At 38.3% G+C, this 72,089-nt stretch overlaps 1 protein-coding gene across 10 annotated transcripts; it reads right to left on the reverse strand.

The window, feature by feature from the left end:
* Positions 1-1,213: 1,213 nt before the first annotated feature.
* On the reverse strand, positions 1,214-31,875 carry CUNH5orf63 (chromosome unknown C5orf63 homolog). Of its 10 annotated transcripts, XR_015438819.1 has the most exons (7): positions 31,502-31,841; positions 29,490-29,591; positions 21,484-21,559; positions 6,410-6,522; positions 6,121-6,241; positions 2,511-2,567; positions 1,214-1,856 (listed from the first exon to the last, which is right to left on the reverse strand). XR_015438819.1 is itself a non-coding variant. In XM_004854452.4 (6 exons), the coding sequence occupies exons 4-6, from the start codon at positions 6,232-6,234 to the stop codon at positions 1,680-1,682; spliced, it is 348 nt and encodes a 115-aa protein (XP_004854509.2). In that variant the 5' UTR covers positions 6,235-6,241; positions 21,484-21,559; positions 29,490-29,591; positions 31,502-31,701; the 3' UTR covers positions 1,214-1,679. The 10 variants fall into 10 exon arrangements, 7 of the variants coding, with proteins under 7 accessions (XP_004854509.2, XP_087036676.1, XP_087036677.1 ...); XM_004854452.4 differs by lacking the exon at positions 6,410-6,522 and having other exon boundaries at positions 31,502-31,701; XM_087180550.1 differs by lacking the exon at positions 21,484-21,559 and having other exon boundaries at positions 31,502-31,559.
* Positions 31,876-72,089: the final 40,214 nt, after the last annotated feature.

Raw genomic sequence — 72,089 nt, forward strand, 5'->3', positions numbered from 1 at the left:
TTGTGCAACAACTACTCAGTGCCTAGAGGCCACCCAGTTTCTTGTCAGTTCATAACATGGATGTTTGCTTGCTTCCAGGCTAGCTGGAGCATATCTAATTTCTTCTCTGAGAAAGACCAGACAAATTCTTGTGCTTTTAAATGACTCACCCAATTAGATCAGGCCCACCCACTGTAATCTCCCTTTTGCTATATAATGTAGCATAATCACAGCAGAAATATTTTTACTCATATGAAAAGAGAAGGAATTATACATTGGAGGTCACTGGGCTTATCCTACAATTCTGCTTATTACAGGGCTCAATGAATATTTATAATGTTCAGTAAGATATGTTCCAGAAATTTGTAAATTATAGACACTACTATTGTAAGATTTGTTTCTCTATTGTTGCTTTGGAGTGCTTAAGTGGTTTGCAAATGTATGTTGGATCCATAATGGTCAAGAATACCATATTTATAATATGAGGGGGCCTCTGCAGTGAGTACAGGAATACTCAAAACTCTGGTCTGGGGACAGGACCTGGTCTACCATGGGATGGGTGGGTGGCCTTTGGCTAAGTCCTTAATACTTTGATTTTTAGACTCCTTCTCATGTGTAAAATGAGGAAAACATCTAAGGTTAGCTAGCTCTAACATTTTATAGTTTCTAAGACTAAATCATACTGATCAAATTAAAAGCTAGGGTTCACAATGTCCAAATTCATACAAATAGTTCAAAAAAGAGCTTCATAATAGATCCAACTGCAATGATGTGCTTTTAAAAGAAAAAGCCAGTTTCATTTTTAAGTGAATTCATTTATATAACCAACTCAATATAAATAAAGGTACAGACTACATTTTCAATACTTTATATAGAATGGTAAAGAATATTGTTAGTTTAGATGACATATCTGTTCAGTTATGATTAGAAGTGAATTTTCCCTTAGCTACTAAAACTTGATAAAACTACTGTCTTATAAATAAGTTGAATTAACTTAATTGATGATAACTGCATAACTATCAAAGACAATACTCAATATTACAAATGAATTCACTGGCTGTATAAAGCATGTTGAGATTCTAGTATACATTTTGGGGGTTTAAGTCTTTTTTTTGTCTTTCTGAAATGAAGCTCCTTTGGCGAGGATAATTATTCTCTTCAACCCAACAAAAATGAACTCTAATTTTAAACAGGTATTATTAAATCCCACTGAAATAGGCATCATGCAGATGTATTCGTTAAAACATTCCTTTATTGACTGTGCCCAGTTATTAACGATTCACATTTCACTTTATCTACAGAGTGGAAGAGCATTTATTCTTTCATTAAAAAGCTAAGCCCTCCAGGGCAGCAGAAGGAATGCAGAGAGCCTTCTTCCTATGAACAGCACTGACCAGTTCATGAGAGGTGCTTCCATATAAACACAAAAGGGAAAAATAAATAAAGCAAATGGGGTTCTCCCTCCCTCCATTATCCTCCTCCCTGCAAAGAGAATCTAATTTTATAAAAGGCTTATAAATAAATGTTCCCACATGGTACTTCCATCAATCAGAAGAGGAATGGAAACATTTACATGGTATCCCTAAGTTGAGAATCTTCTTTAGGCTCTGTGAAACTGCCAAAAAGAGTATGAGGCCATGGTCATTACCTCAGGAAGATGCTTTATGGACAGAGAGGGTGGAAAATCATGAAGGCATGAGTCAACATCCAGCACCTTGCTGCTCAAGTTTCAGGAGCTGTTTTTCAAGTTTTGAGATGTTTACTCGATGCATCATAAGAAACCGGCCATTCAAATGAAAGACAGGAATGTCGAATTTATACCTTTCATACCAAGCAGAGTTTTCGGGAAGGGTGATATCCACCTCCTGTAAGATAAACTGAAACAGACAGGCTAAAGCTCTATATTTTAGAGACCATGGGGTGATTCAACAACTGCACTGATTAATTGATCCTCAGACTGTACTGCTCAGAGGTTCTTGTTGTCATTTGTTTGTTTTAGGTCCACAATGTTCTACTGCCCCTGATTTCCAAAACCTGACTGATTTCATTACATGAGGCATTTGCTACTTTTCTGTTACACCTGCTACATTCAGCATCAGGGCTTTTCACAGTTACCTGTGAAATAGACAGGTTCCAGCTGGGAAGCTGCCTGAGAAACAGGCAGCAGAAACAGTTTTGGCAGGAAAAATGGCAAAGGTGTGATGGTTTGCTTCATGAAAACATTCCATGGGAGTTACAAAATAAGATAAAAGGAATGGGGACAAAAGTTTAAAGAAAGCATGTGTCTGCACCTGCTAGTTAACTTTAACTCATATTAAGATCAGAGTAGGAAAATCAGTACTGTTAGAGAAAAACACTTAAGGGTAATGAGTTTTATGGAAATCAGCACTAAACTCTCTGAAGAATAGAAAGAAAATTCAAATGAAAAATCATTTAATCTCTTTTCCTAAAGAAAGGATCCAGGCAGATACTTTATATCACGTTATATCCATTCCATATACATAAAAGCCACAATGTCATATATTAATTACCCTGTTTTTGTAAGGCTTGAGTAGTTCTTTAGCTTCATCACAAAGTGGACATGGATCCTACATGAAGGAAAAAAATAAGGTTGTTAAATCCAAAGAATGGTGTATGGCCGGCCTAACAAAAATAAAACAAGAAGCAGATTGACTTAAAGGACAATTTTCTATCAGATTAATTATAGTTCTTTATTCCCAATGTAAAACATTATCATAGAATCTTGAAAGTAGCTAGAATTTCAAGGCAGATGGAATCTACACTTTTTGGTTGTATTGTTTTGATTTTTACCCATATTTATGTAAGTACAATAAATTCAGATGCATTGTAACTGATCTAGGTATCTACTGCTTCATCCTTTCTGAGTCAGAGCACCTTTATGGTCTCTTACAGTTGGCCTGACTGATACTACCAGTCTGTTGCAGCCACTTACACACTCTATTCTGACTGGGAAGCATTGACCTTTACCACTATTTTTCCTAATCAGTCTACAGGAATAAACTCATTAGGACAGTGTTAGATAGTGAGGGTCCCACCTTTAAAAAGACAGAGGAAAAAAAAGCTCCATTCACTTCAGATGACGACTGTATCAATTTGTAATGTTTTGCTTGTTTTCTTATTACAAGTGTCAGCAAAAGGTATCCGGGACTAATTTTCTACTTAAAGAACTAGGAAATTTTAGTGCCCATTGTTGATCCCACTCTTACACTGAAAAGGTCTGTTGAGAATACTGTGATTTGATGGCAGATTTTAAGGATTCTCAGCCTTTAAGTCTAAGAAAAGGGACTAGCTCTTACATGAGCTCAAAATAACATTACTGATTCCTATATTAAAAACTTGGTTTTTAACATATCAGGAAGAGATGAACTAGTATCTAAAAGAGAAGCCCTTCCTCCAGCTTAACTCACTGCATGTTTTGAAATAAGGGCTGAAATCTTTCTGAATCTTTTTGGCCTAATTTCCTGTGACAGAGAAGTAGGCTCATCAAGTTGTTATTACTGGTAGCATTAGCAATAAACAGATTATGTTTATTTGTGATATGCTAAGACAATTTTAAAATTATTTGTGAAACTAAGACAACCATGCTGACATTTTCTAAGAAAGTATCAAAAAGTAAACATAGGATCTTAAAAGTAAAAGGAAGACAAGAACATGCTGAATAGCAGAAGCAAATGTACCATTTTTTTGCTTTTATATTAAAACAAGAAGACTCTAGATCCAGGTGTTTTGTTTTGTTTTTTAACTAGTGTACGGAAGTCTGTACAAATTATATATGCAAATATGTGCATATATTTCTATTAGGAAAGGTTCATCACACTTTGAAAAGTAACTAAGGAACCAAAACAGAGTAAGATCCTATGGTGTGGACCACTCAAATATCTTTTTCTAGCATTTCCCATGGGACTTGTTACTCTGTGGCTGAAGTGTAATGGGCATTTGTTGGGTTGACTGTCCATCATCCACTCCCCTTTCTTGAAACAGGTTCGTTTTTTTTTGGTACCGGGGATCGAACTCGGGTCCTTGAGCTTGTAAGGCAGGCGGCAGAACCACTGAGCTAAATCCCCGGCCCAGCAGCTTCATTTTGATCCACAGAAATTATCTTCAGCATGTGGCTAATTCCATCTCTGAGCAACAAACACCTGACCTAGGCTGAAGCAATCAGAACATCCTATCCCTCTTGTCTACAGTTAGCTCAGGGATAAACTAATCAGAGCCAGTGGACAGCTATGAGACTTTGCTGGGATTTCTGTACATGTCTGAGGTATGAGATCTGGGACTTGAGATTACTGCAGTCATCCACGAGAAAAGCCAGAGTAAGGGTGGACTTAATCCAGAAGATGATGTAATTGGTTCCTGAATCAAGCTATTCCTGAAATAAGAAAAACTCATGAAACCTTTTTTGTTTAAGTCACTCTGGAAAGTTCCTTCTAATACTTATAATTGATAGAGACCTGATATTCAAGTATTTCTTTCACTGAAATGTGAGTTCTTGAGGGTGGGAGGGATGTCTTATGTGCCTCATGTGTTCAGTATATATACTAAATCAAATGGAAGGTTGGGGTTTTGTTTGTTTTATTTTCATAAATGTTTCTGACTATCTCAGCTGGTGTGAAAACTGAAAAATAGCGCAGAAAGTAGGCCAAGTGAGCACAACTAGCTTTATGAGGTTATTTCATTCTTAGGGTTAATTCTCATATGCATTTCCTATCATGGATTCTCAGGTGATAAAATATTTTGGGTTCCATAATTTCCAATAATGCATCATACATTCATAGATACGAAAAGTAGTTTAGATAAAATATCTAAACAAGAAGCTCATTTAAAAAAACTACTTGAACTTTGTTATTCGATAACTGTCAAAGTTTTTCAAACTGCTAAAATGGATGCAATCAACGAACTGTTAAAAAGAGACACTGCAGTTAATTATTGGAGTTTATTTCTTTTTTATCATAAATTACACACAGTGGTGTAAACTAGCAAAAAGAAATCACTAATATTTGTATTATAAATTCCAGGGCCAAAAGAGCTTAAAAGTTTTCTTAAAACCCTGCCTCGCAAGCACAAGGTCCTGAGTTCAATCCCCGGTACCAAAAAAAATTTTTTTTTTTCTTAAATCTAGCCTTGTGGCTTAAAAGTAGAGTTATGGATGAGAAAACAAGGAAAATGAATCATCATTATATATGAGTTCTGTTTCTGTAAATTTTCCTACTTGTTAAAACTTATTTGTAACCCTCAAATCAATATTTGAAGCACTTTTGTGGTCATTTAGGAACCACACGCACAGAGTGATAAAAAATGAGTCCACAGAAACACTCATTCTAAACTAAGGTCCAACAAGGTTATGCTTTGCCTTCTTGTTTCAGCTCTTACACTGTAAACATAAGCCAGCATCTCCTTCATGATCTAGCACTATGTTTTTCACTTTTGGAATTTTTTGTTGGTGATTTTAAGAAGCAGCCACCAAGTATAGTGTTGAAATGCCGTCTCGTGTTCCAAAGCCTAAGCAGGATGTGACACGCCCTGTGGAGGAAATATGCATGTTAAACTTTATTTAGGCATGGTTAATAGTGCCACTGGCTGTGAGTACAAGGTTAATGAATCAACAATATACATTAAATAAGGCACCTTTAAACAGCAGCACACATAAAATAACGTTATGTATCTGATTAGTTGACAAAAATATACTATGACCAGAGGCTCATGAGAACCCTGTATGTTTCATGGGAGCAATGATGCTTTTATAGAATTATTCAGTGGTTGCCAATTCAGAGTTTATGATGGTTATGTTCTATAATATACCACAAATAACTACAAATAACAAGAACTGACATTTTAAAATGATATACTTTTAAACATTATATTATAATGTATAACATTTTTCAACGTAAGGATCAGATGACCATTACATATACAAATTATCTTCTGAAAACTGTGAGACAGGAGGTGTCTGAGAAGGTGACAGTTATTTCTACTCTGTTGATGGAGAAATTGAGGAGCAAGTCTGAAGAAACTGTGTTCCATTACCTTTCCTTTCAGACTGATGCCCCTTTTGTCTATCTTTATCCAATAATTTCAATACTTTTCATTTTTAACTAGTAATTTGATTTTTTCACTCTGTACCTTTGTGAATAAGGTCAGCACAGGCAGAGTTGTCTTCAAAGCAGACAGATTTCTCAAGAAGAGTCCAAAGGAGGATTTGACAAGTTGCATGCTATTTCCTTGAAACCAGAGCATCTTAATTCTGCCAAAAGAAAAATAAACCAGCAGCTCACCACACCCACCTGTGACCAGTGAGATGGTGAGGACCACTTGGCACGCCCACCAGCCACCAGCTTAGCCAGGTGGATGCCTGCAACCCTCGCACCCCCAGGCCTCCCCCCTACCTCTGGCCTCCTGGCTATGCTGTTACCTGGTTCCACACTACAGAGGCCCAGCGGGGCATAAAGACCATTGTCCTGAGCTGTAGAAGTAAACAACAGATAGAAGGCCTCTCTCAGGCTCCTTGATGAAAACTGAAGCCCACTGGAAAAGTGAAGAGAAAATAAAGACACACCAGACCACTGTACTTGGTAAGTTGGAGGGGTCATCGCCTCCCATTGGAACCTGGACTATCTTCAGGGGAAGGGCAGCTGGAACCTGCAGTAGAGCCTTGCAGAGTTCAACCCTGCAGGATGACAGGGAGCTCAACTTGGGACTTGCAGACAGAAATCTTCCTGAATCTCACGGGTCTGTGACTGGCTTGCTGAGACTCATTGACTTGTATCTGCACACTGCTGCCCACTTTGTCTATTGTGACAACAGAGACATACCCTGAAGGAGGCCCTTCATTTTTATCTTTTATTTGTTATTTTCAAAATTATTACTATTTTTTTGCTCTTATTTTTAATTTTTTTTCTTTTTCTACTCTTCAAATTTTTATTTTTCTCTTTTTTCTTTCTTTTCTCTTTTCTTTCTCTTTCTCTCTCACTCACCTCCTTGCTGTCCCACATTGTTCATCTCCCTTTGTGTTCCTGTTCTGGCCTTAATTCATGTTTTCTCTTTATTTTTCTTTTCTTCTCTTGTTCCTTCTCTCACTGTGTCCTCTGGCCTCACTGCTAACCTTCCTGTCCTCCTGTCCTTCTACCTACCTATCCCTCCCTCCCCAACTCCTTCAAAATCCCCACCCCAAAGGGTAAAGCTGCTATATTGAAGAGTTTATTCACTATAAACATATGTTGGGTTTGTCCTCGATTTTGATTTAATTCACACAATTAAAGGCGACAGATTAATAACTACCACAAATTGTCATTTTCTAAGATGTACTTGAAGCTATGGTGTTGCTGATTGTATCACTTGGGCTAAGGTGTTCTGATTGATCTAATCAGTTGTCCTTCCTGGTATAATGAAAATCAGACAGCCTCAGAGCCATTAGAGACTCAAAACCTAAAGACCAGCTATATCTGGAAGACACCTCTGTGAAGCAATCATTCCATAAGGGTTCTAAATACAAGCAACAAAGATACTTACAGTAAGCAACTTCAGAGTATCAACACAGGAATTAAACCAAGGACAGTACCAAAAACAAAAATGAGAACACATTTTTGTTTTGTTTTGTTTTTTTGGTACTAGGGATTGAACTCAGGTCCTTGCGCTTGCGCAGCAGGCAGCGAAACCACTGAGCTAAATCCCCTGCCCACTTTTTTTTTGTTGTTGTTGTTGTTTTTTTGGAGAACACATTTAAACAAGGCACAAACTCAAGACTTCCACCCCACAAAAGGCAAATTCTGGGGGAAATGAGGTGGAAAAGTCTGATAATCAACCACCTGGACACCCTGAACTGACAGCACAGGAAGTAATAAAACAGATGAATGAGGCTCTACAAAAATTCAAAGCAGAAATAATCTCCCAGATAACTACAGAGATGGTGAGCAGAGTGAAAGACATGATTAGAGGCTCTAGAACAGAAACAGATGAAAAATAATTGATGAGCTCAGAAATATGCTGGAAGCCATGAATGCCCAGCATAAGAAAGAAATGGAATCCATGAAATAGATTCAAACAGATATTCAGGAGATTAAAAACTCCACTGAAAGTATGCACAGCAGATTAAGGGAATGTGAAGATAGAATATCAGATATAGAAGACAGGATTGTGGTTAGTGACCATGAAGATAGAGATTTCTTAAAAATAGCAAGGGACCACGAGAAATCAATCCAGCAGCTGCTAGATGATGCAAAGAAGAATAACATAAGACTGATAGGAGTCCACGAAAAAACAGGAGAAAGTACAATTCACATAAAAAAACTATTCACAGAAGTAATAGTAGAAAACTTCCCGGAGGTAGAGAATTGGACATACAGAGAAGTGAGGCATATAGAACTCCAACTAGCCACAGTCAAAACAAATCTACACCTAGACATATAATAGTCAAGATACCAGAAATGCAACAGAAGAACAAAATCCTACAAGCAGTTAGACAAAAGAAATAAATCACCTACAAAGGAAAGCCCATCAGAATCATGGCAGACTTCTCAACACAAACCCTCAAGTCAAGGAGAGTGTGAAGTGAAGTATTTCAAGCCCTAAAAGAACATAACTTCCAACCTAGACTGTTGTATCCTGCAAAATTATCTTTCAGAATCGATGGGGAAATTACATACTTCCACAACAAAGAACACCTGAGAAACTTCATGAACACCAAACTAGCACTCCAAACAATTTTAAACAATATCTTAGAAAAAGACAATGAAGGTCACAACTCCATGAGGTCCAACAGAGGGAAGCCACCAGGCAAGGTAAGAAACTAAAGGGAAAGGGGGAAAATAAGAAATAAAAGAGCCAACAACAGTAAAATATCATGACAAGGATGAGTCAATATCTATCAATTATAACCATCATGTTAATGGCCTCAATTCACCAATCAAAAGAAATAGACTGGCAGAATGGATTAAGAAGCAAAATCCAACAATATGCTGTATACAAGAAACACACCTAATTCAAAAAGAAATACATAGACTGAAAGTAAAAGGATGGAAAACAGTTCTACATGCCACAGGAACTGAGAAAAAAGTAGGGGTAGCAACCTTATTTGCAGACAAACTGGATTTCAAACCATAACTCATTAAGAGAGACAAAGATGGTCACTACATCCTTGTGAAGGGAACAATTCAAGAAGAAGAGATGACAGTCCTAAATATATATGCATCAAATACTAATGCCCCCAACTATACAAAACAAATAGCAATGGACATGAAAAACCAAATAAGCACTAATACAATTGTAGTGGAGGACCTCAATACCACACTATCACAAATAGGCAAATCATCTAGACAAAAAATTAACAACAAAATTCTAGAACTGAACCAAGCTATTGAACAAATGGACTTAATAGATGTTTACAGAGTATTATGCCCCACAAAATCATAATACACATTCTTTCCAGCTGCATATGGGTCATTCTCCAAAACAGACCACATGCTAGCTCACAGGACATGTCTAAGTAAACATAAAAGAACTGAAGTTACCCCCTGTATATTATCAGATGATAGTGCAATAAAATTGAAGATCAATAACATAAGAAACCACAAAACACCCACAAACACATGGAAATTGAATAATACCCTCCTCCACAACCAGTGGGCCACAGAGCAAATTAAAGAAGAAATTAGACAGTTTCTACAAGTAAATGATAATGCCAGTACCACATACAGGAATCTATGGGACACAATGAAAGCAGTTCTACATGGGAAATTCATATCAGTGAATGCCTATATTAGGAAAACAGAGAGAACTCAAATAACCTAATGCAGTACCTCAAGTGCCTAGAAAAAGAAGAGCATAACAAACCCAAAGCTCGTACAAGAGAGGAAATTATAAAGATCAGAGCAGAAATCAATGCAATGGAGACTAAGACAATGATACAAAAAAAATCAATGAATCAAAGAGCTGGTTTTGCTACAGAAAATTGGAATAGAAGGTCTTTATCTCAACCTGATTAAGGCTATTTATGAAAAACCAACAGCCAACATCATACTAAATGGTCAAAACTTAAAACTTTCTCCCTAAAATCAGGAACAAGGCAAGGATGCCCACTATCACCACTCCTGTTCAATATTGTTCTGGAAACGTTAGCCACAGCAATTAGAAAAGAGAAAGAAATAAAAGGAATAAAGATTGGAAAGGAAGAAGTGAAACTGTCATTATTTGCTGATGATATGATACTTTACATAGAAGACCCAAAAAACTCTGCCAGAAGACTTCTAGACTTAATTGATAGATTCAGTAGAGTAGCTGGATACAAGGTCAACCCTCAAAAAACAATAGCCTTCTTACAGGCAAATAGCAGACCCACTAAGAGAGAAATTCAGGAAATAATTCCTTTTACAATAGCATCCAAAAAATTAAATATCTAGGAATCAACCTAACAAAGGAAGCAAAAGACCTCTACACTGAAAACTACAGCACTCTGAAAAAGGAGATTGAAGAGGATATAAGAAAATGGAAAGACATCCCTTGTTCCAGGGTAGGAAGAAGCAATATAGTGAAAATGGCTACACTTCCAAAACTACTATATAGATTTAATGCAATGTCAATTGAAATTCCAACAATATACTTAACAGAACTAGAGAAAACAATCCAAAAATTCATTTGTAGCCAGAACAGACCTAGAATAGCAAAAGCAATTGTAGGCAACAGAGACATAGCAGGGGGTATCACAATCCCCAACTTGAAACTATACTACAAAGTTACTGTGATAAAAACAGCATGGTACTGGCAAAGAAACAGACCAGAGGATCAGTAGAATAGATTAGAAGATGCAGAAACAACTTCAGACATACTCTGCCACCTCTTTTTTTTTTGTACCGGGAATTGAACTCGGGACCTTGTGCTTGCAAGGCAGGCAGCGGAACCACTGAGCTAAATACCCGGCCCCTCAGCCGCCTCATCTTTGACAAAGGAGCCAACCACCCTCCTTGGAGGAAAGATAGCCTATTTAATAAATGGTGCTGGAAAAGGTGGATTTCAACCTGCCAAAGATTAAAACTAGACCCACATCTATCACCATGCATTAAGTAAAATTGAAGTGGATTAAAGATCTAAATATAAAAACAGAAATACTAAATGTGCTGGAAGATAAGTTAGGTAGAACTCTTGAAGATAATGGCATAGGAAAAGACTTTAGGAACAAAACCTCAGTAGCGCAGGAACTAGCACAAAGAATCAACAACTGGGATCTCATAATAAAAAGCTTCTGTACTTCAAGAGAAACAACTAACAGAGCTAACAGACAACCTACAATGTGGGAAAAAAATTTTAGCAGCTGTACCTCAGACAAAGAACTACTATCTAGACTATATAAAGAACTGAAAAAAATCAGACCCCTCAAATTTAAAGATCCAATTCAAAAATGGGCATCTGAAATGAACAGACATTTCTCATAGAAGTAGAAGCAGCAAATAAGCATTTGAAAAAATGTTCAACATCACTGGTCATTCGAGAGATGCAGATGAAAACAACACTGAGATTCCACTTCACCCCAGAAAGAATGGCTGCTATCAAGAAATCAACCAATAATAAATGCTGGCTCGGGGGTGTGGAGAGAAAGGAACCCTTCTCCATTGTTGGTGGGAGTGCAGACTGGTGCAACCACTGTGGAAATCAGTATAGAGATACCTTAAAGAACTAGGCCTAGAGATCCCATTTGACCCAGGTATTTCCCTGTTGAGTATCTTCCCCAAAGAATTAAAAGAATCATACCACAGCGATATATGTGTACCCATGTTTATAGAGGCACAGTTTGTAATAGCTAAAGCTTGGAAACAGCCCAAGTGCCCATCAACTGGAGACTGGATAAAGAAGATGTGGTTTTCTTATAAAATGGAGTAGTACTCAGCCATAAAGAATGAAAAACTAGAGACATTTATAGCTAAATGGATGCACATTGAGGCCATACTCTTAAGTGAAATAAATAGGACACCCATGTGTAAATACTGAATAGTTTCTCTAGTCTAAGAAATTGAAAGTGTAAATAAGGATTAAAATGAATAACTGATAATTTGAAAAAGGAAGAAAAGGTCCAAAAGGGTAGGGGAAGTGGGAAGGGAAGGGGAAAGGAAAGAAGGGAAAGGAAAAATCATGAGAGAAAAAAAATGGAAACAAAGTCTATGTAAATAGGGAAGGGTGGAGGCGGTGAATGGCACACAGGTAATGGGGAAAAAGTAAGAACCAAGATACATCATGTACAGGTACAAGCACCCAATGATAAATGTAAATGTACTGTATACCTAAAATGTACCAAGAAAAGAATTTAAGTAAAAAAAAAAAAAAAAAAAAGAAAAGAAAAGAAGAAAAGAAAAATAAGCCAGTAAAGTTATCACCTTAGACTTTACTCTTTATAATACAAACAGTAAGGTGCAAGCTTATTTATAATGGAAGTAGACTTCAGAGTTGTTTCTGGGAGTCCAGGAGTATCAGAGAGGCCCAGATGTTTGGCAAGTCTGGATAATATCTCAAATACTCACAGTACCCCAAACAAAACAGAATTTGAATAGAAAAAAATCCATATTTATAGATTAGCTGTGTGCCTAATCACTAGTTTCTACAAGGAAAATACATAGGTTTATTAATATGAAAACTAAATTTCTCCTGAAGATTTTGGCAGGATTGACAAGATGGCAAAAGGAGAGGCGTTCTGAGATGGTTTTGTAATAGGGACAGCTTATTGGCAAATATTCGAAAACAACCAGCCACCATCCCCACAGTAAATAATAGGTAAATGGCACAAGTCCTCCAGTGAATATACAGGTTATCTCTTAGGAGATTTATGCTCTTCTACTGTAAGAGATGGGGAGACACAAAGCTATAGTTAGAGGAACTATAGTGGCAAATCAGGCTGAGTTAACTTGTCAGAAATAAAAACTTCTGCTCAATTCCTAAAAGAAGTATTTTAAAAGGAGACTGCCATAATTTTCAAAAACCATATACAAATGTACTAGTGTTTCTTTCTACTGAAGAGATTCTAGTAAGAACAGCTTAATAGCAGCATGCCAAACACTAGGCTTTGAAGCTCCCTCATCCTGCTACTTTGTTTGACCCAGGACACCCTATTATTCCTAGCTATTCTTCTGAGCCTTCAGCTTTGTCTTTAAAACTACAAATATTATAACTTCATTTTTAAAACACATGTGCACTGTTGGCTTTATCATTTATCAATATTCCTAAAATGAACTCATTCCTGAGATCATGATTGCTTAATTTTGCTTTACTCTAACTTCATTTATCACTTTCCTCTCCCTTAACTTGGCAAATTTCAGCTGCAAAATTTCTTTTTAGTCTCTGAATACCCGAGATATTTCTTCATCAGAATCTTCAATTTCTTTCCCTTTGCATAAAAAACACAGAAGTAGCTTCTCCTCATTTGGCCTGGATCTCATGTCACTTCTTTTGAAGAGGCCTTAGTGACTGCATTACCATTCTGGCCTGCCTACAATTCTCCATCTTTAAACTCTTTTATAGTTTTCTCTGCCCTTTACTAACATTATTCATGTCCCCTCTACTATAATATAAGTTCTATAATATCAAGTCTCTGTTCACTCCTACATCTTTAAGTATCCACAATTAACCTGGCATACCGTAAAAGCTTAAATATTTGTTTGAATGTTAAAAATACTGGAGTGAACCTTTCCCACTCTCTGCAATTTCACTTCTAACTCTGTTCAATTACTCAGTGTGTACAGAAGTCTCTCTTTAAGACTTCTAACTAAAGGTTAGTGCTCCCTAGAGTGTTCACAAGATTTTCGGCTGGGGCGATGCAGCTGGTTCTACCCTCTTCACTGCAACCATGCCAAATCTCCCCCTGCTCTGCTCCACAGAGCATGACGATATTAATTAAGTGTTAATCTTTGCTGGCAACCCAGCTCTTCAGTGTAAGATTAGCTTTAAACCCATTTCAAACAAAATGATATGACTTTAGAGAAAACCACCCACCCATATCAAACAAGAGTGGGGACCACAAGACAAAAAGATCAGATAATGATCATGAAAACAATGATCTTTCCTTCACTTTCAAGCTCTTTTTCTTCCACTCGTATTCTAATATCCCTGCTACCTAAATGATCCTGATAATGCATGAAAAAGGAATGTACTAAGAAATTTGCAAGAATCTTCTATCCAGAATTACTCCAAGGTGGACAGTGACCTAAACAATTTCCCAACATTCTGTGCTAGTCTCAATTAAATGTCAACACCTGGTATCTACATTTTCTGTAAAATTAGCAGAGTCAAAAAACTCCAAGAGGTGAACGTGGTTGGAGATAAAGCTTCTAAACTCAGCTTTGTCTAAACAGCATTAAAATTAAGGTGATTATAGTGAGGAGAATGTTAACTATATTTATAGTATGTAGAAATTTCTGCATCAGTGGACTCAAAAAGGCTTTATATCACCAGTGGCACACCATCCTAGGAGGTTGGTCAAAGAAGTTGTACTATACACAGAAGAAAAAAAAAATAAAAAATTAGTTTCATTAAAGGCAGAAATGCAGCCTTTAGAAATGAGAAGAATCAGGCTATCTATGCAGTGACCTAAAACTATAACAAGAAGGTGAACTACAGCTACATCCTTTTCATGGAGGAACTGAAGATTTATTGATGTCTGGCTAATAAGGAAGAGAATACGTACTGTTTTTACCTAGCTAAGTTAAGACTGAGGTGTTAAGCTTTAAAAAAATACACACTCACAATGGAAATTTGCTTCAGTATTTGCAACATGACAAAACACAGCATGTGGTCTTGGCTGCACCCAAGACAAATAAAACCTGTAATAGTAAACAGAATTGCTATTCATTCCAGATTTGTTAGAATATTTGTTCAACCAACTCAGAGCTAAGTAAAGACTTCGATGATGCTACAACCATTCTATTTACAACTTGTTTTCTTCTCCACTGTTATTCTACATTTCTACTTTTTTACACATTTTTAATCACTTAAGTATAGTACATTTACTGAGAACTGTATAAAAGTGACAAAGAAAAGGAAGGAAATCTGGGCTCTGAAAGGCAAAAAGGGTCTTGTGAAGGTAGAAATGATCAGTGTTTATATGCACATACAGTGCCAAAATGAAACCCATTATTCTATATAACTAATGCGCAGTAATAAAAAAATTAAAATAAACCAATTACCACTGTTTGACAAAGGATAAAAAATTCTTGTTATGCTATTTTATAACCTGCATATTTTTCAAATGCCCTAAGGTACATGCATGTTACCATATTGCTCAATTAACGTATTTTTTGGAAGTATTATAAAATTATATTAGAATCTGACATAAAGAAAAAGCTCCCTATCTCTCACCTGCTAAAATTCCTTAATTCCTATATCCCACTTAATGATAGAAAATATAACAAAAAATGATACACTACAATGGGAGCTCTCTAATATTCTCCTTAGAACTTTTTATTAACTCTGTAAACACTTACACCAATGCTGGCAATGTCACATTCACTGAATCATGCTCCTTGAAGTAAAATCTTAATGTGGGCCATTCTGTCAATATGAGTTTCATTAGTTCGATTATTTTTGAACATTATCTTAGCACTACAAAAAAATCCTGAAAAGCAGTCTTTGCTTGTTAGCCACCACTGTGAAAAGACATCTCTTTTTTGATTATGTCACTGAATTCAGTCATGAAATATATGTCCTTACTACACACAGACACAATTTTATCCTTTGTATTTTGTTATATGCCTCTGTGATATCAGCAGAAAAAAATGTGCTCATAATATCAAAGAAGCAAATTGGGTCACCTTTGTCACAGACTTAAAAAAAAAAAAGCAAGAGGCATAAGAAAAGGCATGTGACTAGATTTAGAATGTGCTTGAAACAAACTCCATGGTTCAACAATAAAGATGGTGACTCCTGCTGTTTCAAGTCCAGTGCCACTCAGAAGCATGGATCTCCCTGAAAGAGAAAGGGAATGCTGGCTTTTCAACAAAACTGAGTCTGACATCAGTGGTCTTTATGGTAGAATCAAATACAACATGGGGGGAGGACTCATTGGACCAATTCAGCCCTCCTTGAAGTAAGATAGGCATGATAACTTAACTTTATAGCATTTTCCCTGCTAAGCACTGAAGGGCATACCATTAAAACAGCCGATTACAGTACAGAAAGAAGCCAGGGTCATTTGAGCCTTTATTAAGGATTATTCATTTCTTGCATGAGGAGCTGCCCTAGCTATGGCTACATATCATTTATGTGCAGCTCCTGGATTTTTCAAACACTGTGTGTCTGATTAGGAAGGAAACAACATTGTTCTCGCTTGAGTAGTGAAACCGACCTTCACTGACCAGAATTTTATTCATACAAAGAGTCCTTTGGCACATTAAAGCTCCAAGCTCACATGATCCTTCATCCACAAACTGCAGTGTTAGTTCATACGCAAAAATCAAAAAGTCTATATAAGCACAGGTACCGCCTTGGTTATTAACAGGTAATACTGGAGCTTCTTCACAAGAGTATAATGTAAATTTAATGTTGAGCTGGCATTAACCAAACACTATTACTGTAGCTCTTGCTGAACCTGTGTTCCATAAAGAGAGCTCAAGACTTCCGTTTAGTCATTTGTGCCATGTGAGAAGTTAAATACTCCATTTCACATGCATTACCACCTAAGTATGATATTTCTATTTTTAACAGGACAAACAGAAACACACACACACACACACACACACACACACACACACACACACACACCCTTTAGGAAAAGAACCCCATTATTTTAGATTACTGAAAGTTTATGTAAGTCCTTTGGGTCACTGTGTCTACCTAATTCAGGGAAATACAGAAGGGACAAATTATGCCTCACAGTGCTTCTCTGTGCTTTTGATCAGACAGGTGTGTCTGAAACTCTCTCCCTCCTGAACAAGTGGGAACCTAGCCTGATGTCTTGGGTGCAAGGGCAGGAGGGAGAGACACAGAATGGCCCTTGTGGAACCATAAGTGACAAGAAAAGGCACCAGACAAGGATGATACCAAAACTGAAAACTGAAAAGATACTCTGAGGTGTCAATTCCAAGAGGCTAAGCAGGATTGGGAATGAGGGTAAAGAACAGGGTATAGGGCAGTACAAGGCCCAGCCTGGAGTGACTGGCATGGCTGGGATAGCAGGAGCTTTTCTAATGCCTCAGCCCGAGCAGTCCAGGTACCTAGCAGGGGGAACTGATAAGGAGGTGACACCAACTCAGACAAGTTCTTGCAACAAAGGTCCTGAGCTAACCATCTACTGTGGCCATTGTACATGGCATCCTGCTCAGCTCTGTTCTGACTACTCAGTCTGGACCAATGATTTGCTTGCACACAAAACATTAAATCATGATTAATAGGCCTATATTATGCCCCAGGCCTCGGAGGCAGAGAGCAACTCTTTATGTTAAACTGCCTCTTTGCAGCTTACAGATTCAATGCATAACAAGTTCTCCATACAGGGGACCAGAGAAGCTGGTACAGAATCAGCGTCTAGAAAGGACTGATTGGTCACATGAGTGCTCACAGACAAAAACTCTTTAATTTCCCTTCAAATTATCATTACTGTGGGATTTCCAAGTACCCTGAAGTTTCTATTCCATTGTTTGGACTAATGGGTGCTACATCCTTTTGCATTCACACATTCATTTTGCAAGAACTTTGTGAAAATTTTTCAGTGTGGACCTTACCTATCTAGTAAGATTACAATTTTACTAAAAGTATATACCATTTATTTATTTACTATGTAATACATGCATACCAATTTTACCCCCTTCTAATTCTCAGTAAAATTAAACCTTTAAATTTGTTGTCACCCTACTTGGTGGTTAGTTCATTTCTTTCCTTACAAATACTATAAAGTATATGGAGTCACCAACTTCATATACTAGATAAATGCAACAAAAATGCTAGATGTATTTTAGTGGATTCAAGAAAAGGATGTTAAATTTTTAACTAAAATAATAAAAGTTATGTCAGGCCTCACAGTGATTAGGAAACTAATGATATCATTTACTCATTTGTCCCATAGTAAGGAATAAAGGGTTGAAAATGAGTAAGAGATGATCCCCACTCATGAAGAACTAAAAAATCTGGCTAGAAGACATGCATACATACATGGGTAAATTAGAAACACAGGGGGCATAAAATAGGGACATATAAAAGATAACTTCAAATGCCATAAGAACATGGGCTGTAAGTACTGTGGGCTGAGATTGGAGGTGGTTTCAAAAGAGAAGTATCTTAAATCATCTAGAATTTGGATATATAGACAAAAGGGAAACATTCCAAATTTGGGATTAGACACAAAGGTGTTGAGGTAGGAATGTCATGGTTGTTTAATAGGTGTTAACTATTGATCCTGACATGTTAATTTCATTGGATTACAAAATGCCAAGCAGATAAATACAGCACACTCCTGGGTATCTCAGGGTGGGTCATGGAGATATGGCCTTGGGTCCTATATATAGTCCCTGGGCCTGTTTCTCTTTGGCAATCTTTTCCTGCTCTGCTTCCCAGCCACCATGAACTAAGCAGCTTTGCTCCCCCACAGCGTTCTGGTATGATGTCTCTGCCTTTGAGCCAGCCAACCATGGACTGATGAGCAAATTAAATCTCTCCTCCTTTAAGTTGTAAGTGTTCAGTATTGTTTCTCAGCAAGGAGAAAGATGACTAATACAATGGGAGAAACCCTGGATGGAGTCAAGAGATTTCTTTTGAAGAAGATTGGAAAATAAGTTTGGAAGGTGGACTGGGCTGAAACTGTGGAGGAATTTTAATGGTAGTTAAGCAACAAGTGATGACGTATGTCTTGTAAACAACTGAAGGGTTTTGAACAAGTGGTGTGATAAACCAGTGTTTTGGAAGATTAACCTGCCAACAGCATGTAGAAGATACTACACAAGAAAGGAGTATGGAAGTGGAAAGGAGTTAGAGGTCCATTCAACAATCTGGGTGTAAGATGAGTTGCTCACTTATTCATTCAACAATTATCTAATGTTCTCCACGTATCAGATGCTATCAGGTACTGAGGTGCAGTGATAAACAAGAAAGCATGGTATCTTGACCTCATAGGGTCCACATTCTAGTGAAGGAACTCTTTAATGTCAGGTTATATCAGATAAATGTAGAGGAAGGAATAAAGCATGTGATGGTACAAAGGGGGGTTCTTTAAATAAAGTACTCTCTGATCAGGTGTCATTTGAATTGAGACTAAAGGATGAGAATGTGCAAAGATGTGAATGAGGAGCATTTCAGGGAAAGGAAACAGTAAACACAAAGCCCCCAAGGTGAGGACAAATTTGGCTTACTGAAAGTAACAGAAACATAGTGTGGCTGAAGCACAGAACACAAGGGAAGGAGGGGAAACAAGAAGGAGATGGGGCTAAAGAATGGCCATTAGGATTCAAATCATGTAGGATTTCTTGGCTATTAAGGGAGTTTAAATACAACAAGATATGGAGGAGGAAAGTTTCGTGGTTTCATATGAAAGACTACTCTAGCTACTGCACAAAGAATGGATTATTAGGGAGCAAGAGTCAATTGGATTATTGGGGAATAAGAGTGGAAGCAGAAACCCAGGCAGGGGATGACTGCAGTAGTCTGTGTGAGAAAGGATGGTGGTAATTACTTGAGTGGAAACACAGCCAACTTGCCAATGAACTGGACTTGAGGAGTTAAAGATGGCAGTAGGGATAGTCAAATTTTGGTGTTGAGTCTCTAAGTAGATGACTGTGCCATTAACTAAAAATGAGGAAACTGAGGCTAGAACATAGTGAGGGATATGTGGGACCAAAAGCAGTTAGGGAAATGCTGCACCTCAAGCAGACAGTGACATATACAGGTTTGGTATTTAAGAGAGATGACAGAGCTAGAGGTAAATACTGAGTCTTCATCATCAATTTAGATTATATTTGTAGCTATGGAACTAGAGATTATCTAAATAGAAAAAAACAAAACAAAACTCTGGAGAGCTCTAAGACAATCCAACCTTTAGAGGTGGGTAGAGAAGAACCAGTAAAGGAGACAGTAAGAACAGTTTGGGAGGTAGGAGGAAAACCAGAAAGCATGTCATCACAAAAGCCAATAGGAGAAAGAGTTTCTTGAATAAGAATGGTGAGAGCTTGCTTAGAATAGGGGTAGCAAAATAATGTATGCAAACCAGAAGAGATGTGTCTGATGTTGCATCAAGAGAATTAATTCTTCCAACCAATGCCCACTTCTAAAATGAACTATCTTGACTGGTTTTTGCTTAATTTAACATCTTAATTAAAAAGAGATATGTTTGAGTAGGGTAGAGACAATGGTTTGCAGGAGGTGAAGGGAAAAGTTGACTAATTTAAAAGGGATAATAAATGTAAAAATCTTTGTGCAAGTCATTAGGCAGAATAGAAAAGTAAAGTTTAACTACAGATTACTAAATAACACTAATAGTAAGGTATTGTTATAAATATAACAATTAAATACAAAAATTCTATTTATGTAAATGCACTTTTACTATTCTCAAATGGAAGACTTAATCTCAGAAATGGGAAACTGCAAAACTGAAAAGTATATCAAACAAAGAGTTGAAAATTTTAGATTGTGAGCATTATTCAAATAGGAATTTCTAAGACATTATATCACTGTCAAATGCCCTCATTGCTAAGTATAGGTAAGACTGGCCAGCAAACACCTAGCATGAGTTACTAGCTTAGTTCACTCAGGTCTCACAAAATTCCAAAACAGTATACTGAAACTGAGTTTTTGAGGAACTGAAATCCCTTGATAGGTTTCAAACAAAGGCCAGTTCTCTTTTAGTTGCTTTTTTGCAGTACTTGGCTTTATTTTTCAAAGTTGGAAAAATTTAAAACCATTACTATTTAACCTTTGATATCACAATCCATGTGTGTCAAAACAGAAGCTGCCTAGGTATTGGTAAAGCTGGACTTCATTGATATTCTTTAAAGACAAAACTTGCTCCAAGCAATTCTAAACAAATTATCAAGAGAGATCAAAATAATTTAAATGAACACAGCTCCTATGAACTCATTAGTCAGAGGAATTAAACACAAATGGCATAATTATTCATTTAGAACACTAAAATTACTCTATATATAGGGTTTCGTTGGAATTCTGCATGTTTGAACTCCCTGAATGTATTTTTTAGGCCAGGGTTTCATGAACATAAATCCCAAAGAAAAAGGCAACTGTCATTTACTAGTTCTGAGACACCTGGAAAGTCCTCATCTCTTTGAGTCTCAGTTCCATCAGTTGTCATATGGAAATTCTACCACCAGTCCTTGTCATTTTCCAGAGACCCCTGAAGAACTGTGCCCATAGGCCTTGGGCCTCCAACATCCTGATTTGAGAAGAGGAAATCTCATGCTGAAGTACCATGTGAAAGACCTATAATTGCATAAGGCCTGAACAAAGCATGGGAAGTAATTTTGACCATTAGTAGCCTAAAAACACTTGGCTCTTTAAAGAGGATGATAATTTACTTACAGATCTAGGCAGGAATGCAAAGGCACTTGCTCATTGCCAATTCTTTTCTCTTGCTCTTCAATCACAACTGGGAAGCCTGGTGTGGAAAGGATAGAGTTGGGAAATGGAGGTGAACTAAAAGGTCTGGGCCCTCATCTGCAAGTGTAAACATCTGAGTTGGAAAGTTTCCTTCCAAAGGAAGAATAATGCATTTTCTCCCTCCCTATTAGACACATCTTAAAGAGTATTTTTAATGACAGACCCTCTTCACCTTGGCATTCTTTTTCATGTATAGAAATGCCTCTGCTTTTGCCTTGGCCTGTAGCAAGCTGACAAATGTGAAACAGAAGGGAAAAGTAATCTTCAGTGTAAACATGAGTTTGTTTTAGAATCTTTAGACCTTAGCAGTCACTCTTTCCAGATCATTGCTTCAGAAGAGTCTACTTAGTAATGGGGTTGGTTCACATGACAATGTCAGGGGAAGGTTTCCAGGAAAAAATTAGCTGAGAAAAAAAAATAATGAAGCTAATCAAGAACAGTAATCTACTTTCACAGTGCTCTTCCTCTAGAACCAAGGAGTCCAAAGGGGAATTCTTATTAATACAATGGGTCTGCACACACTGCAGCCTTCCCCCTCCATGCTCAACCCCAAAGATACTGACTCAGCAACTGGCCTAGAGCCAGAGCAGGATATTCTGAATTCAGATTGTGCAACAATGTTCAGCTCAATTATGACATAATGGCTGCAAAGCTGTTCCTTAAAGCCAAGAAAGCCTGAATAATGTGGTTGGCTATATCATACATGAGGGTTTAATAGAGTTTAAAAACCAATTTGAAAATTCCTTCATTCCATAAAGACAGCATTAAGATGAGGGCAAAATCATCTAGTTCAAGGAATGTGAACACAGTGCATGAGGAATTATGCAGACTCCTTTCCACATTATCTTTTTTAACCGAAATGACCATTCCCTCTGAAGATATCCCTGATATTTAACACTGACACAGAAAGAAGGCAACTGCATTAAATTTAGTCTCGTGCCTTGCTAGTGATACCAGTTTTCTTGCTATTTAGAAGCACACAAGCCTATTTCCAAAACAAGTTTTTGTAATTCAAAATCCATTCACAAAGGCAATGTCTTCTATTTATTGCCCATTTCCAATTCAACTTGCTAAAGAGGTGAAGTCATTCACATTACCACACAGGACCTGAAAGATGTTTAATTAATTTCTAGCCATTTTGCAGCAAATGGCTGTGGACAACTGAACTCCTGAATCCAATATTTCACAGGATTGGTGATACCAACAACACCTAGGCCTACAGAAGTGCTGTGCACAGTGTGAATGTGGAAACCAGCCACTCTTGAGGTGGAGCCCTGGCAAGCCTCAGACGTGAGATTCTACAGTCTTCTGAGTCCTATTCTGTTCGCTAGCAGGTTTCATTAATGGAATATTTTAGAATTGGAAAATGATTTTGGATAAAGAAAATAATGTTTATGGGGGCTGCTGATGTAGCTCATAAGTGCAAGTCCTGAGTTCAATCCCTGGTACCGAAAAAAAAAAAAAGAAAATAATGTTTAACTGGGTCTTTCACATTGCACTTTTTGTTCATTTGTCTATATTTTTTTCCTTGAACGATAGCATATTAAATGAGAACATGGAATTTCAGAACTAGAAGCAATCTCTGAGTTCAATACCATTTCTTCTAAAAAAAAAATCTCAAAAAGGTATACATATTTATCCTCAGGGTATATTAAATAACAGAAACCGTGTTTTGTTTCAGGCTTATTTTTAGGTTGGAAAGAATAGAAAAAGTCTCAGCTTTGGATAAAAAAATTCTTTTAGCATAGAATGAGGTTCTGATCTCTAAATTTAAGAAGATTCACATTAACTTCATTTTTGAACCTAGAGAAACAACTGAAGGTAGGATTTTTCCCAGGGATATGACTCAAATTGCCCTAGCTGATTGTGTTGCTATTAAATAATAGTATTCTTAACAGGGTGGCTATAAGTGAAGAACAATCCAGTAAATATATTTTGTTTATACTTGAAAGTGTTGCATACAATTTTTGTTAAAAGGTGACTAGCTTTTGCCTTTATTTTACAGTGCTTAATATGATCAACTTTTAGTTGGATGTCCTATAAAGAGACCAATTAATACATATACATAAACAACAGAAACAGTATCAAACTTTTAAAATTAGTGTTTTTCAACTTAAAATATTGTGTGGCTTATGAATTCTTAGGACATTTGTAAATTATGTTATACTCCAATAAGGTTTCTGATATATATATTTTTGTAATCAGAGATAGTTTTTACAACTGAAATACTATTTCAGATTTTAAAAAATTGCTAAATACATATTAGTATTTGATAAAAAGTGACTTGTATAATTCCTGTAAATTTTACTTGTTGTAAAAAAGGTGTAATGCCTAATAATAAATTTCTAAATTGACTTTTATCATACCCTTCATTTGATTCTTTTACTCTGATCTGATGGTAAAACATCTATAAATTTTCATTTGCCAAAGTAGTTAGCTATATCTGTCTAAATACCTGATGATTCATGGCCTCTATATATTAAAATATAAACAAGTTCACAGCGAGTTCACTGAAAAGGACTAAACTGGAATAAAGTGTTGAATTACAGCTATTAAGCATCTTATCCTATTTAATATTATAATGAACTTATAAGAATTAAAATGGCCTTTGTTAATAAAGACTTTCTTTTAATCATAAAAATAAAATAACAGCATCTTTTCTTTTGACTGACTGGAAGAACGTTTTAAGAAGTAAAAAATAATTCAATGTCATTTCCTTCCTTCCTGATTAAATTAGAAACTACTTTCCCATTATTTCATTATTAATATGAAAAAGTACTAGAACAATAAGAGGAAGTTCATTTGTTTACAGTTGGAACATTCTAGTCTCTGCTATAATCCCATTGGCAACAGGAGGAAGCAGTACATACCCCATGAATGCCCTATTACAACACAAAAAGATGTCAACTTTGAGTTCCTTTTGAATGTTTTTAGTAATCTAGGAAAAACGAGTGTGGGTTTTCTTCAAAATTATTTGAGCAATCTAGACTTAAACTGGTGACAGGTTCTCTATCCTTGAGGCAGGACCAGATCAAGATATCAGGGCCCTAAGCAAGCTGATCGCTTAGCACACCTTCATGAAAATTCTTCTTATATTTGCTGAACAGGCATTTGGATGAGAAGTTGAGCACGGCAGGCCTGGAGGGAGTGTGGAGACAGGGCTGGTAGGCTCTTTCGGCTTGTATATTCCAGTCAACGAAACAAAGGCCCTACAACTGAACAGGCCAGATTTTCTTAAAAGGCACATTTTGACCATTTATGAACCTCAAATATGTCCTTCCCTGCTCTAAGCTGTTAAAGAATTCTTCTAACTGCTTTTAGTAACTCTGGTGAAAGGAGATGTTTTATATTATTTTCTTTACCTTGTTATATTCACAATATTTTCACACCTTTTATAGAATCAACCTTCCTTCAGGGACACTGCCTTTGCATTTCTATAGCATGTACTGAATGTTTGCACATGTGCTAGGTACTAGAAATATAAAAGTGACTAAAATATTTTCCTGCCCTTAAGGAATTCATACTTTGGAAGCTGAGCCGGTCCCAGCACCCGGAAGGAAGTTCCCCTGCTGCCATCCCAAGCTCCTAGGGCAGAGAAGCTGAGCTGGTCCCAGAACCCGGAAGGAAGCTCCCCCACTGCCATCCCAAGTTCATAGGGCAGAGAAGCTGAGCTGGTCCTAGAACCCGGAAGGAAGGTCCCCGGCCGCCATCCCAAGCTCCTAGGGCAGAGAAGCTGAGCTGGTCCCAGCACCTGGAAGGAACCTTCTCCACTGCCATCCCAAGCTCCTAGGGCAGAGAAGGTGAGCCGGTCCCAGAATCCTGAAGGAAGCTCCCCCGCTGCCATTCCAAGCTCCTAGGGCAGAGAAGGTGAGCCACGCGTGGGTGCCAGAAGCACCACTCCCCCCCGCCCCATGGAAATGAGAAGACACATAAACAAGTCTCAAAAACAGACTTTTGGATCACCTACAGCAACCCCAAAGGGAAACCAGATGGAACAATCTGATACTCAACCACCTGGACTCTCTGAACTGGCAACAAAAGAAGATCTGGGAAAAATGAAATCAGAAATACTTACTCAGATAACAGCAAAGATTTTGCTCATGGTGCAAGACATGATTAATAAATCTAGAGTGGACACAGATAAAAAAATAGAGGATCTGAGGAACATGATGGAATCCCAACATAGGAAACAAATGGAATCCATAAAACAGATGCAAACAGATTTCCAGGAGATTAAAAACTCCATCAAAAGTCTGCACAGCAGAATGAACCAATGTGAGGACAGAATTTCAGATATAGAAGAAAAGATTCCAATTAGTGACCAGAAAAAGAAAAATTGCTTTAAAATTGTAAAGGAACACGAGAAATCAATCCAGCAGCTGCTAGACGATGCAAAGGAGAATAACATAAGACTGATTGGCATCAATGAAGAAAGAGGAGAGAGTGCAGATGACATAAAAAAACTGTTCACAGAACTGATGGCAGAAAACTTCCCAAGGAGGGGAAAAGAACTTGACATACAGATAAGTGAGGCATATAGGACTCCAAATAGCCTTGATCAAAAAAAATCTACACATAGGCATATAATAGTTAGGATTCCAGAAATCCAACAGAAGAACAAAATTCTACAAGCAGTGAGAGAAAAGAAACAAATCACATACAAAGGAAAGCCCATCAGAATCACAGCAGACTTCTCAATGCAAACCATCAAGGCAAGAAGAGCTTGGAGTGATGTATTTCAAGCCCTAAAGGAAAACAGCCTCCAACCCTGACTGATGTACCCTGAAAAACTATCTTTCAAAATGGATGGAGAAATAAGATACTTTCATAATAAAGAGCATCTCAGGAACTTCATGAATATCAAACCGGCGCTCCAAAAAATTTTAGACAATACCCTAGGAAACACAATGAGGATCACAACCCCAGGAAACCCAGCAGAATGAATCCATTGGGTGTGACAAATTAAAATCAAAGAGGGAGAATCCAACAAAAAGAAAGAGTCATGACAAGGCTTTTAAAACTTTTAACTTCATCTCCCTAATGAGTGTATAATTCAATCTTGTTATTGTACTGATTAGTATTTTTCTGATTCTAGAGTTGCACACCTTTCCTTGTGCTATACTGGCTATTTATCATCTTCTTATGTCTACATTTTAATTGGGTTGTCTATTAATGAGCTCTAAGAATTCTTTATATATTCTGGTCATAGGTTATATGCATTGGAAATACCGTTCTTCTTAAAGTTTTATACTTTTAGGCTTTCTTATTTAGGTTCATAGATCCCTTCAAGTTATTTTCATGTATGGAAAAAAAGGGTTGAGATTAATTTTTTATATACGGATACCAGGTGTTCTAGCCATTTGCTGAAGACACTTTCTCTTCCTCGGCTCTTGAATCGAGTTTATATTCTATAAAATGCTAATGTTAAATCATCTTTCAAAACTCAGTGGACCATATATGTGTGGTTCTATTTCTAGATTCTCTGTTTTATTCCAATGATCTGTATGTCTTTCCTTACACCAACACTGCCTTGATTACTGTAGCTTTAGAAGAAGTCTTAAAATTAGGTACTAAACGTCTTCCAACACTGTTTGTTTTTAACTTTTCTAGGTCCTTTGTACTCCTACATAACTTTTAAATTTCAATATCCAATTCTTCATTTATAGCAAGTATACACAGACCTGAATTTTTATATACACCTTGTGTTTTCTAATCCTGCTAAATTCAAATACAAGTTCTAGGGGCTCCTAGAGATTTCTTAGTATTTTCTCTGTAGATGATCATTTCATCTACATATAAAGATTTTGCTTCTGCCATGCCAATCCTATCCTACTTGCGTCATTTTATTGCCAGACTATTTTGGTGAGGACTAGGTTTCAAAGTTTAAAGGACAGATAAAGAGTAAGCATATCTGCCCTTGTTCCCCACCTTAAGGAGAAAGCATTGTATCTTCTCCATTTATATAAGGCATTCTCGCTGAAAGTATGGAGTACATGTGTTTAATCTGTTGAGAAGTTTCTGTTCTACTTCCAGGCTCCTGATAGCTTTTACCATGAACAGGTGTAGAATTTAGTCCAATACTTTTTCTCCAACTAGTGACAGGATCATATGGCTTCTTCCTTTCCTCTGTTAAAATGATGACTTCTAGGGGTGGATCTTCCAATGCTGAAGCAACACTGCCATCCCTATAATAAAACCACTTTCTACATACTGCCAGATCTGACTTCTAAGAGTTTGTTTTATTAAACAAATTTCTATGTTCATACTTTTTTCTTCTATTATCTTTATCCAGTTTTAGGATTAGCACAATGTTGAGTTCCTAAAATGAGGGGAGACGTGTTCCTTTTTTCTGCTTTAATTGTTTGATATAATTTATCAGTTAAAATGTATATGAGCCTGCTGTTGTCATATAGGTAGGTTTTCAAGCTAGGATTATACTTTCTTTAATAGGTGCTATTCAAATTTTATATTTCCTCCAGAGTTAGTTTCATTAATTTGTCTTCCAAGGTACTTCTTAGAAGTTGTCAAATTTATTTCAAAACAGATTTTTGAAATATGCTTTCTATATCCTTTTAAATTCTGTAAAATCTGTGGTAATGTCTCCTAGATCTTGATATTGTAATTTAAAAAATGTAAAATTGATATTGTGTAACAGGAAGAAAAGGTCTAAAGGAGCAGGGGAAGTGGGAGTGGTAGGGGAAAGGCAAAAAGGGAAAAGAAAAAATATGAGAAAAGGAAAAAAATGGAAACAAAGTCTTTGCAAATAGGGAAGGGTGGAGGGGGTGAAGGGAGGGCAAGGGAAGGGGGAAAAAAAAGAAGCAAGAAACTCATGTAATGGTACAAGATCCCAATGATGAATGTAACTGTATTTCATACCGAAAATGTACCAATAAACTTAATGCAAAAAAAAAAAAAAGAAATTCATACCTTGGGCAGAGGAAAGACTGACAATATAGTACTACCTTAATGAAGGCTATAACAAGAAAATGGCGGTTACAAGTTATTACTGCTGATTGCTGCAGTTTGGACATGGCTTGAGTATATTCCACAAAGATTCATGTATTGGAAGCTTGGTCCTCCATGTGGTGGTGCTGAGGCAGTGGAACCTTTAAGAGGTAAGGTCTACTGGAAAGTAGTTAGGAAATGGATTTTGGGGGGATATATGGGTTTAATGCTTGTTTCTCAGAGTCAATTAATTCTCTTAAAAGTGAGTGCTATATAGTGAGGTCGTCCCACACATTTGGCCCCTTCTGCATGGAGCCAGTTCCTTTTCTGTTTCTCCATTATGATATGACACAGCCAGAGGACTCTTGCCAGGGCTCCAGTGCCATAGTGTTTAGACCCTCCAGCCGTCAGAATCATGATGCCAATAAACTTCACACTGTAAGTTACCCAACCTAAGTTATTTTGTTATAGCAATATAGAAAGGACTAAGACATAAGTGAAATGTTCTGAATCCTTGAAAATAAATACTTTCTAATAATAGTGGACAGTGAATTGTGCCTCCATCTGTGGAAAGTTAATTTTTAATTAGGTAAGAACTAGATTAAAAAGAGAATAACATTTTCATGCTTCCTCATTCCTATGCCTATACTGGGGTAAGGAGTTAAGGATGTGGATCATATATATATCTATGCTAAACTTAACCACAACTTTTCACTTTACATACTCTTTCCCAAGTGATTTTTCTATTAGTACATGTTTGAGATACATAATGAATACATTCATTGTGGAGAGTTGGTACATAAACATATCACATCTTAGACCTTTTTATTTTCCCTTTCTCACTTCTTCCTCTTTCCCCAGGTCCCTTCCCATTTGTAAAAGACCTACCTCAATTGATTTTGTCCCTAGAACTTGCTATATGATACAAAGGGAAGGATGACAGAATCTTACTGAGTTCTTGCTACCTGTGTAGCTACACATACCTGATCCAGATGGTTTCTTCCCTTCAAAATAATTGGAAACAAGATTAAAATCACATTCATGAACTGTTCCAGCTGGTTTTTGGCTTCTTTTGGTGTATACTCCTTGAACAAAGCAGTAGCAAAAATTCGATTTAAAATAAGGAACATAGAAAACCTCACTACTAGTACCAGATCACCTTAAGCTCTTGCTATTTCTGAAACTCCAAGCTCTAGGATTACAGTAACTGAATGTATCAGTCAGTGAGAGTATTTAGAAGTAATGAAATACAAAGACTTTAAAATAAACTTATTTTGAAGACATCTCTCCATAGTGGCTCTGGGTACTTAAGAATATGATAGAGCCAGGCAAGTGGAACACAAAACACAATCCAATAAATTCCCAAGTTAGACAATTCTCATTTTTAATACTTTTTTTTTTAGAACCGGGGATGGAACTCGGGACCTTGTGCTTGCGAGGCAGCAGTGGAACCCTGAGCTAAATCCCTGACCCCTCATTTTTATTACTTACCTGTCAATAGTACATCTAGATAAAACTACATAACCACATATTCCTCTGGTGGAATAAAAAAAAAATGTCATCTTTCCTTGACAAGTGGCTACTACTACTTGGTAAGTGGCTACTACTACCCCTAGCAAGCAGGGGAAAAAAAGAAAATCTTGGGCCTGTCTAAAGCGCTCCACAAATCTTAATTTTCAAAATTGGGCCTGATTCCAGGCAATTCCTTAGTAGAACAAAACCCAGGTTATTAGACTACAACATTTCATACAGAACCATAATTAATTCTGCTGTGTCCCAGTGATATGATAATCACTCAGTATTTCCACCTTTTAAAAATCTGTCATTTGGGCCGGGGATTTAGCTCAGTGGTTTCGCCGCCTGCTGCGCAAGTGCAAGGACCCAAGTTCGATACCCAGTACCCCCAAAAAAATATCTGTCATTTATCAATAATGCATCTCAGTGTATACAGTCCCAAATATTGGTGGAGGTTCACATATATTTTCATAAACATTCCACAAAATACTAGTAAATGAGAAGATGGTGGCCTCTCATAGCCACCTCCTCTTGCTCAGTCATGTACACTGAGACATAGCTTGAGTGACCAATTAACCAAGGACTCCAGCTTATGTTGGGAAATGTGCTGGAAGTGCTAGGATATACAGTAACATATAACCTGTCCTTGAAGAACTGAGAAACTCTGGTTCATGCTGGGCCATACTGTGGATTTTTTAAGGGCCCTAACATAAAAAGTACTACATAAATATCATCTATTAAGAATAGAGATCATCCAGGCAAAAACTTGTTAGAAAGCCTTAAAAACAATCGCATGCCTATTCAGTTGGAGACAATTTAGTGTGGACGTTCCTACCCTTGGATTTATAAAAAAGTTGTATGAAACTGGTATTTGTCAGGGGTGACTGACAAGGCTAAATATGTTGGGAATTGTACAGACTCTTATTTATTCTCTCATTGTTCAGCACCAAGAGGGCTGCTTCTGCCCAATAAAGCAGAGACAAGGTCTAGACAGTTGGGTCCAGAGAGGCCAGGCATTCAGTGTATTCCTCCCACACCTTTCAACCTTTTCACCCCAACTAAAGGTCAATATGGCTGCTCAAAAATATTTATTTAAAAATATTTTACACTGGCTGCCAAGTGTGATCATATTGCTACTTCACAGACTTCAACTAAACCCGGGACCAGGGCGTCTGAACAGGAGATTATGGAGTGCAGATGTTTTCTGCTTTCTCTTAAAAAGCTGCCTTTTCCTTCCTGTCATATTATTCACCTCCCAGAGAGCTCCCCCTCCCCTCTCCCTCTCCCCCTCACGCCGCGCGCGCGCGCGTTTATAATCTCCTCAGGGGCTCATGGATTTATAGCTCCCGGTTTAATTAAATTCCCTCTCAGGGCAATCGAACTTGGCACTATACGACGCAGCGGAGGGCTCACAGGCCTGCTTCTCCCGCCTGCTCGCCTGAGGCACGCCCACCGCCCGCGCACGAACGCAGCGACCCACCTCGGCCTCTCACTGCCGCGCTGCCGCTTCCGCCCGCGGCCGCACTTGCTTCCGCCCCGCGGGCCGCACTTCCGCCCGTGCGGGCCGCCAGGCCTCCTGCTTTCCAGACCGGTCTGTTCCAGACAGGTCTGTCCCAGCCACCTCCTCTCCGGGTGGCGCCTGAGCCTTGAAACAGGAGCAGTGACACAAACACAAAAGCCGAGTTGAAGAAAATATACATAACAAAGGAAAGGAGGGAAGGAAGAAGGGGAGGAGACCACTGAAACATTAGATAAGTGATCCCACGTATTTGGGCAACCAAATGTTTAATGACCAGCTTTCTGTGTGGAAACCATCTTTTTGACACTGATGTCTAGGCCATTTTAACCCCTCTATGCATACATTCATAAATTTGTGGTCTGTTTACTGTTCTCAGTCCTGGCTGAACTAGGTTGTGGGGAATAGGGTGAGCAAAACTGGCAGCCACGATCTCTCCACATTTAAAAATAGGATAGACAAGGCAGACATTAGGAACTTGTCCTTGAAATAGGTCATGCATTTTTTGATTAAATTGCTTTCTTTGAAAGAAAGAAGTACGACAGAAAAAATACAGCAGGAGGGTGATCTAGCTGAAGGAATAGCTTTTGGACTGGGGTAGAAGGGTCTGGGACCAGGACAGAACTGGAAGACTGATCAGTGTAGCTGAGGCATAGAGGCGATGGGAGAGAAGGTAAACTTGAGCCAGACCAGGTAGGCAGCCACAGCTTTTGTGCTAAGGGGAGCTGGGGATTATCCTTTCAGTTTGACTCTTTCTGTCCCTATATGGGAAGGGGGTTGGGCTGATCACTTTTCTATTCTGAAAGGATCCCTCAACTTTGAGAAGGAAATGAGAAGGGTTTAGAATAGGCAACAGTGGAAGAAGAAGGAAAATAGGCCACAACATAGTTGTGATGATTTAAATATTGGTAATGTAAATAGTGAGAAAATAATGGATAATTATAATACTCAAAACTAATATTTATTGACTGCTCAAAGCTTTACACTTTTTAACTCATTTAATCCTGAGAACAATCCTATTAAGTATTATTAGTACCATTTTGTAGCTGAAGAAATGAAGGCATAATAACTTGCCCAAATTTTCATAACTGATAAATGGCAGTGTTGGCATTCCATCCTGTGCTGTCTATTGACAGTATTTATGGGCTTGGCACTACCGGCTCAATGTATATTCTGTGACTTTAAAAAAGATACAAAGCAAACCAAAGTCAGGAATGAATCCTTTATACAAACTACATTATTATGTGAGATTGCTAAAGAATACATTTAGAAAGTGGAATTTTTAAGTTTATACTTTTATCAATCACCACTTGCTGGTAGCTGAAAGAGGGGACTTTTATGACTCTAAGCAGACTACCTATGGTTATTTTTGAGTTGATACACTCTAGTAAGACCTAATCTTTCCAAGAGAAAAAGTCACTTCACCTAACAGTTTCTGGTAGATTGTGTTTAAAGAAGTAATCTTGGGTGTAGTTATAAACATCTTGGTAAAGCATGCATAATTTACATTTTTTGGAGTAATAGAAAAACTTCCTAGAAATATAACTCCAGAGAACCTTTTAAATCTCATTTCTCATTGGAAAATGAAGCATCGTAAAGTACATTGGACTTAGAAACACGATTTCACAAATTTAAGGAAAAGAATGGCTTCATCAAAGCCCAACAATGAAGGCTTTTTACTATTGGTTATTGATAAATTCCTCTGAGTTGTCCATTTTTATAATTTGAATTAGAAATAATTTCTTAGCTTGTTAGTGATGGCACATGACTGGGAACCTCCATATTATTGTTTCAGTTGAAGGTGGAAGTTCCAGGGAGTAACTTGGAGTTCCTGATAACCCCTCTAGTGGATGCCCTGTTACCTGGGAGTACCTGGCTGAGGGCCTTTATCACAGAAGAACAGTTTGGTTTCTAGGTTCAGGACTCCCAGTGCTAGTGATAGGAGGTTTGGCTTTGGAAATGTCTAGAATCTGATCAGGAAAAATGATTATCTTCCAAAAAAACACAAACCTCAAAATGAGCAGCCCAAGCAAAATTAATAAACATTCATTCAGTGGTCACAAATAGAACAGCTTCATTAATACCTGATTTTAGCATTCATAGCAACTTCATTACATTTGAAAACAGTTTTTAGATGTGATGTCCTCTCCAAATGAGAGTTCCTAAATACATATAAGGAGAATTGAGTAATCATAGCACATATTAAGTTTGTTAATTTAACCAAATAATTTCAAAGGTAAAATTATAAAAATCATTTTATAGACAGATCATTAAATGTGTGACATGCATAGCTTTTGATATGTTTCAGATGATAGGAAAGTAAAAGTGGAGGTCTTAAGGTAGCACTGGATCTTGTACAATTCAGAACATGCTTTCCATAGACAACATTTGACCTGCATTTTGTTCTCTGGACTCCGGTTCTAGGCTAACCCCCAGGCATCTGGATAAGACTGGAGCAGGAGTCCCTGTATTCTGATCTGTTGAGAACTCACTTGGATTGAGTTGTACTTCAATCTCAATAACCTGCCTGCTCAGTGGTCAGTTCTGAGGCTGAACCCTGCTCTAGAAAACGTCTGCAGGGACAGTCTGGTCTGCAACTCCCTGAGATAACTCCAGGACACGTTATCTGTTCTTACAGAGATGACTTGAAGCCAGGCTTTTCTTTGTAATGCCTCCTAAAGTCTCAGCATGTGAGTGTGAGGGGAGGCATCTTTATCTCTGCTTTCTTGGCTCTTTGCCTCTGGGAAGGCTGGAGTAAAGAAATGGCCTTTGATGTCAAAGCTTTCTTTTCCGAATGCTTTAGAAAAATGTGCCTTGGCAGGTAGTGAGTGTCATGCCAGCTCTATTTTACAGTAACCTAGCTCATGCTGCCATTCCAATAACACGTGATACGGACTTTGAATAGGTGGGGCAGTCCCAGTAATTGCCACAATTGGGTGATGTAATTGTGATGGTAGAAGTATTTGGAAACAAGATCTGTTTTCTTCCCTGTCATTTTCTGGTCATATTTATGTCATGAGTTTCTCATCATTCCTGCAAATTCTGCAGGAAATGATCAGAAAGGTTCAGATATTGTGTTATGTTTAAGGTCATAGAGAAAAACAGTGGCATCCTCCCAATGAAAAGACATGCCTCTGAGTGTGGGATTTTGGGCCATTGGGATCATTGTTGACTCCCACCCAAGCCAATCACTGTAGGATACAAAATTATAAGCCAGTTCCCTGGGAAGAATGGACCTCAGAAACCTAAATTCTGTATCTCTTTTGACATTTAAAAAATTCTGCCCTTCTGCCAGATATTTAAAGGACACAAAAAATATTTTCAAAGGAGAAAAATGTTTATTTATTTTAAGGCTTGCTCAGTAATCCGCTTATGCTGTTTACATTAGTTAAACCTTTCCATGTAAACACTATTAATTATGTAGTAAAAGAACCAAATAAAAATGCTAAAAAATTAAAGTAACTGTACCATAAATTAGTATAGCTTGAGTGCCCATACATTATAGGGAAACTGTACAGTTTTATATTTCATTGAGGGAAGTGGATATGGGATTTTTTTTTCCTATTGTTTGAGCTACTAAGATGGAACCAGCAAAATGACATTTTACAGATGGATACCAAAGCTGTTACAGTTTAAACCCACACTGAAATTACAGTTTTCACAGGGGCTTTGACTCATGCCTCTGAATCTTAGAAAGATTGGGAAGGATAGGGATTTAGTGTCCTTTGGATTTCCCCGAAAGGTTTGTTGGAGCAAGACTATTGTTGTCTACTCTGAAATCAGTAGCCTCTCACCTCTTTTCGTGTGTACTAACAGAAAATTGCTTGTATCTGTACTTAAGGAAATTGTGTGCAGCCTGCCCAGAACAAACAAGAAGGGCAAGTGTGAAGCTGTTGAGAAAACATGGTGCAAGAGATCTTGTAATAACAATAGTATACATTTGCACTATCATTTGTAGTACTTCAAGGGTTCTCATATATATTATATTATTATATATTATATATCATATAAATTTTACCCCTTAAATTAATTCTCAAAGGTATGTAAGACATATATTTTTACCATTCTCATTTTATTTATTTTTCTCTCTTTACATTTTATTGGTACATTTAAGGTATACAACACAATTACATTTCTCATTGGGAATTGTACCTTTACATAATGCATCTTGGTTCTTGTTTTTTCCCCATTCCTAGCCCTCCCTTCACCTCCTCCACCCTTCCCTATTTACAAAGACTTTATTTCCATTTTTTCCATTTCTCATCACTTTTCCTTTCCCTTCTTTCCTTTTCCCTGCCTCTACCACTACTCCTTCACCTTTGGACCTTTTCTTCCTATTTTGCATTATCGATTACTCATTCTAATCATTGGTACATTTTAGGTATACAGTATAATGACATTCATCATTGGAAATTTGCACCTTTACATAATCTCTCTTGGTTCTTATTTTTCACCCTTGCCCAGCCCTCTCTTCAACTCCTCCAGTCCTCCCTATTTACAAAGATTTTGTTCCTATTTTTCCATTTTCTCCTATTAATCCCATTCCCTTCTATCCTTTCCCTTAGCCCTCCCACTTCCTTCCCCTTTGCCCCTTTGCTTCCTATTTCACATTACCTATTATATATTTTAGTCCTTATTTACACTTTCAGTTTCTCACACAAGAGAAACTATTCAGTATTTATACATGTGTGTCCTACTTATTTCCCTTAAGAGTATCGCCTCAATGTGCATCCACTTAGCTATAAATGTCTCTAATTTCTCATTTTTTATGGCTGAGTAGTACTCCATTTTATTAAAAACCCACACTTTCTTTATCCAGTCTCCAGTTGATGGGCATTTGGGCTGTTTCCAAGCTTTAGCTATTACAAACTGTGCTGCTATGAACATGGGCACACATATGTCACTGTGGTATGATTCTTTTAATTCTTTGGGGAAGATCCCCAGCAGGGGAATAGAGGGTTCAAATGGGACTTCCAGTTCTAGTTCTTTGAGGTATCTCCATACTGATTTCCACTGTGGTTGCACCAGTCTACACTCCCACCAGCAGTGGAGCAGGGTTCCTCTTTCCCCACAGCCCCACCAGCATTTGTTATTGGTTGATTTCATGATAGCAGCCATTCTTTCTGGAGTGAAGTGGAATCTCAGCGTTGTTTTCATTTGCATCTCTCGAATGACCAGTGATGTTGAACATTTTTTCATGTATTTATTTGCTATTTCTACTTCCTTGTCTGAGAAATGTCTGTTCATTTCAGATGCCTATTTTTGAATTGCGTCTTTAAATTTGGGAGGTCTGATCTTTTTAAGTTCTTTATAGATTCGAGATAGTAAACCTTTGTCTGAGGAAGAGCAGGTGAAGATTTTTTCCCACATTGTGGGTTGTCTCTTCACACTGCTGGTGGTTTCTCTTGCTGTGCAGAAGCCTTTTAATAAGAAGAGATCCCACTTGTTGATTGTTCGTGCTAGTTCACGGGCAACTGAGGTTTTGTTCATAAAATCTTTTCCTACACCAATGTCTTCAAGAGTTCTACCTAACCTCTGTTCCAACTGGTTCAGAGTTTCTATTTTAATATTTAGATCTTTAATCCATTTTGATTTTAGTTTAGTGCATGGTGAGAGACATAGGTCTAGTTTTAATCTTTGGCAAGTTGAAGCCCAATGTTTCCAGCACCATTTATTAAAGAGGCTATCTTTCCTCCAGTGAGGGTGTTTGGCTCCTTTATCGAAGATGAGATGGCTGAGTGTGTCTGGAGTTGTTTCTGCATCTTCTAATCTGTTCCACTGGTCCTCAGGTCTGTTTCTTTGCCAGTACCATGCTGTTTTTATCACAATAGCTTTGTAGTATAGTTGCACGTTGGGGATTGTGATACCCCCTGCCATGTCTCTGTTACCTAGAATTGCTTTTGGTATTCTGGGTCTCTTCTTGTTCCAAATGAATTTTTGGATTGTTTTCTCAAGGTCCGTGAAGTATGCTGCTGGGATCTCAATTGGAATTACATTAAATCTATATAGCAGTTTTGGAGGTATGGCCATTTTCACCATATTAATCCTTCCTACCCAGGAGCAGGGGATGTCTGTCCATTTTCTGATATCATCTTCAGTCTCTCTTTTCAGAGTGCCATAGTTTTCAGAGAAGAGGTCTTTGATTTCTTTCGTCAGGTTGATTCCTAGGTATTTCCGTTTTTTGGATGCTATTGTGAAAGGAATTATTTGCCCTATTTCTCTCTCAGTGAGTCTGTCATTCGTGTAGAGGAAAGCTATTGATTTTTGTGTGTTGACCTTGTAACCAGCTACTTGACTGAATTTGGTTATTAAGTCTAGAAGACTTTTGGTGGAGTTCTTGGGGTCTTCTATATAGAGTATCATGTCATCTGCAAATAATGACAGTTTGACTTCTTCATTTCCTATCTTTATTCCTTTTACTTCTTTCTCTTGTCTAATTGCTGTGGCTAATGTTTCCAGAACTATATTGAACAAGAGTGGTGATAGTGGACATCCTTGTCTTGTTCCTGATTTTAGTGTGAAGGATTTCAGTTTTTGACCATTTAGTATGACACTGGCTGTTGGTTTTTCATAGATGGCTTCTATCAGTTTGAGGTAGACACCATCTATTCCAATTTTTTGTAGGGTTTTTATCATAAATGCATGTTGGATTTTGTCAAATGCTTTTTCTGCGTCTATGGAAATAATCAGATGGTTTTTGTCCTTGGCTCTATTGATATAGTGTATTACATTAATTGATTTGGATATATTGAACCATCCCTGCATCCCTGGGATGAATCTGACTTGATCAGGGTGTATGATCTTCTTGATGATCTTCTGCATTCTGCTTGCCATTATCTTATTAAAGATTTTTGCATCTATGTTCATTAGTGAGATTGGCCTCTAGTTCTGCTTTTCGGTTGGGTCTTTCTCTGCTTTGGGGATGAAGGTGATGCTTGCTTCCAGGAATGAATTTGGGAGTATTGCTTCCCTTTCAATTTCATCGAAGAGTTTAAACAGTAGTGGCAGCAGTTCCTCCCTAAATGTCTTGTAGAATTCAGCAGTGAAGCCATCAGGGCCCGGGCTTTTCTTAGTTGATACGTTTTTAATTACATTTTCAATTTCATTGGTTGACATTGGGTTGTTCAGAAATTTTAGGTGTTCTTCGTTCAACTCTGGTAATTCATATGTATCTAGGAATCTGTCCATCTCTTCTGTGTTGTCCATCCTATTGCTGTATAGGTTCTGGAAGTAGGTATTGATGATCCTCTGGATTTCTGCTGGGTCAGTCGTAATTTCACCTGTTTCATTCCTAATTGCATGGATTTGGGCCTTTTCTTTCCTTTTCCTGACAAGGTTGGCTAAGGGTTCATCAATTTTGTTGATTCTTTCGAAGAACTAACTCTTGGCTTCATTGATTTTTTGTGTTGTTCTCTTAGTCTCCATTGCATTGATTTCTGCTCTGATCTTTATAATTTCCTCCCTTGTATGAGCTCTGGGGTTGTCCTGCTCTTCTTTTTCTAGAAGCTTGAGGTGCAGCATCAAGTTGTTTAATTGGCCTCGTTCTGTTTTCCTAATATGCGTATTCACTGCTATGAATTTCCCTCGTAAGACTGCTTTCATTGTGTCCCATAGATTCCGATATGTTGCATTGTCATTGTCATTTAATTGAAGGAACTGTCTGATTTCTTCTTTCATTTCCTCTGTGACCCACTGGTTATTCAGAAGTGTGCTGTTCAATTTCCACGGGTTTATGAAATTTTTTGAGTTTCTTTTGCTCTGGATCTCCAATTTCATCGCACTATGGTCTGATAATATACAGGGGATAACTTCAGTTCCTTTGCACTTCCTTAAACATGTTCTATGTGTGAGTATGTGGTCTATTTTGGAGAATGACCCATGTGCAGCTGAGAAGAATGTGTATTCTGATTTTTGGGGGTGGAACACTCTGCAAACATCTGTTAAGTTTATTTCTTCAAGAGTTCGATTCAGTTCTAGTATTTCATTACTTATTTTTTGTCTAGCTGATCTATCTATTTGTGATAGTGGGGTGTTGAGGTCCCCCACTACAATTGCATTAGTGCATATATGACTTTTCATGTCCGTTAGTATTTGTTTTATATAGTTGGGTGCACTAGTGTTTGGTGCATAGATATTTATGATTGTCATCTCTTCCTGTTGGATTGTTCCCTTTACAAGGATATAGTGTCCTTCTTCGTCTCTCTTAATCAGTGTTGGTTTGAAATCTACTTGATCTGCAAAGAGCATAGCTACTCCTGCTTTTTTTTGGCTTCCTGTCACATGGAGTATTGTTTTCCACCCTTTACCTTTCAGTCTATGAGTTTCCTTTTGAATGAAGTGTGTTTCTTGTATGCAGCATATTGTTGGATTTTGCTTCTTGACCCATTCTGCCAGTCTATTTCTTTTGATTGGTGAATTGAGACCTACTGTAATAAATTCTTAAAAATTTAAACGTTTACCATATTTATTGATCATACTTCATATCTGAAATGGGAAATTGAAGATAATATGTATATCCTATCATTTTAAGTGGATTTTATGCAAGAAGTATACATAAAACTTCAGTTACTGGACCATTCCTCAAAGAAAGCATCTTGGCTCCATCAAATTTGGCAAGTTCATCTATGTGTTTTAAGCAAAAAAGAAATATATTTAAATATAGATACAAAACGTTTTCCTACTTTACATTTTCCAATTAACTAGCTACTGTTCAGTACTCTCACTGGAGAAGAGAGTCAAGAGAGGCTTCTAGAGTAAATATTTATTGATGTAATCATTTGGTTACCATTCATTCATCTCTCTACTTGACTGTGCTCTCCATCTGAAGGGGCATGTGTGTTTGTTTCAACACTGGAGTTCCAGTGTCCAGTGCTAGCACAAAGCAGGTAAGCATTAAAATTCTCGATAAATAAATGAGAGATGATATCCCTTTATTTTGTGCCATGTAGATATAGTAGATGATATGGTCAAATATTTCAGTATATTTTTATGAAGGAGACTAAAATCACAAAAGATAGAGAGCTTCAGAATTCTTCTGAGCAGTATTCATCCCAGCTCTGTAGAGAACTGCTCAGTATGAGGAGAGCAGTACTTTTTCTTCCTAACTTGTATGTGGCTGCCTGGCTTTGCCTGAACAAGCCTCCCTCTGTAGGTGTGGGTCTGCACCAAAGACCCAAGGAGATGGCTTCCACTCTTCTCTCCTCTCTTTCTGCTACAAGAAGTCTATCCTGCTCCATGATCCAGTCTTAGTAAACAAAACAGATGGGTTTAATCCATAAAAATGAAAAACTTTTCCCCCATTTCATATCCGTTCCCAGACTCTCTGGGTAAATTTTTCACTGAGGAAATTATGTAAACGAACTCAAATATTCGTAAAAAATCCTACATAGCACAAAATATTGCTGTGAATTAAACCATATTTCTTTTCATTCACATTTAAAAAGAAATATGAATGAAGTAGTGGAAAAACATAAATAAAAGTTTGGAAATGCTTTTCAATTCCTACTTCATTGTGATCTATCTCCCTAAGTTTTAATTTCCTTGTCTATAAAATGGGAATGATAGAGCCCACTGCAAACAGGCAGGTCTGCAGACGCCCTACCGAGGTTGCCAGTCCCTGGAACACACTGAATCAGCCTGCACCCTGCCAACAATCCAATGGATGCCCCACCCACCCCACCTCCATCCCCACCTCCACCCCCTGCTCCACTGTACAGCCACCTGGTTCCACACTACAAAGACACAGAAGACACTGGACCATCAGACCATGGGACTGAGTCCCGCCACTCCCAGCTCAGAGGTAGGGGCTTCTGAGCCTCTGTCCCACTGCTCCTGGTCCACAGGAAGGGGCTTCCCGGCCACCATCCCTCCCACTGCTCCCAGCCCAAGGAAAGGGCTTTTGGGCCACCCTCTGTCCCGCCGCTCCTGGCCCAGAGGAAGGGGCTTCTGGGCCACCATCCCTCCCACTGCTCATGGCCCAGAGGTAGGGGCTTCTGAGCCGCCGGCCAACTGCTCCTGGTCCACAGGAAGGGGCTTCCTGGCCACCATCCCTCCCACTGCTCCCAGCTCAGAGGAAAGGGCTTTTAGGCCACCATCCCTACCGCTGCTCCTGGCCCCTGTCCCACCTCTCCCTTGCAGGTGCCAACAGCACCCCCCCTGAGTTGAAATGAGAAAAAACATAAATAAGGCTCAAAACCAGACTTCCAGATCACCTACAGCAACCCCAAAGGGAAATGAGATGGAACACTCTGATACTCAACCACCTGGACCCACTGAACTGGCAACAAAAGGGGATCTGGAAAAAATGAAATCAGAAATAATTTCTCAGATAACTGGAGAAATTGTGCTCCTAGTGCAAGACATGATTAATAAATCTAGAGAGGAGCTGAGGAACATGATGGAATCCCAACGTAGGAAACAAATGGAATCCATAAAACAGATGCAAATAGATTACCAGGAGATTAAAAACTCCATCGAAAGTCTGCACAGCAGAATGAGCCGATGTGAGGACAGAATTTCAGATATAGAATATAAGATTGCAATTAATGACCAGGAAAAGAAAAATTGCTTCAAAATTATAAGTGAACATGAGAAATCAATCCAGCAGCTGCTAGATGATTCAAAGAAGAATAACATAAGACTGATTGGAGTCAAAGAAGAAACAGGAGAGAGTGCAGATGACATAAAAAAACTCCTCACAGAAGTAATGGCAGAACACTTCCCAAGCAGGGGAAAAGAGCTTGACATACAGATAAGTGAGGCATATGGGACTCCAACTAGCCTTGATCAAAAAAAATCTACACATAGACATATAATTGTTAAGATTCCAGAAACTCAACAGAAAAACAAAGTTCTAGAAGCAGTTAGAGAAAAGAAACAAATCACATACAAAGGAAAGGCCATCAGAATCACAGCAGACTTCTCAACACAAAGCATCAAGGCAAGAAGAGCTTGGAGTGACATATTCCAAGCCCTAAGAGAAAACAGCCTCCAACCCAGATTGATGTACCCTGCAAAACTATCTTTCAAAATGGATGGAGAAATAAGATACTTTCATGACAAAGAGCACCTTAGGAACTTCGTGAATACCAAACCAGCACTCCAAAGAATTTTACACAATATCCTAGGAACAGACATTGAGGATCACAACCCCAGGAAGCAAAGCAGAATGAACCCATCTGGCATGACAAGAAATTAAATGTAAAGGGGGAGAACCCAACAAAAAGAAAAAGTCATGGAAATGACAAGTCAATATGTTTCAGTTATAACCATCAACGTTAATGGTCTCAATTCACCAATCAAAAGAAATAGACTGGCAGAATGGGTCAAGAAGCAAAATCCAACAATATGCTGCATACAAGAAACACACTTCATTCAAAAGGAAACTCATAGACTGAAAGGTAAAGGGTGGAAAACAATACTCCATGTGACAGGAAGCCAAAAAAAAGCAGGAGTAGCTATGCTCTTTGCAGATCAAGTAGATTTCAAACCAACACTGATTAAGAGAGACGAAGAAGGACACTATATCCTTGTAAAGGGAACAATCCAACAGGAAGAGATGACAATCATAAATATCTATGCACCAAACACTAGTGCACCCAACTATATAAAACAAATACTAACGGACATGAAAAGTCATATATGCACTAATGCAATTGTAGTGGGGGACCTCAACACCCCACTATCACAAATAGATAGATCAGCTAGACAAAAAATAAGTAATGAAATACTAGAACTGAATCGAACTCTTGAAGAAATAAACTTAACAGATGTTTGCAGAGTGTTCCACCCCCAAAAATCAGAATACACATTCTTCTCAGCTGCACATGGGTCATTCTCCAAAATAGACCACATACTCACACATAGAACATGTTTAAGGAAGTGCAAAGGAACTGAAGTTATCCCCTGTATATTATCAGACCATAGTGCGATGAAATTGGAGATCCAGAGCAAAAGAAACTCAAAAAATTTCATAAACCCGTGGAAATTGAACAGCACACTTCTGAATAACCAGTGGGTCACAGAGGAAATGAAAGAAGAAATCAGACAGTTCCTTCAATTAAATGACAATGACAATGCAACATATCGGAATCTATGGGACACAATGAAAGCAGTCTTACGAGGGAAATTCATAGCAGTGAATACGCATATTAGGAAAACAGAACGAGGCCAATTAAACAACTTGATGCTGCACCTCAAGCTTCTAGAAAAAGAAGAGCAGGACAACCCCAGAGCTCATACAAGGGAGGAAATTATAAAGATCAGAGCAGAAATCAATGCAATGGAGACTAAGAGAACAACACAAAAAATCAATGAAGCCAAGAGTTAGTTCTTCGAAAGAATCAACAAAATTGATGAACCCTTAGCCAACCTTGTCAGGAAAAGGAAAGAAAAGGCCCAAATCCATGCAATTAGGAATGAAACAGGTGAAATTACGACTGACCCAGCAGAAATCCAGAGGATCATCAATACCTACTTCCAGAACCTATACAGCAATAGGATGGACAACACAGAAGAGATGGACAGATTCCTAGATACATATGAATTACCAGAGTTGAACGAAGAACACCTAAAATTTCTGAACAACCCAATGTCAACCAATGAAATTGAAAATGTAATTAAAAACGTATCAACTAAGAAAAGCCCGGGCCCTGATGGCTTCACTGCTGAATTCTACAAGACATTTAGGGAGGAACTGCTGCCACTACTGTTTAAACTCTTCGATGAAATTGAAAGGGAAGCAATACTCCCAAATTCATTCCTGGAAGCAAGCATCACCTTCATCCCCAAAGCAGAGAAAGACCCAACCGAAAAGCAGAACTAGAGGCCAATCTCACTAATGAACATAGATGCAAAAATCTTTAATAAGATAATGGCAAGCAGAATGCAGAAGATCATCAAGAAGATCATACACCCTGATCAAGTCAGATTCATCCCAGGGATGCAGGGATGGTTCAATATATCCAAATCAATTAATGTAATACACTATATCAATAGAGCCAAGGACAAAAACCATCTGATTATTTCCATAGACGCAGAAAAAGCATTTGACAAAATCCAACATGCATTTATGATAAAAACCCTACAAAAAATTGGAATAGATGGTGTCTACCTCAAACTGATAGAAGCCATCTATGAAAAACCAACAGCCAGTGTCATACTAAATGGTCAAAAACTGAAATCCTTCACACTAAAATCAGGAACAAGACAAGGATGTCCACTATCACCACTCTTGTTCAATATAGTTCTGGAAACATTAGCCACAGCAATTAGACAAGAGAAAGAAGTAAAAGGAATAAAGATAGGAAATGAAGAAGTCAAACTGTCATTATTTGCAGATGACATGATACTCTATATAGAAGACCCCAAGAACTCCACCAAAAGTCTTCTAGACTTAATAACCAAATTCAGTCAAGTAGCTGGTTACAAGGTCAACACACAAAAATCAATAGCTTTCCTCTACACGAATGACAGACTCACTGAGAGAGAAATAGGGCAAATAATTCCTTTCACAATAGCATCCAAAAAACGGAAATACCTAGGAATCAACCTGACGAAAGAAATCAAAGACCTCTTCTCTGAAAACTATGGCACTCTGAAAAGAGAGACTGAAGATGATATCAGAAAATGGACAGACATCCCCTGCTCCTGGGTAGGAAGGATTAATATGGTGAAAATGGCCATACCTCCAAAACTGCTATATAGATTTAATGTAATTCCAATTGAGATCCCAGCAGCATACTTCACGGACCTTGAGAAAACAATCCAAAAATTCATTTGGAACAAGAAGAGACCCAGAATACCAAAAGCAATTCTAGGTAACAGAGACATGGCAGGGGGTATCACAATCCCCAACGTGCAACTATACTACAAAGCTATTGTGATAAAAACAGCATGGTACTGGCAAAGAAACAGACCTGAGGACCAGTGGAACAGATTAGAAGATGCAGAAACAACTCCAGACACACTCAGCCATCTCATCTTCGATAAAGGAGCCAAACACCCTCACTGGAGGAAAGATAGCCTCTTTAATAAATGGTGCTGGAAACATTGGGCTTCAACTTGCCAAAGATTAAAACTAGACCTATGTCTCTCACCATGCACTAAACTAAAATCAAAATGGATTAAAGATCTAAATATTAAAATAGAAACTCTGAACCAGTTGGAACAGAGGTTAGGTAGAACTCTTGAAGACATTGGTGTAGGAAAAGATTTTATGAACAAAACCTCAGTTGCCCGTGAACTAGCACGAACAATCAACAAGTGGGATCTCTTCTTATTAAAAGGCTTCTGCACAGCAAGAGAAACCACCAGCAGTGTGAAGAGACAACCCACAATGTGGGAAAAAATCTTCACCTGCTCTTCCTCAGACAAAGGTTTACTATCTCGAATCTATAAAGAACTTAAAAAGATCAGACCTCCCAAATTTAAAGACGCAATTCAAAAATAGGCATCTGAAATGAACAGACATTTCTCAGACAAGGAAGTAGAAATAGCAAATAAATACATGAAAAAATGTTCAACATCACTGGTCATTCGAGAGATGCAAATGAAAACAACGCTGAGATTCCACTTCACTCCAGAAAGAATGGCTGCTATCATGAAATCAACCAATAACAAATGCTGGTGGGGCTGTGGGGAAAGAGGAACCCTGCTCCACTGCTGGTGGGAGTGTAGACTGGTGCAACCACAGTGGAAATCAGTATGGAGATACCTCAAAGAACTAGAACTGGAAGTCCCATTTGAACCCTCTATTCCCCTGCTGGGGATCTTCCCCAAAGAATTAAAAGAATCATACCACAGTGACATATGTGTGCCCATGTTCATAGCAGCACAGTTTGTAATAGCTAAAGCTTGGAAACAGCCCAAATGCCCATCAACTGGAGACTGGATAAAGAAAGTGTGGGTTTTTAATAAAATGGAGTACTACTCAGCCATAAAAAATGAGAAATTAGAGACATTTATAGCTAAGTGGATGCACATTGAGGCGATACTCTTAAGGGAAATAAGTAGGACACACATGTATAAATACTGAATAGTTTCTCTTGTGTGAGAAACTGAAAGTGTAAATAAGGACTAAAATATATAATAGGTAATGTGAAATAGGAAGCAAAGGGGCAAAGGGGAAGGAAGTGGGAGGGCTAAGGGAAAGGATAGAAGGGAATGGGATTAATAGGAGAAAATGGAAAAATAGGAACAAAATCTTTGTAAATAGGGAGGACTGGAGGAGTTGAAGAGAGGGCTGGGCAAGGGTGAAAAATAAGAACCAAGAGAGATTATGTAAAGGTGCAAATTTCCAATGATGAATGTCATTATATTGTATACCTAAAATGTACCAATGATTAGAATGAGTAATCGATAATGCAAAATGGGAAGAAAAGGTCCAAAGGAGTAGGGGTAGTGGGAGGGGCAGGGGAAAGGAAAGAAGGGAAAGGAAAAATGATGAGAAATGGAAATAAAGTCTTTGTAAATAGGGAAGGGTGGGCTAGGAATTGGGAAAAAATAAGAAACAAGATGCATCATGTAAAGGTACAATTCCCAATGAGAAATGTAATTGTGTTGTATACCTACAATGTACCAATAAAAGAATTTATTACAGTAAAACACACATTGTCAGCAGTTCCTCTCAAAATATTTCCCTTTGCTTCAAAAGTTTCATTCTTGGCAATGTGTCTTTAACTGCAGTAAACATTCATTGTATCTTTCCGTTACCCCTTCTATTTTAAGGTGGAGGGAGAACTTGAAGACACTGGTGAAGAAATTTGAATTCATTTAGATTTTAATTTTTCCTCCAATCTTTTACACTTCTCTTGCCTACACCTAATTTAAGAGCAATTTTCCCTCCAGCTTTTATAGGTCTTTCCAAAAGCATTTAACTTAGCTTTCATAGAAACAGCAACTCTCTTTTTATGTTCATATTTGAACAGTTTATGTGATATTTAATTAAATGACATAATTATAGTAATCAACTATAACTGCCATAAACAGGTTTCGGAACAAAAACAACTCACTTATAGTAAGCATAGAACTCAGCTGGTGGGAGTGGAAGAGATGAGGGTACTACTGTCTGGGGGGAACCACAATCATTTATCATGTCCTGAGCCATCAGTCAATTCTTCTTTCAGAGGGGTTTGAAAACATCAGTTAAGTCCCTGAGGAGCTCAATTAAAAGAGCTTCTGTTGTAATTAAACACTAATAAACATTTCTAAGGAAAAGCAGTGGGTGCTATAAAGGTCTGCAATTGAAGGCTGTGCCTCTGTCCTGAGAAGTCAGGAAGGGCATCTCAGAGGACTTCCAGTTGACCTGAGCCCAGAAGAGCTTAGAGTTAACTTGGAGAGTAACTGAGGCAGGAGGAGTTCAGAGAAAGCATACTATAGGCAGCAGGCGCCCAAGGTCAACTGTGAGAGCTGATGCAGTAGATGTTGAAAATGAGGAACAAAAAAAATCCAGTGTGCCTGGAGCAGAAAGCATCCCTGGAGGAGCAGTCCATAATGAGGCAGCAGAGAAGTCAAGAACAATTGATGCCAGCTTTCTAGGCTCTGGCAAGCGTGGGGGTCTTCATTCCTATGGACAACAGAAAGCTGCTAATTCATGTGAAGGAAAGGTCTGCTTATTTGATGAAACCAATTTGTAGAGTTTAGATCTTCAGATTTAATTTGGGCCCTTGGATTTCTTTTTCCAATCTAAATAACTATAGGTAGTGGAGAAGAAAAATATTTTCTTAATCTCTGGCCCTAGTTCTCTTAAGGAGAGAACTGTCCTTATTCAGGAAACTGCATTCATCAGCAGCTTGTGGGTCAAAGATGACGATGTGATGATAAGTATCAGCATAGTACAATAGACACTAAGTATATCTGCTGAGAAAATAAGAGGGAGAGAAAGAGAGAAGGAAGGATACGGTTGTATTAATTTTCTATAGCTGCCATAACAGAGTACCACAAACTGGGTGGCTTAAAATAACAGACATTTATTCTTTCAAGTTTGGAAGCTAGAAGTCTGCAATCTGTGCTCTCTCTATTTGGGTCTGGATAGGATCTTTCCTTTCCTTTCCCTAGCTTCTCCTGAGGCTAGCAATCCCCAGTGCGCCTTGATTTGCAGTTGCAGCCATCCACCTATGACTCTGTCATCACATAGCAGTCCCTCATATATTTGTGTTTCTTCTCTTCTTCTTATAAAGATGCCAGTTATATTGGATTAGGGCCTACCCTAATGACTTCATCTTAACTGGCTTCCATTTGCAAAGACTCTGTTTCTAAATAGTCACATTCACAGATCTGGTGGTCAGGACTTGTATATGTAGTATTTTGGGAGGAAATAATTCAATAATAGGCATATAGGGAGAGACATGAGAAAGCTAAGAAAAATCATTGGAGGTTAAAGAGCTATGGTGGCTACAACCAGTGAAAAATTGCAGGGCTGAATGGCTGAAAGGACCAATAAAAGGTTTAAAGCACTCTTACTGTGTAAGATGTGACAACCTGAGTTACCCATGGTATATGACTTATACCTTTTCAGTGAAAGTTCTACTACACGTGCGTTTGTTAGTATTTTGGTGGTGGAGGTAAGGTGGCAAATGGCATACGGAACACGGAGAATTTCTTTGGCACCATTGTTAGGGTCACTGACGTAAAGGGTGTAATCACAGAAAACCTCTAGGGACCAATTTTAGAAAGGCTAGAAAGCTGGAAAAAAAAAGTAGTATCTATTTCTATCCCAAGATATTCAAAGGAACGTTGGATCTCTGCAATCTCTAGCCCAGGGCTTTGGCAGTCTTCTCTCCAACATATTGGACTAGGACCAGGATTTCAAATATAATTATGAAAACTGCTGCCCTTCACTTGGCCTGTCAGGCTTCTTTGGATACATTAGGAATGTTTGTGAGTCTCTTAGAAAAGGAACAAAAAATTCTGTATCCTACACCTCTTGCCTTACTATTTTCTAAATATAAAAATTATAAATACACAATGGCTTTAGTGGTGGGAACATGCTTTCTGAAGTTCAGTTTTCATTTCTTGTCAGCCACCCTGCTTACTTTATGGTAAATCTCTGCACTTTATTTTTGGATTGGTAGCTGAGGGATCAAAATTTGTCCCCACCTTTCACTCAGGTGGGCACTGTGACTCAAAACAAAGGGAATGACTTCCTGTAGTGAGTCCAGATGTTTGTGTTCAGCATTACTGCTATTAGCCATCAAGTGAGTTGTACAAAATTAAATCTGTCCTTGAGGCCTGAAGGGAAGACAATCTTAATAATGGTTTAATGTCCTCAGAGTGAAATAGCCTATAGTGGGGGAAGAACTGCTATCTGTATGGATGACAGTCCTACACTATAGCATTTCTGTGGTTCATTTACGTTGCTATTTAACACAAATGTGGTTTTAAAGCACATAAAAGGCTTCTTAAAACCTAAGTAACTGGCAAATGGATAGAATAATTAATAAAGCAGGGTTTTTTTTTTTCCTACAAGTAGCTTAAGGAAAATGAGAAAAATTACAATTGGCAAAGGTATTATTTCTGGGTAATGCATCATGTCTTTGAAGAAACTTTCACCCCACATCATAGGCACTTACAAGCACTGAGACTGCTTGGCAAAATGAAGCAAAAAGCAGAGCAATTATCTAGAGTCTGTGAACCAATATGAGCCTATGTTTGCATATTTAGGCAAGAAGCCTCTAGTGTCTTTTCCCAATTTATGAGTCCTGCATGGATTGTTGGTTGGAATGGCCAGATAATTCTCTTCTTTACCCCTGAAGGAATTGGCTAATCCATCCATTCCCCTGCGTCATGTTAGGGAAAATTTAGTTCTTTGCTGAACGAAGACAGGGTCTCCAGCTAACCCCATGTTCATCCTCCATAGCCTTCGAGAACCGGTTGATCTCTTCCTTGAGCCAAGTCATGTGTGGGTGAACTTGATGGGCAGAGAGAAGCCATCCTCTACATGGAAGACACTCACATTGGGGCAGAAGTTTTGGAGAAATGGCCTCTGAAATGCTGTTAATCCAAGGCCTACTCCAGTACCAGGACTGCCAGCTCCATAAATAGTTCTTTTCCACAGTTCCTGCTCTGCCCTTATCAATCCTCACAACAACCTTCAGAGATAGTTGTGCAGCCAGGATAAAGGGTACCATTCCCCTGTGTCACCCTCATTTTGATCATACCTAAAGTCCAAGATCACCTTCTCATAGCTCTGTATAAACTTCCAGCGGCTACCACAAATTACCAAGATTAAAATAGAGGAGAAAAAAATCTCAACTTGAACTAGCTACACAGCTGTCCATTGGGGCTCATTACCTTGTAGACATAAAGCATTCCTAAGATTTAAACATTACACTTCTTTAAAGTAACAGCAAGTAAAGTTGGCTAGGATTCAGAAGAAATCTCTCAAGATGGCAATACATTTTAAAAAGTTCTTTATAAAACCAAGAGTGAGAACTGCTTTGTGGGAAAAAGCAGGAAGACCAAAGGATAGCAATACTTTGGCAGATAAAAAGTTTAGAAAGAAAGTGGAGATCAGTTATTCAAGACAAGCCAGGATAAATTGGTATAAGCTTCAGTGGAATAAAAGAAATTTAATACAAGAAGGAACTCATGATAAATACAAGGAAACTTTGGCACTGTCCTCTTGTACTGCTGGTGACAATTCAATTATAGTATAGTCACATTTCTTATTTCATAATTGTTAACTGGTTAAAACATAGAACATTTCTATGAGTTTCCTCTCTTCCCAAGCATGAGCATGTGTGCCAGTGTGTTTGAGTAAAATTTAGGAAAGGAAGAAAACAGCAGAGACATGTGTTCCTAGCTCCCATTTGTCTGGGGAAAGCTCAAAACTCAGAATCAGTCTTCCTTTATCCAATCTTTTGTTTGTTTGATTGAGACAAGGTCTCGTTATATATTTTAGGCTGGCCTTGAACTCACTATGTAGCCCAGGCTGTCTCGAACTCATGGTGATCCTCCTGGCTCAGCCTCTGGAGTGCTGGGATTATAGGTGTGCACCACTACACCGGCCCTTTCTCCTATCTTGAGGTCACTTCATTAAGTTATTTTTCACCATGGTCCCATTCTGGAATTATTTGTGGCTTCTTGGTTTATCACTGTTCTCCATTTTTGTCATTGCTGGCTTTCACATAAGTGCAGAGGGAAAATAATCTATCCAAATGGAATAGTCAGTTCATGTTTTATTGTATTTTCTCTGCCCATCATCTGTTTGAAAATTTTATCATATTGTGTATTATCTTTCGTAGGTTGCTTCGACTTGGACTTGTTTCCTCTGGGGTGAGGGAAGAGAGAGAAACAGAGAAAGAGAGGGAGAGAGAGAGAAGGAGAGAGAGAGAGAGAGAGAGGGAGAGAATTTTGAGATTTGAGTCAGTTTGCAATCTAATGTTGTCCGTGCTCCTGCAGGTGATTTACACGCCACATGGTCTCTACCATCTGCATGCTGTATCTCGGTAACTCAGTGGTAGCTTGACCTTCAACAGCTGCTGAGCCTCTAAGCAGGTCAGAGGAGGCCATTATAGCAAGGAAATAACATGTGGCTTTCCAAACTGCATGAAATACACCTATTGTGACTAGATGAATTACATATTCATACACTGAGAAATGAAGTCTACTCTGCTTGCCAAGTACTCACCTTAACTGAATAGAAGGCCTGGCAAACAGTGCAAATCTCTGGTTCTCTCCATTATTTACCTGGCCAGTCAACATGTGCTGTAAGATTACAGGTTTCTACAACACACCATGAAAGGAAAGTTGGGAAGAGTCTTACATTTCCAAAAAACACTGAATTCCATAATTATTATACTTTTATTTCATATCAATAAGCATTTGTTGAGTGGCCACAACTCTAAAATTATCCTAACAACATTGCAGTACTGTAGTATTAGGACAGGAATTTACTATTCACAAGGTAAGTCTACAGATACCATGAAGATCTCCCTTCCCTTACATAGAGTATTTAACTATTGTGTACAAGTACTCATAGCAAGATGATAAGAGTTTTGGTGTTTCTATTGCTTATTAATCCTTGTTCACCAGAAATCATGGAATCTCTATCTTATGATGGGAAAAATGAAACCAGATATATTAAGGGACCTCTCAAGGGATGTTGTTAGTGATGAGCTGGGGAGGGCATTGCTGCATTGCTCTCTCATGACTCTGAGTTCATATTTATTTCACCAGAATACCACATTCCTGTGGATTTGACTTTAGTATTTATTACATCAGTAACAATGATGTCCAAAAATGATTAGACATTTGAAATGCTGTCCTTGGTTCTATTCAAGCTTATCAGGGATATAAATCCAATGCTAGTTAGCTGAAGACATGCTGTTCCTCTTGCCTTCAACACTTCTCCCTTCTGTTCCCCAGGATTTCTTTATTTTTACATTTTCTGCTGAACTGGGTGAGCTTGATAGCCTAACTGATAACACTTCCCACCCCCTTCTTGTGTTTCTGTACTGCAGAAGTTTAGAGAATCTCCCTTGCACCTAGGGTTCCTGAGATAACAGGACTCTGTATTTACACAAGACTTAAATTCAGATGCAGGGGCATCAGCCTTTATCTGCTCCCTCAACCCTGCTTCCCCAGTGAGGATGTAAGAGGAATTAACAACTTTATCCAGGGAAAGTTGAAATATGAGGCATATTCCGGAACTGGTGGTCGCACTGGCAACCCCCTAGATTTCCAAACATCCTGAACACGGCCTAGAGGGTATTAGGATTGTAGATTTGCAGTATTGTTCTAGGACTTATTCCTCCAGGTTTAATAGAGACTCCTCCTCCTGACCTTTCAAATATTTTGCTAGCATTTAATTCCCTGTATTCAATCTCTTTCAACTTAAACTTGTTAGATTAGTTTCTCTGATCTGCAACTAATTCCTGACCACCTGTAGTTATCTGCTGGTGTTCAGTGACATCCTTGTGCGTTTCAGTTTTTCTCCTTCTTTGTTTCCCATGGCCAGACCACAAGGTTATTCATCTCTTAGTCCTACTGTACCTGGGATGAAATCTGGCACTTAATATTCACTTAAGAGATGTGTGTTTGAGTAAATGGATGCATGATTAAATGCATGGAAGCAAACATCCTGTGATGCGTATTTCATGGAAGAATGAAAAACTTGTTGAAAATGCAATTTTATTTTGTATATATGCCATTAGTGTATTTTATACAATAAAACGTAGAACAGCACATACTTTTAGCTTGATATTAATCATTATCTCTTACTTAAACAGTCATATGGGATTTGCTGCTCAGCGGTTAAATATTTTACTGTCCCCGGAAGACTAGCAATGTACATTGATGAATGTGAGCTGCACCTTTTAGCTCCTGCCTTTTACCCATTACATTTCTTCCTGGGTAAATTCTGAACAGGTGCTACTAGATGCCTCATTAACTGGATGGAGCTATGGGAATGGTGGGTGGGATGATCCCTCATCAGAAAGTAAACCCTACATTCTTTAAACACTGCACTGGACTTAAAGCATTGTGATTTGTCCTGTGTTATGGCAGATGCTGTTGTAAGGTTTCAAGAGCTTGAATTGATGTTATGTTTTATTTTTCTTCTGACAATCCTTTCTTGCTATTGTTCAGTCTGATCTCTATCATTTATCTGTTTCATTTTCCCATTAATATTTATTAAGTATCTACAGGTTGTATTGTAAAATAATATTTCAAAGCAATTTTAAGAGGCTTTTACAATCTGTAACTCATTTAATTCTCATCAAGACTTTCTGAGGTCTGGAGGGTAGGTGCTGATGTCCTCAACTTAATGGTAAGGGTGGAACACTGTGGAAATAGTATCCTGATGAAAGTCACACAGCATAGCTGGGTCTTTGTGGTACTGGCTGATCTGACTTTAGTCACAGTGTTTATTCCTATGGCCATACTTTCTTTTATTGTAAGAAACAAGACTAAGGTAGAGTCACAAAATTTTATTATCATATTGTTAGGACTTTGTACTGTGAATAAGTATATTACATACACACAGACACAGAGGGAATGTCTTGAAGAAAGTCTGAAGAACCCTCAACTCAACTATGAAAAGCATTTCTACTATTAACAAATATATATGGTGCACCTATATCAAGCACCCAAATGGAGAGAGAGGGTAAATTTCAGTTGGTGCAGATGAATCTTTTTGCCATTAACAAAGCCACCGCAGCAGTGATCAGGGGAAGTCACACACCCACAGCACACTGACCTGATGAACCAATGACATTTGGGATATCAAACTACATTTCCAAGTAGGAAGATAGCTGGAGAGGGAAATCAGGATGGGGAAAACATTCTAGAAACCAAGTGAAATGGATTATTTGAGGGTCTAGGAAGCAGAGAATCAGAAATGAAATGGCAATGAATTATTTTCTGTGTGATACCAGAGAACAAAAATATTACAACAGTGGATAAAATTACAGGGAGGTGAAAGAACACATCTTCCGACAATTACAGGAGTCCAGAAATGGGAAGGACCACACTGGAAGGTAATAAGTTCTTTGTCATCAGAAATGTTCAAAAAGATGGCCTCCTGTCAGAGCCACTGTAAAGGAGCTGTTCGCAGAGGGAGGTTAGCTCGTTGCTGAGCTGTCAGACTCAAGAAGCTGTGAGCTGGTGAAGCATGAGTCCTCACCTGACGACCTGATTTAGTAGTTCCATTGGAATCCAAGGAATCTTTGTTAGAAAATCACTGGGCCAGAGCAGTGGACTACACAGCAGAGGACCAAAGAAGAGTGCAATTTCCTTTATATGTATTTACATCTTTATCTAAAAATAGAGAGAAAGAAAGCTTACTAGACTTTGATATCTGGGGAGTGAGAGTCTCGGGTGCTGCAGCCAAAGCAGGAGTCCTCAGCTCAGATGCTGCACCAGCATCCTTGTTGCTTTCTTCACATGAGCCTGTTTCTGTGCATCATAGTTTAGCTGTGCCTTGTTAAAGAAATTTATGGACCATATTGTTTTAAATAGCAGAATTACAAATAGTAGAATCTTTATGATAGTTTAAATGAAATGGGCAATTAACTGTGTACATATTTTGTGTCACAAAGAGGTTTGTGGGTTGTCTTAGGGTGAAGTAATTAAAGCACAGCCCAACTTAAAGTTTCACTTTGTTGTTGTTTACAAAAAGATGTGTGTAGTTAAGACTTATGATGATAAGTCACTGTCAGAAGTAGGCCTCATGTACATATTTTTGAAAAAATAAACACATCTAACAGGTCCCGTTACATGTATGGGCCAGGCAGTATTCTATTTTAATGGGCTGAATCGCTGATTCACTACACAGTCCTAGGAGGTAGGGACATCTTACTCCACTTACAGATGAGGAAATGAAGCCCCAGAAAAGTGAAGTGACTTCCCCAAGGTCATGCTGCTAGTCAAAGAAGTAGTGGGCTTTAAATGAAGGTTTTTAATCAATCAACTAAGCTAATTTACTTCTCTAAGGAATAAAGTTGATCCTTTTTGTTTTTGTCTTTGTTTTTTTGGTACCAGAGATCAAGCTCTGCTCCTTGTGCTTGCAAGGCAAGTGGTGGAACCACTGAGCTAAATCCCTGGACCCAAGTTGATCTTTTTTGGAAAAAACAAAAGTAAGTCTTTTATTGTAGAGAAAAGATTTTGGAAATAATAGCCAAAAATGTTTCTATCATAAATGTTATTTTGGTGCAAAAGCTGCTTAAGTGTACAATCTTTAAAAATTATAATATTGCAAATTTATAAAACCTAGTAATAGAATTTCAAAACAGATTGTAAAATACAGAGTTTTAGTATATTTTACAGAGCTCATCTATGAAATAAATAAAAATATAAGTCCCAATTTGCTGGTCAGGACAAATGATAGAACAGGAAAAATGAAATTTATTAACAAATTTCAACAAAAGCTTTCATGTAATTAATGAATAGGGTTAAAAATAAGTTACATGATTTAGCAAGTCTAGACAGAAATGCACTTTTTCTAATATTTTATGGACATTTCTGAGAAGCATCTCAGCAATAACAGTCATTAAAACTGAACCAAACTGTCAAACCTCTGTATCCCAAAAATAATGAAGTATGATTTTAAAAAATAATGAAACATTCTATTGCATTATTCTAAAAAAATAAATGTTATCAATGGCAGCATCATTTCAGTCAGAGCAAAAAATTTTTGTTCCTATTAATAAAATACAGTAAAACAAAAATTATTTTAAATATTTTATCTTCACATTCTTTAAAAAATTTTTATTTCATATGCTTTATAAAGATTATAATTATCAGTACGACAGTGTCTGTGCATATAAGTGGATATATAAAAATAATAAAGTGTCTGCTCAGATATTTTACTAAGATGGTGGCATGGTCACTCGAATTTGGAGACTGTTGGATGTCTATTTCCTAGTTTAGGGTCTTTGAATCTCAGGTAAATTCTCTGCTCTTCTGTGAGCAGTTGGTGATAAAATCTAAGTGCTAAGAAGACACTTCTTTTCAAGGCAGGTAGCACCTCATTATCCAGCTTATTGCCCAAGAACTCATCCAACAAAGGAAAAAGAAAAAAGAAAATCCCAAAATAAAATGAAAAAAATAACTAAAGAGCTGCACTTCTAAGTGAATAACCTTGATTTAAGACTCGGGGCTATCTGTGTTTTGTACAGTGTCTAATGCACTGTTGATGCTCAATAAATAACAAATTGTGATATTAGTAATTAAGAATTGATGTTACTGCTCTTGTGAAATGATTTTCAGAAGAATTGTTCCCCCTTCACTAAAAAAGAAAAACGAGAGGAAGAGGCAGAGATATAGCTTTTATGGAAATTTAGTTCCAGCTACTTTGTGTGTATATGGTGCTTCCTTCTTTGGTAAATTTGATGAATAACTGAGCGAGACAAGACCCAGAGCCAGCCTAAGCTGCTTCTCCTCCACCTTCTGGCTCTTTGTCTTCCTATCTTTAGGTGGGAATGTCTAGGATGTTGAATTATATGATTTTAAAATGCCTGACAAACATTAATTAACTGGGGGGGGGTTGTTCTTTGTTTGAAGAGAGTTATGTCTAATTGTGAATGTCTCCAATTATCTACTCCTCTTTTTTTCAGATAATACTATTATCTGAAATGTGCAGTATCTGATTTTCTTGTACATTTAACTTAGTAGGCTTTTTGAAATAGTTGGAAACCATAAAAAAAAGGACATAGAGTCACCTTAGTGAGAAAAATCACAATTGTGAGAGATTTATGTTTATGCTCATGTATATGCATATTACATGTATCTACACCCACACATGCATTCATACACCTACACACACTCTCAGATCCTTCCTTCTAGTTGTAACCATGCTCATTTCAAGGCATGGATTTTGACAGTTTGGATCATCCACACTGAACTGGACTCCATTCCTTCTGAGCTGGGGGATTGTTGAGATTGGCTTTTTAATAGCAGAAAGTGAGAAAAGCTCTCCAGAAAAGTGAATTAATCCTTCTGCAAAAGCAAATGTAATTAATCACGAGAGAAAACTGGTCATGCATGTCAACATAGTCCAGGGAGTTGGCTGAATGTTATTGATTCATTACTCACCATGGCACTCTCCCTTCCAAAACCCCATGTAGGAAGAGAGGTGACCTCGCAGATGGCAGCCATACCTGACACGAGGACATGGAAATGGGGACCAGACGGATTACAAACTGTGAGGAGTGCTGGGCTCATGTTTTGGCACAGGCAGTGTGCACTGCTAATTAGGAAGACAGCTTTGAACAATGTCTTAAATAATTAGCCAGGGCAGGTATAAGCCTGTGCAGGGGCGGATTACAGATTTTTCTGTTGCTTAGAGAAATTTTCTATAGTAACAGAGAAACAAAGGTAAATTAATCCACAACTGCAAGACTTCCACTTATTATGCATTTCAAAACAGGCTCGAAGTAAAACGCCCACCCAAACCTAGACATGTCAGTAGTCTGTAAATACTGATGTTGTGTCACTCTCAGCTTTCTGCCTTTGCACTGCTCATCAGCTTTTAGAGGCAGTGTTGTATGGTGGAGATAATAAACTTCCATGTGGAACAGACCACAGTTCAAATCCTGCCTTCAGAGTTAGAGTCAGCACACTGTAGAGAAACCTGCATACCTGTATTTATTGTGGAACAGTTCACAATAGCTGGAATCAGCCTAGGTTCAACTAATGAATGGATAAAGGTAATATGTACATATACACAATGGAGTATTATTCAGCTATAAAGAACAAAATCATGTCATTTGCTGGAAAATGGATGGAACTGGAGATCATCATGTTAAGCAAAATAAGCCAGACTCAGACAAGTTTTACATGTTTTCCTTAATATGTAGAATCTAAAAAAGATGTCATGAAAGTAGAAAGGAAGCCTATTACTAGATAAGAGGAAGAGAATAAGGGGAGAAAGGAGGGGGACATAGATTAATAGGGTGATGGATATGATCAAAATATATGTATGTATGAAAATATCACGTCGAAACCCATATTTTGTAAAATTAAAAGGCACTAATATAAATGTATTTTAAAAAATCCTGTCTTCACCATTTACTAGCTATGTTACACACAGTAGACCTTAACATCATAATTAATACAGAAATCACTGTAACAGCTACAAATAAAATTATGGCCCTTTAATACTCATATATTAATGGCCAACCCCAGTACCTCAGAATATGAATGTATTTGGAGATAGAGCCTTTAAAGAGGTGTGTTAAGTTAGAATGAGGCCATTAAGGTGGGCCCTATTCCAATCTGACTGGTGTCCTTATAAGAGTAATTTGGACACACAGAGGAGACATCAGGGGTGCATATAGGTGGAGGTTCCAACACGTGAAGAGGCAGAAAGAAGGGAGGCCACCTGTGAGCCAAAGAGAGAGTCCAGGAGTCCTTCTCATTACATTCCTCAGAGAAAACCAACCCTTCTGGGATTTTGGTCTTGGACTTCCTTTTTCCAGAACTGTAAAAAAATTAATTTCTGTTATTTAAGCCACCTGTTAGAGGATTATTATGAAGAACACTGAGAGAGTTTTGCATGTGTCCTCAGTTAATGACAATTGTTATTTTCATATAGATATTTAGTAAATACTATCTCCCCTTCCTCATTGAGGAGATTCTCATTCCCCAGGTTCCTCAGCCATTCCTCTGGTTCTTTGTTTCATGTCCAATGTAACTTTATGGAGAGTTCAACCACCCTTTTCCCTGTCCTCGCTTGTTTCCCCTTTTTTTCCCCCCAGGTCTGGCTGGAGAAAACATTGGCTTCTTTAAGGTTACCTGCGTCACTTGGCAAAGCCACCATTTTCTGCCCTTCAAAAATCTATAAACGAAGAATTTTCTGGGAGTAGTCAATGTAGCTGTAGAGAGAGATTTAGAACATATCATTGTGATACTCTTGGCATCCTATATTTTTACATTCTTATCACTTCCATGGAGAGGTATTTGAATAGCTGAATACCTAATAGTTCCATATTTTACACAAAGTCAAAGTAGTTGTTATCTCAAAAATAAACACAAACATTTGTGATGTTGTTTTCTGATGCTTGTCTTTGGACCTAGGTATATTAGCACCAGTCCATGGTCACAGCACTTTGTGCTTTGATCCCAGACACAAACTTTGGTGACTCCCAGCCCTTAGGGGCAGCCCCTCACCTGGGAAGGTGTGAGTGCTCCCAACTGCTGTGAGGCTGTGCTTCCTTCAGGCTGAGGAGGGAGCAACCTCCATGAGGATGGCATGGCATTGAAACCTGAGCTTTAAAGACATTTTAGGATGTAAAGGATTCATTAAGAAAGGAATTCAGAAGCATTTTCTTTTTCTGTATGGATTAGGAAGCTTGTTTATTGCAGCCATCTGTGCGTTCATTAATTTCACCAATATTTTTAGCATGCCTACTGAGCATAAACCACTGAAATACTATCTGAGCATAGTCACCATCATCATCATCATCATCATCATCATCATCATCATCATCATCATCAGTTTTATTATGTAAAAGGCAGTGGCCTAATCCCTTTACATATTATTGTTGATCTTACTGATCACAGTTGTTGAATGCCTACTGTGCAACAGGAACTGTGTTAAGCAGTTTATTGTGTGCTCCTCATGAGGGAGGTTCTATTGCCTCCATTTCACAGATAGGGAAACTCAGGTTTGGATAATGTTCTAGGTCACAAAGCTGATAAATGGTGAAAGCAAGAGTAAAACTCAGGTTGTTCTGATCCCAGAGCCTATTCTTTATTTAGTTGCACAGGAGATAGTTGAGAAAGAATTATTCTGTATAATTGAGGTCCTCTTTGTCCAGTACATGGAAGTCACTGTGAAGAGGCACGTTCTTCTCATAAAAAATGTTAACTTTATTTAAGCCTAAGTCATGTCTCTGGTGTGGTTTCTAGACTGCAGTCCTGAGTGTCCAAATCTACACTGTGCACCATGTATCCAGCTTTTCATCAACATCTGAGGACTGTTCTTCCAGAGTTACAGTTGTGCTCCATGGGAGGAACATTTACTCCATATGCTAGCTGACCTTCATGTGAATGCATTTATCATGTCACAGTCTCATGGGGTTCTAGAGAGCTTGGTGCAGGTTGAAAAGGGAAAATAGAGAGAGCCAGGGCTACAGGATGGGTGAGAGGTGTGAGCTATAGGTCCTCAGTGAGGACTTTGGAGGAAATAGCTGCTTGGGGTTATTGTGAGCTAGGGGAAGCTCAAGGCTGCTCTCTTTCCATTTCCATCTAATTTCCAACTGGACGATGGATTGGATGGTGATGTCAGGGAGCAGGGAGAGTTGGGGTTTTTTGTGGATTGAAAAACTTCCATTCCCCAAAGATGGCTGCATCTAACCATGTTTGTATCTACCCGCATGCAACTGATTTGAATGGAAATGTGATTTTCTCTGTTTAATCCAGCTACAACCTAATACTACCCATATCATATCTGTATCATGCTGGCCATTAACAAAGCACTTTCACAGAAATCATCTCATTGTTAATTTTGACAAACTCTGGGGTGGACAATTATCTTCCTTTTCCTGCTGAGAGACCTGAAGCTCATGTAGTTAAGTGATTGTCCCCAGGCTATAGAGCTGGGCAATGATGGAAGAGTGGGGAAACACACCCCATCTTTGGGTGGAAAGGCACCTTTGGCCACCTAAAGCTGCCTCCTTAACAACACAGTCATTCACCTTGTAGAAACCTAAAGATGCTGGGCTCCCAAATCACAGAGCAGTTATAATAAACAAAAAGGCTAACCTAAGTCTTCTATTCTTCCTAGAGATACACCATAAGTACTCTTCCTAGAGATACACTATCAGCATGAAGCCCCAATTTCGGAAGTTTCCTCTAATCCTGCTGTAACTGGGGAGGGCTTTCAAGCTCTGCAGCCAGGTGTGAGCCAGCTCTGCTGTTGAATGGATAGAGAGGATAATGTCGGTGTCCTGGCCAGACCTCTCAGATCCCTTTTTACTCCTTGTGTGTGCCAATAACTTCAGTGTGATTTGCTTTCAAAGTGCCTGTGGCTATGTTTCCTCTGGGGACCACCCTGACTCAAGGGTGTAAGAATGGCTCTGGTTGGACAGCTCTGAGACATAGCTCACATATGTAGGCTCCCCTGTGGGATTATGTGAAGTCACTCTCTGTGGGTCTTTTCCTGAGATCCCACCCTTTCTTCTTTCCCTGCTCTTCCCAGTCCTGCCTCCTTTGCCCTCTGTTTTTTTTTTTGGTACTGGGGTTCAAACTAGGGACCTTGTGCTTTCGAGGCAGGCGGCAGAGGCACTGAGCTAAATCCCGCCCCCCTTTACCCTCTTATCAGTGACCTGTGAGAGGATTTCCTCACTAAGTCGCTTCTACATGAATCTTCATCTCAAACTTTGCTTCTAGGGAACTTGGTTTAAGAAAAAGTCTATCAGAAGTATGTTCCAGAATCTTTTGGTTGCCTTAGTTTAGTATTTATTTCCATATCTTCAATTAAATAGTTTCAATGTTTATTAGTCATTTTAAATTATTTAAAATCTCTGATCCTCTTTTCATATCTAAGATGGGGATAAAGAATATCTACCTCTTAGGACAACAGCAGGGATTTAATGGGACAAGATAGGTAAAACGCGTAACATAACACTTATAGATGGTGGTTAGGCATCCTTATATATTCTTCTTGCAATATTTTACTTGAAATCTCTCCAGTAGCATTCTGGAAAATATTGCCAGTAGAGTGGGTTAAAGTTACAGTATAACTCTACAGCAGTGCAGACTTGTATCTCTGTAAATTTCATGGACTTAGAGACAAAAGCCATTTATAGTCATGTAATCTAAGTGTCTCTGGATTTAGCAGCTGCTGATTGCAAATGCAGTCACATCATGTTAAACCCCAAATGTCAATAGTGGTGAACAAACCCATTTCACTGCCTTCTTGTTGACTCAAGAAAGCCCAATCTTTTATAGGACCCCCCCCCAAGGAGTGTTCACATATGTCCACAATTATTCTTCATCATTGTTGGCTGAGCCCAGACTTGTAGCTATACATCCCTTTGCTTCCACAGAATTGCTGATCCCAGTCTGCCATGCTGCTATCAGTGCTATTGTTGTTGTCACTGCTAATGAAGCTGTTCCTGCTAATAAAGATGGGCATTATTACACCTGGTGTCATTTAAAAAAAATGGAGCAAAACCACTGCACTCAAGGTTTAAGATTCTTGCTGTTGGTTTTGTGAGGATGGAGGAACTTTCTTTTTTTATTATTTTTCACCTAGCTGGGATGGCTCCAGCAAGGTTGCTTGGGTGCTCAGTGATTGCTGATAGCTATTTCACTTGCAGGTAGCAGAGCCAGGATTCCAAATAAGCCAGGACCAATAATTCCAATGAATGTGGTGCAAAACCTCTCTCCTGTTGTCTTTATTATTTATGTCCATGTGCTGACAAAACTAGAAATCCATCGCTTTTCTGATGAGCCAGAAATATCTCTCCATTGTGTCCCAAGGTCAGGGATGTGATGGCCACCACACCTCATGGTCATCAAATGAAGATCATCCTCTTTTTTCTTAGTGTGTGCATGTTTGCATAGAGGTGTGCATATGTGTGTGTGTGTGTGTTCGCACATGCGTGCACACCGCACTCAGGTGTGCAGGTGGAGGGGTTGGGATACAGCAAAAGTCAAAAGAACCCATAATAAGTTTATCAGACCCAAAAGAGTTCCAGAATTTTAATGTATTTTCAGATAATACTAGAACACTTTTCTCCTCAGGACAGAAACATGCATCAGTCTCCTTGGAGGTTTCAAGTTTCAGGGTGTCAGGAGTCCTGAAAGCTACCTCCACCCTGTAATCATAATTATGTCTCCCCACCAAATCAAGCCCTGTTGCTGGATCTTATGGCAGAGATAAAGCAATTACTATTTAAAACCACAAGTGACTGCTGCAGCTTCAGCCTGGAAGGAAGTAGTGCAATTTCTCTCTGGAGTAAATAGCCTTTTATTTAGCAAAGATGAAGCCCCCGGGACATGATTTGGAAAGAGCATTGAAAGAAAATGATAGCTAAACCAATCAGCATAAAAAGTAAACAAGGATTTTCTGAGAACAGAGAAGGGAAAGAGAAAAAAGCAGGCAAGACAAGGGGTCAGGCCACATTGTGGAAGGGTGTCAGTCAATAGGGAACACTATATATTAGACATCACCAGTGGCCAGAAGTTGTTCCAAGACATGGATGTTTATGTTACATTTCAATTTCCTGATGTGAGATCCCGTGTGAGTCATGCTTCAGGGAAATCAAGGGAAAGAGTCTCTGTTCCAAATCTGAGTTACTAGAATGAAGAACAAATTGAGCAGCCATAGGATGGGCTGGAACCTCTGATGATTGTAAGAAATATTTAGGAGGAGACTAAATTTCCAGTAACCACAGGATGGTGAGGGTGTCAGCTGATTTTATGTAATTCTCAGAGGAAACAATGACCTCAACTGATATCTGGATGACAATCTACTCTCTTGCAATCTGACTTTCACTCCACTTCAGCTGTATAAATATACACCCCACGAGGCTGTATGTGTCTGAATCCTAGAACATTTCTAGGTATTCTTCCCCCCTAGAGATTCTCCTCATCTTTTTAAAAGGGATAAACTGTGTATGTGCGATTGACATGGGGGAAAAGTAGAACTCACAGGTTGTGATCATGAATCAACTTTATTTTATCTCCCTGAACACTTGGATAAAAATTTTAGGTTGTAAAACACAGTCATTATTCAGCAAGTCCAGCCCATAAGATGTCAACACTCCAAAGTTGTTTTAAAATCCAATCTCCTTTTTTTCCAGTTAAGCCTGGCCACAGGCAAGGGAGCCCACAGAATCAGTGCCCTATTCCTCCTCCTCCTCCTCCTCCCTGGTTGGTCCCTGACCCTATCCAGGGTTGGAACAGAGTAGAGGGAGTAGGAGAGTTGGCAAGGAAGCAGGAAAATTCTTAGTTGACTGAAATTATCTTAAAATGGGTTTGTGGTCTGTGAGCCCGAAAGGTGTTTGGTGAAGGCTTTTCTACTATGGTTGATTGCTTCCTCCGGCAGCCCTCAGATATCTGGCAACATCTTTAGCTTCTTTCCTATTTGTCCCTCTGAGAAGTCTGACTGCATAGAATGAAATATGACCCACGTTAATTCTGTGTTATATGACCTACTTCTGCCTATGGGAGACACTCATTTTTTCCCCTTGACAAACTCTGTGCATATAGGCTGTCCAACGAAGTCATGTATTCTTTGACTTACTCATCAGCTCATATTATTTTTTAGATGAGGGTCAGACACCAGCTCATATGCTCCTAAAACAGTAATGCATTGAAATCCTGATCTTTGGGCTTGAGAGGAGGGACAGATAACCCACTCAGCCATAGTGGGAAGGCATGGGTCACTGAAAAGCACAAGCAAAACTGCTTTCTCCAGGTTCTCTGGGTCCAAATGTTTTTATATCCTCTGAATAAACATAAACTTGAAGAGATGTCTCTCCTGTTCTTGCCACCAACTCAGAAGACTACATGGAAATAAAAAACTATTTGGATTGTAACATCTATCAAATTTATGCTTCAGCTGAAATGTTCCCTCCAAAATCCCACTTCTCCTCTTTATAATGTGACTTTTATTGGGGCCACTCTGCATATCAGGCATGGTAGTCTATGTCTGAATGCCAGTAGTATGATGGTTCCTTTTTTCTTTCATGGGAAACTATTTGCCTCCAATGGCAGTGGTGGGTACTGGTGGAAAGGCTACTTTCTTGGTGCACTTCGGAAGCACATAAGACTCAGTGCTTGTCTCACTCAGGCCATCTCTTACAAATCAGAAATGTCCTAGGGGTTCTCTTTTTCACTTCTTGGTAGAAAGATAGAACTGAAGCAAAGGTAATTGAGGATGATTTTCTCAGACTGGTTATTAAAATTTTTAAAATTTATTAGTAAATATTTGCAGTACATGAAATTTACATTCATCTTAGGGAGTAGATACATGTACATAACACATCTTGTTTCTTTTTAAATCTCCTTTCCCTCCCCACCCATTTCCCTCTCTCTATCAATCCCCTTTCCTCATTTTCATTAATCTGATTTGAAGTATAGTATTATGAACCTTAGCAGACTTTGGAGAAACATTGCAAATCTAGTAAGTACAGAGCTAGATGAAAAGAATTTTCACCAGTCTCTTGCTCTTCTTACAATTCTACCTGGAAAATATATCCTGATTCTCATTTGGACTGATTTTTTTTTTTTGTTATACAATGTAGTGACCTTCATTTTTAAGTTTGGAATTCAATGATGCTTGGCTTAGAAGTTATGTTCTGAAGGATATAAAAGTTACATCAAATTTCAGATTTATCTTGTGAAATGTGATACATGGAGATATGATTGGTGGTAATTGGTTGTCTACAGCCAAAGAACAATGAAAAACACACTTAGGGCCTATGGTTTTGACAGTAAGTATTAACTTGAAATGTAGTTTTTCTTCTCAGTTGGCCCATTAGGTTGTTACTAGGGAAGAAGAAGGTGTGTGTGTGTGTGTGTGTACACTAAACAAATCTTTTCCAGTGAAATGACACAGAGAAGGCAAAAAAAGTAGCCATGAGGGAAAATAAATGAACCATGAACACAGACAACTCCTGCTTTATTCAGCTGTGCTAATTACTAATGAGCATAACATTCTTTCTTTTTATTTTTGCAGTGCAGGGGATCAAACCCAGGGCTTTGTATATGCTACATAAACCTCTACTTCTGAGACACATCCTCAGTTCCCATTCCTTTTTTTAAAAAAGGTCAGGCAGTAGCAGTATACTATGGTAAAACAAACAAACAAACACCTCCCTGCCATTTACTGAGAGTCTGAATCAATCTACATACAGTGTTAGACTCTCATTTAAAGGATACATTGTTCATGAAATTGCCTTGTAAACTATGTGGCGGTTCACTGCTCTAGGGCAGTAAGGCCAGGTGACCTGGAGATATTGGATATGGTTCTTCAGGGTTTTGAATCAGATTTCTAGCTGCTATGTGTGCATGTGCCCACTGGCTGTATTGACTCAGCACAAAGCTAAGGGCAGATTTGGCAATGATTTGTTTAATTTCATTGCTGTGGACTACAAAACAGGGCCATTCAGTCTGCAAAATATCTAGGCTGTAATGATCTGATGTTAACTGTCTACATTCATCAAACTAAGCAGATAATTAGCAAAACACCATTTGACTTTGTGGTGCAGAGACAGCAATTGTGGCTCGTTCTTGGTTAAAAACCCCATTCAATGTTGTGACTTTGGTTGTCACATCTGTGCAGATGATTTCAAAATTTGTTTATACTCCAGCTTTGAATCTTTTTCTGAAAAGACTGCAATTTTTCCAATAGTCTCTAGGAATTTTCTCCAGGCTCTCCCATACCATTTTCCATCCAAAACATTTTATCCTCTGATCTTCATTTCTCATTCCAGTTAATCAGTCTCAAATCCACAGGGTCAACTCTGACTCCTAACTCCTCTGTACTGTCCACAGTCCATCAGATGCTAAATCCTATCAATTCTATCTACAAAACATCTTTAAAATCTCCCTCTCCTTCTCTAATTCTACTGCTGTGCTAGCCTACCAGTTCATCAAGGCCTAGCCTATGATTACAAAAGCCCTGTAATTGGCCTGTGTTTTCTAGTGTTGCCTCATTCCAATCCATCCTAGACACTGGTGTTCTCATCTTGCTTTCCCTCTATTCAAACATTCCCTGGAGGAGTCTCACTCTCTTATTTTTTTCTTCTGGGATTCTGAGCATTGCCAGGCCTCTTTTAACCTGTTTTTCCAATTTTATCTCCTTTCACTCACTTTCATAGACAATGGTGAGCGATCTACAATCTTTGTTCCCTACATGATATTGTTTCCCTTCTGATTGCTGTCCTATTCTCCTACAACACCTCCTCTGAAAATTTCCTCCTCCCCACTGTAGTCTTCAAACTCTACTCCAAGACCTTCTTGTTCTCCAAGAGCCATTAATCTACCACCTTCTCACTGTCCTCTTTTGGTCTTCTGCTTGGAAAGAATCTCTCCCTAATCTATAACTAACTTCACCGCACCTTAACAAGATCTAACCTACCTTCTCCCCTCTAAGCTGTAAGTTTCTCCAGGTCAGGATTTGTGTGATCATCTCTATTTTAAATGGTCCGTATATCTTGCATATAGTATCTGCTCTTTAAATAACTATTGAGTAAATGAATGGCTGCAAAGGAAGTGCACTTTCCAATATATTTTTTTTCTTATTTTCATATGTGGGATACACCTTCTTATTTGATTATATAAACTCATGGGCTGAAATATTTTCCTTCAAGAACATGCAATATGCTCCTTCCTTCTCTCTGATAATATTGGTCCTTTACCAGTGGTTTGTGGCACTAATTATAGGGAGGAAGAAAGGAAGTTCTGGAAAGTAGTTCAGTGAAGAGGAAATGAACATGAAAATTCTATCTATAAATGGAAAATAATAGGTTTGCTGGGAAGGAAGGACACTATGAAAGGCAATATTCTTCTAGGGTAATGCTTTTAAGAGGAATCATTTTTTTCAAAGAGAGCAACATCTTACAATTTTTTTAAGGAGAAAGTATACTTGCAAAAACTGTGGAGTAATCAAATCGTTGTGAAATTAGGCCAACTTTTCCTAGAATTTTGTAAGCCCATTGGATTTGACAAGATTATCCAAGAGAGGTAAAAATGACTGTTGGACTGGAGAGAAAAACTAATGAAGACAAATTACAGGAATGGTAATAGTTTCGCCCAAAGGACAGATGGATGGGGTTTAAAAGAGAGACCTGATGTGCAGATGGAGAGATGCTCTTGCTTCTCCCCACCTATCAAGTGCATTGAAAGAGCAAGGGCAAACCAAAACACCAAAACAGAGCATTTTGATGCAAAGAATAGCAAGGGATAGGTTACCGCATAGGAAGAGACAGGATTTCATTTTGACACATTTCACAGTAATAAAATAAAATGAAAGCATAATGGTTTATTGTTAGGTTCACCAAAAGAGCCCAAAATTATCAAAATGTATCACATCAAGGTCTCTCTAAGAGAATTAGGGCATTTTCATGGTGCCACGTGATGAGTAATGGAGGGAGTTCCTAATCAAGAACAATGCTCAGTACATTAGTGTAACATTGTAGCTGCTAGGTAAAATGCTGCAAGGTTACAAATCAGTTTTAACTCTTAAATATTAACACAAGCAGATGTAATTCTAAGGGCAAGAGGATGAGCTCTATGTAGAGTTATCACATGCCTCAGATTTTCCAGAGCACCCGTGATTTGAAATAATTGCTACTTTCAGTACTGCAAAAGTAAAGTTTTGTGACTAAGTTCACAAAGAAAAAAAAAAACCTCATCAGAATTTTGGAAAACTGATTCTATCAACACTAATTTTATTATCTTACAGATAAATTTTGTTAAATTAAGACGGGGGGTTGTGTACCTAAGAGGGACAAATTTAATTTCAGGATTTTCTCCTCAATTTTGTGTACTCCCCACTCATTATATGTGGGGCTCAGGTTAAAAAAAAAGATGAAGGGGGGAGATAGTGTGAAAAGTCCTCTCATCCCCACTTTTGACTGATGCCCAATACACTAAAATTGTCTTTGTCAGGGTCAGGATGACCTCTAGGCTGCTAGACCCACTGGAGTTTTCTGTTCTTTCCATACTTTACTTGACCTCTCAGTGGTATTTGACACACTGATATTGCCTCTTTCTTGAACTGTTTTCATTGTCTTTCAGGAGACATTGCCCTCCTCCCTTTCTGGCTGGTCTTTCTCAGCCTCTTCTGCTGGACCATACTCTTCTTTCTGGCTTGAAATGTAGGTGTGTCCCAGGACTCAAGCCCTAGAGTTCTTTTCTGTCTATGCTTCCTCCAGTTTCCATGACTCAAAGCCATCTGCTGAGTGATGCCTTCAGAATATTCATCTTCAGCCCTATCATCTTCTCAAACTACTTGTTTATGTAAGGAACTGACTACCTGGCATTTCCACTTGGACTCTAGTGGATTTATCAGATAATGTGACCAAAGCACAACTCCTAACCTTCTTTCCTGCTCCTCCTGTAGACCTCTCCAGGTTAGTAAATGGCAACTCTGATCTTTTAATTGGGCAGATAAAACATTGCAAATATCATATTTGACTTCTTTTCCTCATTCTCATCTCAATTTCACCTTTAACACACACACAGAACAGACCAGTTTCACTCCACCTCCCCACCTCTCCTACTTCTGCCCTTGTTTCTGTGCAGTCTTTTCTTCACACAGTCTGTAGTTAATCTTGTAACTGTGAATCAGGTCATGTAGTTCCTCCACTCCACATCCCACAGTGGCCTCCATCTCACTCAGTGTAAAAGCCAAAGTCCTGATAGTGGTCTCTTGGGGCCAGCACAGACTGGACTCTTGATACTTGTCTCTTTCATCTCTCACTGCCCTCCTCTGTTGTTCTGACCTCCTCACTGCCTGTTTAAAAGTCCAGGGGTGCTCCCTTGTCAGCGCCTTTTAATGTTTCCTATTTTCCCTTCTGCCTAGAATGCTCCTGCCTGAGCTATCTGCACAGCTCTTTCTGCTGATCAAATCTTTGTTCATGGTCCCATTTGGAGAGCCTTCTCTGACCAGTCCAGGTGAAAGCTCAGTCCTCCTACCTTCTAAACTCTCTGTCTCCTTTCTCTGTCTTATTTTTCTCTGCAATTTATTGCTATCTGACATACTTTTAATTTCTTCACTGGTTTGTTGCCCAACTGCCCTACCAGAACAGAAGCCCCACAAGGGTAGGGAGTTTTGTCAGTTTGGTTCACTCAGCTTGTGTCCTCAGTGCCTAGTGTAGAGCCTGGCACCTATGGGACCCAAGTCAATATTTTTTTAAGTGATTGAATGAATATTTGGAAGAGGAGAGGACCGATTGTCCCTGAGACATTATGTTTTCTTTTAATATTTGACAAATTTTTTATTTTAATGGATTTACAAATTTTTTTATACACATGTATGACATATTTTGATCATATTCATTCCCATTTCCCTCCTTTCATCTCTTCTCTCCTTTTTCCTCCATTCCATGTTCCCTTCTTCTTGTCTAATAATACTATCCCTTCTACTTTCATGTCATTTAAAAATTCCTCATGTTAGGCAAAACAGATGATATTTGGTTTTCTGAGTTTGGCTTATTTCATTTAACTTGATGATCTCCAGTTTCATCAATTTTCCATAATATAATTTAATCCTTCTTTATGGTTGACATCTCTCTCTCTCTCTCTCTCTCTCTCTCTCTCTCTCTCTCTATATATATATATATATATATATATATGCCCATTCATCTGTTGATGGGCACCTAGGTTAGTTCCATATCTTGGCTATTATGAATTGCACCACAATAAACATTATGGAGGAAACTCTGCAGTATGCTGATTTTGGTTCCTCCAGTTAAATGCCAAGGAATGGAATAGCTAGCTTATATGATAGTTTATACTTATTTCCATAGTGACTGTACTAATTTATACCTCAACCAACAGTGTGTAAATATTTCTTTCCTCCTCATATCCTCAAGGCATTATATTTTAATCCCCGGGACACATCCATCCTACCTTCTAGACTTCAGTCACACAGAAGTCACTCTTTTTTCCTCCAAGAAGAAAATGCACTCTTAGTTCTTTATCTAGATCATTATGGATATTACTGATAGACATGAATAACAAAGATTAACCCTGACAATATTGATAAAATGACTGAAGAAGTATATAATGCTGCCTACTATTCAACCTGTGCTAGACAGTATTTATTATAGGTATTCGAAAAGAAGTGTGGGATTTCTTTTCAAAGATCTGCATTCAGCAGAAAGACAAAGCAGAAAAATATTTATCCATGTGCCATTGTATATGCTCAGAGTAGTTTGTCTATGAGAACAACCTTTAATTTGTGGGTTGCTACATATTTGTCTTGCCAGTTAGACTGTGAACTCCTAAAGTTCAAAATCCCTCCTAGTTTTTTAAAAATATATTGAAGTCTTAACGTAGTTTCTAGGACATATAATATGGTAGTAACAGGCAGTGTTGGTGTTACCTATCACAATTAGCATGAAAGGTATGAATATTAAGTTCTCAAGAA

Source organism: Heterocephalus glaber, unplaced genomic scaffold (genome assembly GCF_053883595.1).
Source record: "Heterocephalus glaber isolate CG9 unplaced genomic scaffold, H.glaber_assembly_v1.0 deba00001463, whole genome shotgun sequence".
In the NCBI taxonomy this organism is placed as follows: Eukaryota; Metazoa; Chordata; class Mammalia; order Rodentia; family Bathyergidae; genus Heterocephalus; species Heterocephalus glaber.

Coding starts and splice junctions, on each gene's coding strand:
- CUNH5orf63 (XM_087180549.1), bottom strand. CDS start 31,769: ATGTTTCAGTGGTCTCCTCCCCTTCTTCCTTCCCTCCTTTCCTTTGTT. Junction 29,592..31,501: donor CGCGGCAGTGAGAGGCCGAG/GTGGGTCGCTGC, acceptor GCTTTGTTCAAG/GAGTATACACCAAAAGAAGC. Junction 21,560..29,489: donor GAAGAAACCATCTGGATCAG/GTATGTGTAGCT, acceptor TTTCCACACCAG/GCTTCCCAGTTGTGATTGAA.